This window comes from Triticum urartu, chromosome 6 (genome assembly GCF_003073215.2).
Source record: "Triticum urartu cultivar G1812 chromosome 6, Tu2.1, whole genome shotgun sequence".
NCBI classification, from domain to species: Eukaryota; Viridiplantae; Streptophyta; class Magnoliopsida; order Poales; family Poaceae; genus Triticum; species Triticum urartu.
In genome coordinates, this window is record NC_053027.1 from 282,196,301 (window position 1) to 282,268,389 (window position 72,089).

The window sequence follows — 72,089 nt, forward strand, 5'->3', positions numbered from 1 at the left end:
GATTTGATCAAAGAGTCTGAAGAGAAGGTTAAGTTGATTCGAGATAGACTCAAGATAGCTCAGTCCAGGCAGAAGAGTTATGTCGATACTAAATGTAAGGAGGTAGTCTACGAAATTGGAGATAGAGCGTATCTTCGAGTGTCACCACTACGAGGAGTTAAACGATTTGGAGTTAAGGGAAAGTTAGCCCCGAGATTAGTAGGACCATACCGAGTCCTGGAACATATGGGAGAGGTCGCCTACAAGTTGGAATTACCCGAAGGACTGTCGAGAGTTCATCATGTGTTTCATTTTTCCTAGTTAAAGAAGTGCCATGCAGAGATGGCCGATATTCCACTAAGAGATACAGTGCCCCTAGAAGCAATTCGGTTGGAGAGTGATTTGACTTACGAGGAGAAGCTCGTCAAGATTCTCGAATTTGCCAGCCGAGTTACACGCAGCAAGATTATCAAGTTTTGCAAAGTTCAGTGGAGCCACCATACGAGGATGAAGCTACCTGGGAACGAGAAGAAGATCTATGAAAAGACCACCTGTCGGTGTCAAAACCGGCGGATCTCAGGTAGGGGGTCCCGAACTGTGCGTCTAGGCGGGATGGTAACAGGAGGAAGGGGACATGATGTTTTACCCAGGTTCAGGCCTTTTTGATGGAGGTAAAACCCTACGTCCTGCTTGATTAATATTGATGATATGGGTAGTACAAGAGTAGATCTACCACGAGATCGGAGAGGCTAAACCCTAGAAGCTAGACTATGGTATGATTGTATGTTGTGATTGTTGTCCTATGGACTAAAACCCTTCGGTTTATATAGACACCGAAGAGGGTTAGGGTTACACAAGGTCGGTTACAAAGGAGGATATATCCATATTCGTATTGCTAGCTTGCCTTCCACGCCAAGTAGAGTCCCATCCGGACACGAGATGAAGTCTTCAATCTTGTATCTTCATAGTCTAACAGTCCGGCCAATGGAGATAGTCCGGCTGTCCGGAGACCCCCTAATCCAGGACTCCCTCAGTAGCCCCTGAACCAAGCTTCAATGACGATGAGTCCGGCGCGCAGTATTGTCTTCGGCATTGCAAGGCGGGTTCCTTCTCCGAATATATCATAGAAGAATTTGAATACGAGGATAGTGTCCGACCCTGCAAAATAAATTCCACATTCCACCATAGAGAGAATAATATTTTCGCAGATCTAATTTGCTGGCTTGTTTTGGCAGCACGACGTTATGTCATGGCCCGGTGATTATTTGAACTGTTTCCTTTAACCAGCCCCGCACATAACGCGAGGCAGTTTTTCGACATGTCTTGTCAAAGCAGAGATCGTGTCCCCTTATTACGGGATTCTCATCAATACGGGCATGGGTAACCCAACCGCGCCATCAATTGCGGCGCTTGGGGGATAAGCGAGTTTTTCCAGGCAAGTGGGGATGCTTAGCTTCGTCCGCCCATATAAAGGGATAAGGATTCACCTTTCTATCCACGCCTTCTTCCTCCTTTGCTCATCCGTTCTCGCACACTCGAGCTCTAGCGCCCAAGTCCACACTTCCCACCTCAACCTTCTCCAACCATGTCCGGAGCGGGAGGCAGGTGGATGGTCTCCTCCGTCATGAAGGGAGACATCAAGAAACTGAGGAGAGCCGGATACCTGTCCGACGACATCGCGCACCGGCTCCCAGATGAGGGGCAGCTCATCCCCACCCCTAGGCCCCATGAGAGGGTAGTATTCCTCACCCATTTCCTCCGCGGACTGGGATTCCCTGTCCATCCATTTGTCCGGGGGCTCATGTTCTATTACGGCCTGGATTTCCACGATCTGGCCCCGAACTTCATCCTCAACTTCTCGGCGTTTATCGTCGTGTGCAAGGCCTTCCTCCGCATTAAGCCCCACTTCGGCTTATGGCTGAAGACCTTCAATGTCAAGCCGAAGGTGGTGGGCGGCCGCCAGGCAGAGTGCGGAGGCGCCATGGTGGGAAAGATGCCCAACGTAACATGGCTCGAGGGCTCCTTTGTGGAAACCATAAAGGGGTGGCAATCGGGGTGGTTCTACATCACCGAGCCGCGCGACCCTGTATGGGCAGCGGCCCCTGAGTTCCGATCTGGCATCCCCATGCGGCTCACCTCCTGGAAAGAGAAGGGCCTACCCTGGGGTAGTTCAGAAGAGCTGACTGGACTCCAAACATGTATTCAAAACATGGTGAACAAGAAGCTCAAGCTTGTCAACATAGTCCAAGTTATGCTCATCCGCTAGATCCTCCCGTGCCAACAACGGGAGTTCAACTTGTGGGAGTTTGACCCGGCGCAGCACCGAACTCTGAACAGGCTCTTCGACATGACTCATGAAGATGCCTGGAGGGTGCTGTTCAAAAGTGCCGAGGTCCCCCCCTCCTATTACTGAGGATCGCGGATTCAGCGCGAAGCGCCAAGCCAGTGTGGTAAGCTGCTTTACCATTCACATGATACTTGTTTTTTTATAGATTGACTCTATGCGGGATCTAAACTCCCGTACCTTTGACAGGACTGGCAGAAGATGGCCGGACAGATCGACTGTCCGGCTCCATTGCCCGAAAGCCCCGCAGACGCTCTTCTGGCGAAGATGATGACTCCGGCCCCTTATAAGGTGCCGGAGAAGACCAAGAAGGCCAAGGGAACCCGAAAGAGTTCCCGACGCCAGGCGTCGTCGGACTCACCGTCCGATGACTCTACGGCGCACTCTTCCCCTGAAGACGAGGAAGAAGAAGAAGATGCTCCCCCACCGACTGGGGGAGATAGGAAAAGGAAGGCCACCCCAACTGGGGGGCCGAAGGGTCCAAGAAGGGAAGGACTCTCCTTCCGGACAGCTCCACCGCCACCGACGAAGGCGAAGACGAGTGGTTGCCCAGCGCCAAGCTCCCGGGGAGATCGTAAGTATTCGGATACCAGAGTAACCCATAGGATTCCTTTGTCGCACTGCTTTCCCTAACGCCGAACACAATTATGCAGGCCGCCCTGAGCCAGTATCGATACATCGTCGGATGGCTCCTTGGGCTTGTCGGACATGGATAGCGATCCAGTCCCGACCGCCACCTCCCCTCATCCTGCCAACGACGCCGAGGTGTTGTCTCAAGAGGCACCGGATCGAGGGGAGATAGTCCCAGAGGCGCCTCAAGGCGACCTTCCGGACTCTGGGAGCCGGGGGGACGGGGCCCCTGAGAGCTCCAAGTTCGGCCCTCAGCCGAACACCGTGCCAGAACCTCCAGCGGTTCCAGGCTCGGGCAGGCGGCCTCCTTCTAAGAGGGGAAAGACGCCTGTGCCAGTGACCTCTGTCCATCCAGAGGCACCGGACAATCTGCTGGAAGCGCTTCGCAGCACCTCCATCGACGGGGAGCACCGTACTATCATGAGTGCGGTGATCCAGAAGGTTCAGTCCGCCAAGAGCGGATTGACTGAAGCCTGTGCCAGCCTTCTAACAGGCTTTGAGGTAAGTGTTTTAAAATGTAGTAGAAATATTACCGCATAGACAGTAGCCCCTGATGCTTTGTTCGGTTGTCCACGGAGAAAATCCGAACAGAGGATCAAATAATATCGCAGGAGTGTAATATAAGTGTGTCAATATGCATATGCAGGCTTCGCTGCTGGCGTCCGCCGCACTGACTGCGGAGGTCGCCGTACTGAAGCAGGACCTCGAGGGGTCCAGGAAAGAGCTCGGCCTTGCCAAGAGGCAGCTCGAGGAGAACAAGGGTAAGTAATACCACGTCTATAGATATGTATATATAAAAAGGACGTGATTGCAAAATGACAGGATCATTGTATGTTTGCCAGGGGCCACGACCGAGGTGGCGACCCTGAAGCAAGCGCTAACCAAGGCCGAAGATAAAGCGGCCAAGGAGCGCACCGAGCGAGAGAAGCACGAGGCTCGGGTGGGCGAGGTGTAGCAAGAGCTCCAGGCTCTCGTGACGAGGCACGAGGCATTGGAGATTGACTTGAAGACGCGAGAGTCTGAGCTTGCCACGGCCCTCGAGAGCGCGAAGAGTGCCAAGGCCGAGGCCTAGAAGGCCCTCCAGGAGGTCGATGCAATGAAGAAGATAGCGACGGGTAAGGCATTCTATATGCAGAGCAAGCATGTAAAAGTAACTTACCGATTACTTACCCGAATTCGGAGCTCTCCAGGAGCATTCGCAGATTTGCCCCGCAGCGTGTCCGATGACGCGCAGTTTTACCATGCCGAGGAGGGGAGCTCAACGGAGAAGCTGTTATGGTCTCAGTATACTGGGACCGAACACCCAATGCCTCTGGGTGACCAGCTAAAGTAGCTGGTCAAGCTGCACAAGGTGGCTGAACAGGCCATGAAGGGCCTTATAGTCTGGCTGTGGCCTGGTGACGTCCTTCCGAACAGCTACTTCGGCCTGGTGAGGCGGCTTGTGGATGCTTGCCCACGGCTGGAGGTAATCAAGCGGTACCGTCTGCATCGAAGGTGCACGCCAGGCTTTCGCCCGTGTGAAGGTGTAGTGGGCCAAGCTAGACGATGTGAAGCTGATCAAGGAATGGCCGCCGCAGGGCAAGGAGCATCGCACCACCCCCGAAATTTATTATGAGGGTGTCCTGAAGGGTGCCCGTCTTGTAGCGGACGAATGTTCAAAGGATGTAATATTTGAGTAAACTTGCTCGTGTGATCCTGTATGATGAAAACTTTTTTCATATGCGCTATGCAACGCTTGTTTGAATTTAAAATATTACCTTCTATTTGGCCGTTTATCCAATCTGAGAGATGGCTAGTCCTCGGCTTCTGCCCCCATGCCACGAGTGCTGGGGTGTTCAAGATAAATCTGAGCACTCTTGTTCCCATATTTGGGTCCTTCGAGGGAGGTGCTCAGCACAACGAACAAGGCAACCGGACTAATAATGCTTTATCAATCTCACTTAGCCATAGAATTCTATAATTTTAAATTTCGGCGAAGCCCTTGGTATTCGGAAGGCTGAATTCGGGGCACGATACACGCCTGTAAGCCGGACAGGGCCAGCCCCTCGCCCTAAGCGGCATAAGTCTTTAGGTATTCGAAAAACCTCGTCGAACAGCGACCAGTCTCTCGCCTTATCATGACAGTCAGTTTTAGCTTTCTCTATTGAGGTGCTAAGCCCGGCAGAACCGGGGCACAATCGCAGTAGTTCTCCTAGCGCTACCTTAGCCGATAGAGCGGAATGTAAGGTACCAAAACATAGGAGCCGGGCAAACCCAACATTTGACCAAAGACATGATTCGGAGCTGATGCATATAATGCTACAAGTTCGGGGTGCCGCTCTTGTGAAAGTGTTCGGACTTTTCACACCATATTGTGGGGTACGTAAGCCCCTGGTGTATTGGCCGTACCAAAGTGTACGGTTGCAAGGCGTCGCTAATGAACACACACACACACACACACACACACACACACATATATATATATCAAGAATGCAATAATAGTCGTAATGTCATGCATTGTTTATTAAAAAATTGCGTTAAAGCGAAGTGATACGGATAGTGCGATAAGCAAAGAGTAGGACTATGTCCCTTCCAAGGGCGAGCTGAGGAATGATATTAAATCGAATATTTCGCTCGTTACTGTAATCAACCTGGGAGTTTCGTGGTATGACGTAGTTGTCTGCCTCCTTGGTTGCTGCATCATGTGTTCGACAATAGTGCTGCCGGACAGTGTTTCCCGAGATTAAGGTCCTGAAAAAAATAACCAAATGGGAAGCCTCTAGTGCAGCTTAAGCCGTGTCTTGGGGCGTGCCGCAGTTGTGCCCCCCTCCCCACCTGTGCCCATGGTATTTTTAATGCGTAATTATGTACGCGCGGCACGAGTTTCGCCATTTGGCTGGGACTGGGGTGGGGGCCGCATTGCTACGCAAGCTCAGATTGCGCCAGGCGATCTATTTGCCGGTTGCTCCGTGCGCGCTTGAAGGTGTCCGGGTTTTGAAACGCCGAACTAGTGGATTGCCTTGAAAGGCTGTTTTGCGCTTCTGCTGCAAGGGTTGCGGTGTGCTCCTCTGTTCGGAGAGAGCGCTCTGTGTTTCCATTGACTGTAATAACTCTGCGAGGTCTTGGCATCTTGAGCTTGTGGTATGCATAAAGCGGTACCGCATTGAATCTAGCAAATGCGGTTCGCCCGAGCAGCGCGTGATAACCACTACGGAACGGGACTATATCAAAGATTAACTCTTTGCTTCGGAAGTTATCCGCGGATCTGAAGACCACTTCCAGTGTAATTGAGCCTGTGCAATGGGCCTCTACACCTGGAATGACGCGCTTAAAGGTCATTTTTGTGGGTTTGATCCTTGAGGGGTCTATACCCATTTTGCGCACTGTGTCCTGATAAAGCAGGTTCAGGCTGCTGCCGCCATCCATAAGGACTCGAGTGAGGTGAAATCCATTGATGATTGGGTCTAGGATCAGTGCGGCGAATCCGCCATGACGGATACTAGTGGGATGCTCCCTGCGATCGAAGGTGATCAGACAGGAGGACCAAGGGTTGAACTTTGGGGCGACTGGCTCCAACTCATATACGTCCCTGAGCACACGCTTCCGCTCCCTTTTGGGAATGTGGGTCGCGTATATCATGTTCACCATCCACACTTGCGGGGGAAACCTCTTCTGCCCTCCGGTGTGCGGCTGCCGGGGCTCCTCCTCGTCATCGCTATGCGGCCCCTTGTCCTTGTTTTTGGCAATTAACTTGACGGCCTGCTTGAACACCCAACAATCCATGTTGGTGTGATTGGCTGGCTTGTCTGGGGTGCCGTGTATTTGACACGACCGATTGAGTATACGGTCCAAGATGGACGGACCCGGCGTACTTTGTTTGAATGGCTTTTTCCGCTGACCGGGTTTAGAGCCTTTGAATCCGGCATTGACTACTGTATCCTTGGTATTTTTGCTGTTAATGTGGCACTTATGTTTGTTGCGACGTGACCTATTATTGCCGTCCTTGGTATCTGAGGTATCATGGTTCTTTGATATGTTATTACTGCGAGCCAGCCAGCTGTCTTCTCCCGCACAAAAGCGGGTCATGAGCGTCATGAGAGCTGCCATAGATTTCGGCTTTTCCTAACCAAAGTGCCGGGCTAGACACTCGTCTCGGATGTTGTGCTTGAAAGCCGCTATGGCCTCCGCATCCGGACAGTCGACAATTTGATTTTTCTTTGTAAGAAACCGAGTCCAGAATTGCCTAGCCGACTCTTCTGGCTGCTGAATTATGTGGCTCAAGTCATCGGCGTCTGGTGGTTGCACATAAGTGCCCTGAAAGTTGTCGAGGAACGCGGCTTCCAGATCTTCCCAATAGCTAATGGAGTCCGCTAGCAAGCTGTTAAGCCAATGCCGCGCTGGTCCTTTGAGCTTTAGTGGGAGGTATTTGATAGCGTGTAAGTCATCACCGCGGGCCATGTGGATGTGGAGGAGGAAATCCTTAATCCATACTGCGGGATCTGTTGTGCCGTCGTATGATTCAATATTTACAGGTTTGAAACCTTGTGGGAATTGATGTTCCATTACTTCGTCTGTGAAGCATAAGGGGTGTGCGGCGCCTCTGTATTGGGCTATATCGCGACGCAGCTCGAATAGGTCTTGCCCGTTGTGTTCGGCCCGGCCAGATTTGTTTTTACTGTATCCGGTGTGACGTTTATCGTCTCGCGGAGTGGTGCGCCGTCGTGATCCATAGATTGATCTTGCATGCTTTGCTTTGTCCTCCAATATGTCTAGCAGGTCTGGCGTATCTCCCCACGCCTTTTTATTTGAATGGCGTCGGGGTGGAGGCTGAGCTTTTGGCTGGAATGCCTCTCTATCGCGGCCACGAGGTGGCCGCTCAGCCGTATCATACGCTTCTTCCTCCAGTCGGGGTAGTAACCTACACTTTGGGTAGTTCTTGGAGGGGGCTCGAGTTTATATTCCTCGGCCGTGAGGACTTCAGTCCATCTGTCAGCTAGCAGATCTTGATCAGCTTGAAGCTGCTGCTGCTTTTTCTTCAGGCTATGTGACGTGGCCATAAGCCAGCGCTTGAAGCGCTCTTGTTCGACGGGATCCTCTGGGATGGCGAATTCATCGTCGCCGAGGCTTGCCTCGTCTTCGGAGGGGGGGATGTAATTGCCATCCTCCTCCTCTTCATCTGCCGCTCTCTCAGGAGAGCTGGCTCCTTCATCCTCCTGCTCTAAATCTTACTGGAGGGGATTGTTGTTGTCTTCGGCACTATCCGGAGTGTTATTATCTCCTGTGCCGGTATCACCACTTTTGCTTTGGCGGGACTTAGAGCGGCGCCGCTGACGTCGGCACTTGGGTTGTTTCTTGGAGGGGTCATCCTCCGCTATCTCGTCGCCATTGCCTTCATTGGGTGTATCCACCATGTATATGTCATATGACGAGGTGGCTTTCCAGTGCCCTATAGGCGTTGGTTCATGTTCGTCTCCTACATCGTCGTCCATACCGTCGATGTCTTCGGAGTCGAAGTCGAGCATGTTGGTTAAATCATCGACAGTGGCTACAAAGTGGGTGGTGGGTGGGCGTCAAATTTCTTTGTCGTCTGCATCCCAATCCTGTTGGCCATAGTATGGCCAGGGCTCTCCTGACAAAGAGAGAGACCTTAGTGAACTCAGAATGTCGCCGAAGGGCGAGTGCTGAAAGATATCCGCGACGGTGAATTCCATGATCGGCGCCCAATCAGATTCAATTGGCAGGGGCGCGGATGGTTCGGAGTCCGGAAAAGAGTCCGACACCTTGGAGTCACGGGCTGCGCAGAGGATTATGCTGGTGTTTGGCTCGATCGCTGTTGATACTGCAGCCCCTGAGGCGGTGTCTAACCACCCGTCCTTGATGGGCGCAGTTGGCTCCGAACTAAGGGTCGGAGCTGATGCGGGCGTGGTCTCTGGGGTACTGTGCGACGGCAGAGCTAGGTCATACCCATCGCGATAGTGTGGCGCGCCCGGCTGTGGCTCGAATCCGTCGAAGATCAAGTCTCCGAGGATGTCAGCCGTGTAGTTCAAACTTCCAAATCTGACCTGACGGCCAAGGGCGTAGCTTTCAATCTGCTCCAGACGGCCAAGCGAATTAGCCCGCAGTGCAAAGCCGCCAAATACGAAGATCTGTCTGGGGAAAAAAGTCTCACCTTGGACCGCATCGCTATCGATGATAGTAAGAGCCATCAAGCCTAACAGCGACGACACAGAGGAACTCTCAATGAAAGCACCAATGTCGGTGTCAAAACCGGCGGATCTCGGGTAGGGGGTCCCGAACTATGCGTCTAGGTGGGATGGTAACAGGAGGAAGGGGACACGATGTTTTACCCAGGTTCGGGCCCTCTTGATGGAGGTAAAACCCTACGTCCTGCTTGATTAATATTGATGATATGGGTAGTACAAGAGTAGATCTATCACGAGATCAGAGAGGCTAAACCCTAGAAGCTAGCCTATGGTATGATTGTATGTTGTGATTGTTGTCCTACGGACTAAAACCCTTCGGTTTATATAGACACCGAAGAGGGTTAGGGTTACACAAGGTCGGTTACAAAGGAGGAGATATCCATATTTGTATTGCCTAGCTTGCCTTCCACGCCAAGTAGAGTCCCATCCGGACATGAGACGAAGTCTTCAATCTTGTATCTTCATAGTCTAACAGTCCGGCCAATGGAGATAGTCTGGCTGTCCGGAGAACCCCTAATCCAGGACTCCCTCACCACCCGCACCTATTTTCTACCCAACCTGAATCTCGAGGGCGAGATTCATCTTAAGGGGGGTAGGTTTGTAACATCCCAAATTTTCAATTTGGATGTTATACATAGGTAATTGTATGCATGTCATATTTTATTTGCATTTTGTTTGTGATCCTAGAAATCCTAAGCAACTCAAGGACCCACAGAGAGAGTTGGGATACCATTTATTTTCAAATTTGAAAAGAGGATCATTTTGATTTTAATAATTTTCTCTCCGTAATATTTGCAATATTAAAATACATGAGAGGAGATAAAATGACTTCACCAAAATAAGAGAGGAATATTGGAGGAAGAATGTTAAAATCAAATTAATATTTTATTTGGGATTTTATTGCTATTTTATTTGAATTAGAAAAATATGCATTTTCCAAAATTGTTTTTAGGCCAGAAAAATGTTCACTTTGTTCTAATTATTTTATTTAGACGGTGAAAATAGTTTTGGCATTTTTCGAATTTTTCTATATTTTATTAAGATTTTTGTTTTTGCCAGAATTTATTTAAAAAAAGTTCCCGCCCGACTGGGCCTAAGGCCCAGCCAAGCAGGCTGGCCCAGCCGCGCCGCCTCCCCCGCCGACTCAGGACGGGAGTCCCGAGGTTCGCCGGCCGCCGCCGTGTCCGAGGCGGACACGTGCCCCGCCCCCTCGCGCAAGCCACCACCCACGGCCTTTAAAGCCCGAGGCCCCCCGCCGCCACCACCACCACACCAATGCAGCCCCGCCGTCCCCGCTTTAATCCGCCGCCATGCTACCTCTTGAGCACTGCGTTGTTTTTCCCTTGGAAAGGAAAGGGTGATGTAGTATAGCAGCGTAAGTATTTCCCTCAGTTTTTGAGAACCAAGGTATCAATCCAGTAGGAGACCACGCGCGAGTCACCTCGTACCTACACAAACAAATAAGAACCTCGCAACCAATGCGATAAAGGGGTTGTCAATGCCTTCACGACCACTTGCAAGAGTGAGATCTAATAGAGATGATAATAATAAGATAAATATTTTTGGTATTTTTATGATATAGATTGAAAGTAAAGATTGCAAAATAAAATAGATTGGAAACTTGTATGATGGAAAATAGACCCGGGGACCATAGGTTTCACTAGTGGCTTCTCTCAAGATAGCATAAGTATTACGGTGGGTGAACAAATTACTGTCGAGCAATTGATAGAAAAGCAAATAATTATGAGAATATCTAGGCATGATCATGTATATAGGCATCACGTCTGTGACAAGTAGACCGAAACGATTCTGCATCTACTACTATTACTCCACACATCGACCGCTATCCAGCATGCATCTAGAGTATTAAGTTCATAAGAACAGAGCAACGCCTTAAGCAAGATGACATGATGTAGAGGGATAAACTCATGCAATATGATGTAAACCCCATCTTTTTATCCTCGATATCAACAATACAATACGTGTCATTTCCCTTTCCGTCACTGGGACTGGGCACCGCAAGATTGAACCCAAAGCTAAGCACTTCTCCCATTGCAAGAAAGATCAATCTAGTAGGCCAAACCAAACTGATAATTCGAAGAGACTTGCAAAGACAAACCAATCATACATAAAAGAATTCAGAGAAGATTCAAATATTGTTCATAGATAGACTTGATCATAAACCCACAATCCATCGGATCTCGACAAACACACGCAAAAGAAGGTTACATCGAATAGATCTCCAAGAGAATCGAGGAGAACCTTGTATTCCAAAGAGAGAGAACAAGACATCTAGCTACTAGCTATGGACCTGAAGGTCTGAGGTAAACTACTCACACATCATCAGAGGGGCCATGGAGTTGATGTAGAGGCCCTCCGTGATCAATGCCCCCTCCAGCAGAGCTACGAAAATGGCACCAAGATGGGATCTCTTGGGTATAGAAGGTTGCGGCTATGGAAATAGGGTTTCGTGGTGCTCCTGGATGTTTTCGGGGTATGTGAACATATATAGGAGGAAGAAGTAGGTCGGTTGAGCCATGAGGGGCCCACGAGGGGGAGGGCGCACCCAGGGGGTTGGCGTGCCCCCTGTCTCGTGGCCGCCTTGTTCGTTTCTTGACGTCCACTCCAAGTCCTCTGGATCATGTTTGTTCCAAAAATAACGTTCCTGAAGGTTTCATTCCGTTTGATATTCCTTTTCTACGAAACACTGAAATAGGCAAAAAAAAATAGCAACTTGGGCTGGGCCTCCGGTTAATAGGTTAGTCCCAAAAATAATATAAAAGTGTAAAATAAAGCCCATTTTCATCCAAAACAGTTAATATAATAGCATGGAACAATCTAAAATTATAGATACGTTGGAGACGTATCAAGCATCCCCAAGCTTAATTCCTGCTCGTCCTCGAGTAGGTAAATGATAAAACAGAATTTTTGATGTGGAATGCTTCTTAACATATTTCTCAATGTAATTTTCTCTATTGTGGCATGAATGTTCAGACCCGAAATATTCAAGATAAAAGTTTATTGTTGACATAAAAATAGTAATACTCCAAGTATGTTAATCAAGCAATTATTTCTTATCAAAATACCATAGCCAAAGAAAACTTATCCCTACAAAGTCATATAGTTTGGCCATGCTTCATTTTCGTCACACAAAATGCTCTCATCATGCACAACCCCGATGACAAGCCAAGCAATTGTTTCATACTTAGCCTTTTCAAACTCTTTCACCTTTCACGCAATATATGAGCGCGAGCCTTGGACATAGCACTATGGGTGGAATAGAATATGATGATTGAGGTTGTGTGAGGAGACAAAAAGGGAGAAAGTCTCACATTGACGCGGCTAATCAATGGGCTATGGAGATGCCCACCGATTGATGTCAATGCAAGGAGTAGGATTGCCATGCAACGGATGCACTAGAGCTATAAATATGTGAAAGCTCATAAAAGAAACTAAGTGGGTGTGCATCCAAGTTGCTTGCTCACGAAGACCTAGGGCATTTGAGGAAGCCCATCATTGGAATATACAAGCCAAGTTCTATAATGAAAAATTCCCACTAGTATATGAAAGTGACAACACAAGAGACTCTCTATCATGAAGATCATGGTGCTACTTAGAAGCACAAGTGTGGAAGTAACATTGTCCCTTCTCTCTTTTTCTCTCATTTATTTATTTTTATTTGGGCCTTCTTTTTTTGGCCTCTTTTCTCTTTTTTTCGTCCGGAGTCTCATCCCGACTTGTGGGGGAATCATAGTCTCCATCATCCTTTCCTCACAAGGGACAATGCTCTAATGATGATCATCACACTTCTATTTTCTTACAACTCAAGAATTACAACTCGATACTTAGAACAAAATATGACTCTATGTGAATGCCTCCAGCGGTGTACCGGGATTGCGATGAATCAAGAGTGACATGTATGAAAAAATTATGAACGGTGGCTTTGCCACAAATACGATCTCAACTACATGATCATGCAAAGAAATATGACAATAATGATGCGTGTCATAATAAATGGAATGGTGGAAAGTTGCATGGCAATATATCTTGGAATGGCTATGGAAATGCCATAATATGTAGTTATGGTGGCTGTTTTGAGGAAGATATAAGGAGGCTTATGTGTGATAGAGCATATCATATCACGGGGTTTGGATGCACCGGCGAAGTTTGCACCAACTCTCAAGGTGAGAAAGGGCAATGCATGGTACCGAAGAGGCTAGCAATGATGGAAGGGTGAGAGTGCGTATAATCCATGGACTCAACATTAGTCATAAAGAACTCACATACTTGTTGCAAAAATCTACAAGTCATCAAAACCAAGCACTACATGCATGCTCCTAGGGGGATAGATTGGTAGGAAAAGACCATCGCTCGTCCCCGACCGCCACTCATAAGGAAAGCAATCAAATAACACCCCATGCTTAAAATTTGTCACATAACATTCACCATATGTGCATGCTACGAGACTTGCCAACTTCAGCACAAGTATTCATCAATTTCACAATTACTCAACTAGCACACCTCTAATATTACGACCTTTATATCTCAAAACCATCTATCAAGCATCCAACTTCTCTTAGCATTTAAAATTTATAACATGTTGTTATAATGACTCTCAAAATGATATAAGTGAAGCATGAGATATCAATTATTTCTATAAAATAGAAGCACCACCGTGCTCTAAAAGATATAAGCGAAGCACTAGAGCAAAAAAATGTATAGCTCAAAAGATATAAGTGAAGCACATAGAGTATTCTAATAAATTCCAATCATGTGTGTCTCTCCCCAAAGGTGTGTATAGCAAGGATGATTGTGGTAAACTAAAAATCAAAGACTCAAATCATACAAGATGCTCCAAGCAAAACACATATCATGTGGCGAATAAAAATATAGCTCCAAGTAAAGTTACCGATGGACGAAGACGAAAGAGGGGATGCCTTCCGGGGCATCCCCAAGCTTAGGCTTTTTGGTGTCCTTGTATTTAGGGTGCCTTGGGAATCCCCAAGCTTGGGCTCTTTCCACTCCTTGTTCCATAATCCATCATATCCTTACCCAAAACATGAAAACTTCACAACACAAAACTTAAAAGAAAATCTTTGTGAGCTCCGTTAGTAAAAGAAAACAAACCACCACTTCAAGGTACTGTAATGAACTCATTCTTTATTTATATTGGTGTTAAACCTACTGTATTCCAACTTTTCTATGGTTCATAAACTCTATTACTAGCCATAGATTCATCAAAATAAGCAAACAACACGTGAAAAGCAGAATCTGTCAAAAACAGAACAGTCTGTAGTAATCTGTAGGTTTCGAATACTTATGGAACGCCAAAATTTCTAAAATAAATTTCTGGACGTGAGGAATTTATCTATTAATCATCTACAAAAATAATTAACTAAATAGCAGTCTCCAGTAAAAAAAATGGCAGCAATTCTCGTGAGCGCTAAAGTTTCCATTTTTTACAACAAGATCAAAAAGACTTTCCCCAAGTCTTCCCAACGGTTCTACTTGGCACAAAAACTAATTAAACACAAAAAACACAACCAAAACAGATTCTAGATAAATTATTTATTATTAAACAGGAACAAAAAGAAAGGAATAAAAATAAAATTGGGTTGCCTCCCAACAAGCGCTATCGTTTAACGCCCCTAGCTAGGCATAAAAGCGAAGATAGATCTAGGTATTGCCATCTTTGGTAGGCAATCCATAAGTGGCTCTCATAATAGATTCATATGGTAATTTAATTTTCTTTCTAGGGAAGTGTTCCATGCCTTTCCTTAACGGAAATTGGAATCTAATATTCCCTTCCTTCATATCAATAATTGCACCAATCATTCTAAGGAAAGGTCTACCAATGATAATAGGACATGAAGGATTACAATCTATATCAAGAACAATAAAATCTACGGGAACATAATTCCTATTTGCAACAATAAGAACATAATTAATTTTTCCCATAGGTTTATTAATGGTGGAATCCGCAAGGTGCAAGTTTAAAGAACAATCATCAAATTCACGGAAACCTAGCAAAGCACACAAAGTTTTTGGGATCGTGGAAACACTAGCACCCAAATCACACAAAGCATAGCATTCATGATCTTTAATTTTAATTTTAATAGTAGGTTCCCACTCATCATAAAGTTTTCTAGGGATAGAAACTTCCAACTCAAGTTTTTCTTCATAACATTGCATCAAAGCATCTATGATATGTTTAGTAAAAGCTTTATTTTGACTATAAGCATGAGGAGAATTTAGCACGGATTGCAACAAGGAAATATAATATATCAAAGAGAAATTATCATAATTAAATTCCTTGAAACCCAAGATAGTGGGTCCATTGCTATTTAAAGTTTTGACCTCTCCAATCCCACTTTTATCAATTTTTGCATCAAGATCTAAAAATTCCGAATCATTGGGATGCCTTCTAACTAATGTTGACTCATCTCCAGTCCCATCATTCTCAAGATTCATATTGCAAAACAAAGATTTAATAGGGGACACATCAATTACTTTTAGATCTTCATCTTTATTATCATGGAAACTAGAAGAACATGTTTTCACAAAGCAATCTTTTTTAGCACGCATCCTAGCGGTTCTTTCTTTACACTCATCAATGGAAATTATCATAGCTTCGAGAGACTCATTGATATCATGCTTAGGTGAAATAGATCTAAGTTTCAAAGAATCAACATCAAGAGAAATTCTATCCACGTTCCTGGCCAACTCATCAATCTTAAGCAATTTTTCTTCAATCAAAGCATTGAAACTCTTTTGCGAAATAATAAATTCTTCAATACTAGATTCAAAATCAGATGGCATCTTCTTATAATTTCCATAAGAATTGTTGTACGAATTACCATAATTATTAGAGGAATTACTAGGAAACGCCTAGAATTAAAATTACCTCTATATGCGTTGTTACCAAAATTGTTCCTACCAACAAAATTCACATCCATAGATTCATTATTATTCTAAATCAAAGTAGACAAAGGCATATCATTACGGTCAGTAGGAGCACTCTTATTAGCAAACAATTTCATAAGTTCATCCATCTTTCCACTCAAAACATTAATCTCTTCAATTGCATGCACCTTTTTACTAGTAGATCTTTCCGTGTGCCATTGAGAATAATTAACCATAATATTATCTAGGAGTTTTATAGCTTCTCCTAAAGTGATTTCTATAAAAGTGCCTCCCGCGGCCGAATCTGAAAGATTTCTAGAAGCAAAATTCAGTCCAGCATAAAAATTTTGTATAATAATCCATAAATTCCATCCATGTGTAGGGCAATTATGTATCATTAATTTCATCCCCTCCCAAGCTTGTGCAACATGTTCATGATCAAGTTGCTTAAAATTCATAATATTGTTTCTAAGAGAGATGATCTTAGCGGGAGTAAAATACTTAGAGATAAAAGCATCTTTGCACTTATTCCCTGAATCAATACTATTTTTAGGCAAAGACGAAAACCAAGCTTTAGCACGATCTCTAAGCGAAAATGGAAATAGCTTAAGCTTAACAATATCATTATCCACATCTTTCTTCTTTTGCATATCACATAAATCAACAAAGTTGTTTAGATGGGTAGCGTCATCTTCACTAGGAAGGCCAGAAAACGGATCTTTCATGACAAGATTCAGCAAAGCAGTATTAATTTCATAAGATTCAACATCGGTAAGAGGAGCAATCGGAGTGCTAATAAAATCATTATTGTTGGTATTGGCAAAGTCACCAAATTTATTATTATCTTGAGCCATCGTGACAAGCAAGCAATCCAACACACAAGCAAACAAGCGAAGAAAAAGCGAACGGAAAGAGAGGGTAAAAGGAAAAGAGGGCGAATAAAACGGCAAGGGTGAAGTGGGGGAGAGGAAAATGAGAGGCAAATGGAAAATAATATAATGCGAAGGGTAAGAGTTGTGATGGGTACTTGGTATGTCTTGACTTGGCGTAGATCTCCCCGGCAACGGTGCCAGAAATCCTTCTTGCAACCTCTTGAGCACTGCGTTAGTTTTCCCTTGAAGAGGAAAGGGTGATGTAGTAAAGCAGCGTAAGTATTTCCCTTAGTTTTTGAGAACCAAGGTATCAATCCAGTAGGAGACCACGCACGAGTCACCTCGTACCTACACAAACAAATAAGAACCTCGCAACCAACGCGATAAAGGGGTTGTCAATCCCTTCACGGCTACTTGCAAGAGTGAGATCTAATAGAGATGATAATAATAAGATAAATATTTTTGGTATTTTTATGATATAGATTGAAAGTAAAGATTGCAAAATAAAATAGATTGGAAACTTGTATGATGGAAAATAGACCACGGGACCATAGGTTTCACTAGTTTGGCTTCACTCAAGATAGCATAAGTATTACGGTGGGTGAACAAATTACTGTCGAGCAATTGATAGAAAAGCGAATAATTATGAGAATATCTAGGCATGATAATGTATATAGGCATCACGTCCATGACAAGTAGACCGAAACGATTCTGCATCTACTACTATTACTCCACACATCGACCGCTATCCAGCATGCATCTAGAGTATTAAGTTCATGAGAACAGAGTAACGCCTTAAGCAAGATGACATGATGTAGAGGGATAAACTCATGCAATATGATGTAAACCCCATCTTTCTATCCTCGATGGCAACAATACAATACGTGTCGTTTCCCTTTCTGTCACTGGGATCGAGCACCGCAAGATTGAACCCAAAGCTAGGCACTTCTCCCATTGCAAGAAAGATCAATCTAGTAGGCCAAACCAAACTAATAATTCAAAGAGACTTGCAAAGATAAACCGATCATACATAAAAGAATTCAGAGAAGATTCAAATATTGTTCATAGATAGACTTGATCATAAACCCACAATTCATCGGATCTCGACAAACACACCGCAAAAGAAGGTTACATCGAATAGATCTCTAAGAGAATCGAGGAGAACTTTGTATTGAGATCCAAAGAGAGAGAAGAAGCCATCTAGCTACTAGCTATGGACCCGAAGGTCTGAGGTAAACTACTCACACATCATTGGAGGGGCCATGGAGTTGATGTAGAGGCCCTCCGTGATCAATGCCCCCTTCGGCAGAGCTCCGGAAAAAGCCCTAAGATGGGATCTCTTGGGTACAGAAGGTTGCGGCGGTGGAAATAGGGTTTCGTGGTGCTCCTGGATGTTTTCGGGGTATGTGAACATATATAAGAGGAAGAAGTAGGTCGGTTGAGCCACGAGGGGCCCACGAGGGGGGAGGGCGCGCCCCCCTGCTTCGTGGCCGCCTCGTTCGTTTCTTCACGTCCTCTCCAAGTCCTCTGGATCATGTTTGTTCCAAAAATCACGTTCCCGAAGGTTTCATTCCGTTTGGACTCCGTTTGATATTCCTTTTCTACGAAACACTGAAATAAGTAAAAAAATCAGCAATTTGGGTTGGGCCTCCGGTTAATAGGTTAGTCCCAAAAATAATATAAAAGTGTAAAATAAAGTCCATTATCATCCAAAACAGATAATATAATAGCATGGAACAATCAAAAATTATAGATATGTTGGAGATGTATCACGTCGCCGCTCACGTTGCGTGCTGCCGCACGCCGCGCCGTCGCCCCACCTCGCCTACGCCGTCGCCGGAGCCGCCTCCCCGCACCACCGCCGCCCGAGGCGCAGCCCGCCGGAGCCCGCCCCACCGGATCTCACCTCACCGCCGCCAGGTTTTTTTTGAGGAACCGGTAAAAACCGCCGCTGTCGCCTGATTTTTTCGGTTTTCGCTTTAGATCGGTTTTATTTTAGGGTTATGGTTTTCCTTCGGTTTCGCTAATTAGCTATCGTTCACCCGAACGCCTCTGTTCGTGAACGCGTTCATTCGTCTTTGCTAGCGAACGTTCGTTCGGTAGTCTTTTCTTTTATTTTATTTTCAGCCAGGGACCTATTTGCGATTATTTTTATCGTGGATTAGCCCTGGTCTTCAAACGCTCGTTACTTTTTAACCGTTCGTCCAAATCTAGTGAATCCAACGCCAAAATCTTCATCTCGAACCCCTCTTTCCAGTTAACCAACTTGAACATGATTTTGACAATTCAAAATTTGGTTTCAAGCAGATTTGCTTTCGAACTTCTTTTGATCGTAGTTTGAGTTTCGTAGCTCCGATTTGATTGATTCTTTTTGCAAATCGAAACACTTCAGTTGAACTTTCAGTTTGGACTTCCTTATCTGAGTTTTACCCTTGCATATATGCTTGAGTGCTTATGTATGCTATTGTTTGTTTGCGATAGAATTCCCGGAGTGCGAGGAGCGTTGGTGATGACGATGGCGATGATTTCCCCCTCCGGGAGGGAAGTTTCCCCGGCAGAATAGCTCCGCCAGAGCCCTAGATTGGTTCCGCCTCGTGGCGGCGGAGTTTCGTCCGAGAAGATGGCTTATGATTTTTTCCCATAAAAAGACTTCATATAGCAGAAGATGGTCACCGGAGGGCCACCAGGGGGCCCACGAGGTAGGGGGCGCGCCCAGGGGGGTAGGGCACGCCCCCCACCCTCGTGGGCAGGGTGTGGCCCCCTGGTGAAGTTCTTGCTCTCAATGTTTTTTATATATTTGGAAAACTTCTTCCGTGAAGTTTCAGGACATTTGGAGTTGTGCAGAATAGGTCTCTAATATTTGCTCCTTTTCCAGCCCAGAATCCCAGCTGCCGGCATTCTCCCTCTTTATGTAAACCTTGTAAAATATGAGAGAATAGTCATAAGTATTGTGTCATGATGTGTAATAACAGCCCATAATGCAATAAATATCGATATAAAAGCATGATGCAAAATGGACGTACCAGATACTAGGGATCAAGCCCAAACAAAACTAACTCGATTACATAATGAATCTCATCCAACCCATCACCGTCCAGCAGGCCTACGAAGAAATTACTCACTCCCGACAGTGAGCATCATCAAATTGGTGATGGAGGATGGTTGATCATGACGAAGACAGAAGATCCCCCTCTCTGAAGCTCCGAACGGACTCCATATCTGGCCTTCCGATGAAGAACAAGAGGTGGCAGCGGCTCCGTATCATAAAACGTGATGAAACTTCCTCCTTGATTTTTTCTCGGGAAATAGGAATTTATAGTATCCAGATTAGGGTCAGCGGAGCCTTGATAATCCAAGTGCAGGGAATCATCATAGCAATTCCCATAGGTGGAAGTGATACGTATGGAGTATCGAACCCACAAGGAGAGAAAGGTCAGATCAATATTCTCTCAAGTCCTGTCTGCCACTGATACGACTCTACGTACACCGAACGTTTGCTTCCAACTAGAAACGAGAAATAAAACTACGTTGTGGGTATGAAGAGGATAACTTTGCATGGTATCGGAGAGATAAAATATAAAAGTAGGTGTTGTTATCATAAAGTTAGAATATATTACTAAATATTAGAAATAGCGAGTGTGGAATAATGGTGGATCGTTGTGCGGAATTGTCTTAGGCAATTGTTAACAAGACTGGTGGTCGTCATTGCAATTTCATATGAGGGAGAGGCATAAGCTAACATACTTTCTCTTCTTCAATCATATGCACTTATGATTGGAACTCTAGCAATCATCCGCAACTACTAAAGATCATTAAGGTAAAACCCAACCATAGCATTAAATCATAAAGTCCCATTTATCCCATAAGCAACAACCCCCTTACTCGAGTTTATGCTTCTGTCACTCAAGCAACACACTATAAGCAAATCATGAACGTATTGCAACACCCTACAGCGTGAATCCCTCACTCTTGTGCGACACGGAGGGCATAATAGGACAGCACCAAAATAAAACATACAACTCATACCAATCTAGATCATCAATCAACCCAAAGACAAAGGATATGTACTCAAAACATCACAGGATGGCAACACGTCACTGGATCATAATATGTGTCATAAAGCACCATGTTCAAGTAGGGATTACAGTGGGGTGCGGGAGAGTGGACTGTGTAAAAGAGATGAGGATGGTGATGATGATGGTGATGTTGATGAAGACGATCACCGTGGCGATGATTCCCCTCCCGATGGCACTCCAGCGCCACCGAGAGAGAGGAGGAGAGGTTCTCCCCCTTGTGCTTCCTCCTCCATGGCCTCCCCCCTGGATGGGGAGAGGTTCTCCCTCTGGTCCTTGGCCTTCATGACAATGATGGCCCCTCCGGGATCCTCCTCCATGCCCTCCGGTGATGATGGCCCCCTTCGGCAGGGTGCCAGAGAGGGCCTAGATTGATTTCTCATGGCTACAAAGGCTTGCGGCAGAGGAACTTCCGATCTAGGTTATTTTCTGGGGGTTTCTGTACTTATAGGAATTTTTGGCGTCGGATTCACGTCAGGAGGGTCTCCGAGTCATCCACGAGATAGGGGCCCACGCCCAGGGGGGTGGGGCGCGCCCCCCACCCTCGTGGACGGCTCGGGATTCTTCTAGCCCAACTCTTTTACTCCGGGGGCTTCTTTTGATCCATAAAAAATCATCAAAAATTGGCACGTCAATTGGACTCCGTTTGGTATTCCTTTTCTGCAATACTCAAAAACAATGGAAAAACATAAACTGACACTGGGCTCTAGGTTAATAGGTTAGTCCCAAAAATCATATAAAATAGCATATAAATGCATATAAAACATCTAAGATGGATAATATAATAGCATGAATACTTCATAAATTATAGATACGTTGGAGACGTATCAGCATCCCCAAGCTTAATTCCTGCTCGTCCTCGAGTAGGTAAATGATAAAAGAAATAATTTATGAAGTGTGAATGCTAGCAAGTGCATAAGTTTCATCAATGATAGTTCCAATCACTTTTTCTAGCATCATTATATATCATAACAATAGCTCACCTCATGAAACTTCTCATGATCAAGTAACAAGCTATTCACATGTTAAAGTATAAATCATAAACTTTCTTGAAAACTAACAAACCAAGCTCTTAGTCATCAAACAATTGCAATTCATCTTATTTTGGGGAAGGGTCTATGTAAGAGCTTTGATTCAGCAAACTCCGCATACTCAACTATCATTTAATCTTTCACAATTGCTAACACTCATGTGATATTTATGGGTTCAAAGTTTTAATCGGACACAGAGAAAGATAGGGGCTTATAGTTTCGCCTGCCATCCTTTTACCTCAAGGGTAATGTCAACAATAATAATTTGTGAGAACCTACATCGAAGTGGGTATATATATCCAGATCGATCCAACACAAACTGCTTGCCAAAGGAAATAGTGTAAAAAGGAAAGGTGATGACCACCATGACTCTTGTATAAGGGTAGAAGATAAAAGTAAAAGATAGGCCCTTCGCAGAGGGAAGCAGACGTTGTCATGCACTTTTATGGTTGGATGCACAAAATCTTAATGCGAAAGAATGTCACTTTATATTGCCACTTGTGATATGGACCTTTATTATGCAGTCTGTAGCTTTTATTTCTTCCATATCACGAGATCGTATAAAGCTTATTTTCTCCACATTAATAGATCATACATATTTAGAGAGCAATTTTTATTGCTTGCAACAGTGACAACTTACTTGAAGGATCTTACTCAATCCATTGGTAGATATGGTGGACTCTCATGGCAAAACTAGGTTTAAGGATATTCGGAAGCACAAGTAGTATCTCTACTTGGTGCAAAGAATTTGGCTAGCATGAGGGGGAAAGGCAAGCTCAACATGTTGGATGATCCAAGACAATATAACGTTTTGAATCTAGGAAAACATAACCCATTAAGTTGTCTTCCTAGTCCAACATCAACTTTTTAGCATGTCATATTTTAATGAGTGCTCACAATTGCAAAAGATGACAAAGATAGTATATTTATATGTGAAATCTCTCTTCCTTCAATATTCTTTCATGAATTGTTCAAGTGACTAATTCTGCGTTTGCTAACTTTCAATAAGTTTACTACCTATACTTATTATGTGTGAAGTCATTACTCCCCATGTTATAAGCATATGAAACGTATATAAATTCAGATTTATGATATTCAATTCATTCAACCATTTACTCATAGGATATATGTGCAGCATGTGAGTAAATGACAAACTACTCCAAAAACATATAAGTGAAGAATACTGAGTAGTCAAATAATTAAATAGCCATGGGAGGATTCTTTTTCATTCAAGATATAAGATCCAATGATTTTATTCAAATAGCAAGTAAAATTTAAAATACACTCCAAGCAAAACACATATCATGTGACGAATAAAAATATAGCTCCGAGTAAGGTATACCGATAGTTTTTTAAGACGAAAGAGGGGATCCCTTTCGGGGCATCCCCAAGCTTAGGCGCTTGAGTCTTCCTTGAATATTACCTTGGGGTGCCTTGAGCATCCCTAAGCTTAGGGTCTTTCCATTCCTTATTCTCCTCATATCGATATCTCACCCAAGCTTGAAAACTTCAATCACACAAAACTTAGTGGAACTTCGTGAGATATGTTAGTATGATAAAGAATAAACCATTCACTTTGGTACTGTCAAAGACAAGGTTCATAATTTTTCTCACACAATGCCTGTTGTACCATATCATTTCTACAATTTATATTGAGAAATATAAGCCATAGAAACTAGAAAACAAGCAAACTATGCAATGAAAACAGAATCTGTCAGAAACAGAACAGTCTATAATGATCTGAACACCAACCATAATTCTACTACTCCAAAAATTATGAAACAAATTGTGGACGTGAGGAATCTGTCTATTAATCTTCTGAAAAAATAATCAACTCAATCGCACTCTTCTGTAAACAATGACAGCTAATCTCGTGAGCGCAAAGTTTCTGTTTTTTACAGCAAGATCACATTAACTTTCACCCAAGTCTTCCCAAAGATTTTACTTGGCACTTTATTGAAACAAAAGCTATAATACATGATTAATACAGTAGTTTAATCATGAAAACACACAAAAACAGTAAGGGTAAATATTGGGTTGTCTCCCAACAAGCGTTTTTCTTTAATGCCTTTTAGCTAGGCATGATGATTTCAATGATGCTCACATAAAAGATAAGAATTGAAACATAAAGAGAGCATCATGAAGAGTATGACTAGCACATTTAAATCTAACCCACTTCCTATGCCTAGGAATTTTTTGAGCACATAATTTATAGGAACAAGAATCAACTAGCATAGGAAGGCAAAACAAGTATAGCTGCAAAACTTTAAGCACATAGAGAGAAAACTTGATATTATTGCGACTCCTACAAGCATGTATTCCTACCTCATAATAATTTTTAGTAGCATCATGAATGAGATCAACAATATAGCCATCACATAAAGCATTCTGTTCATGATTTACAAGCATAGAAATTTTACTACTCTCCACATAAGCAAAATTCTCCTCATTCATAATAGTGGGAGCAAACTTCTTCTAAATCCACTTTAGATGATAGTATTATTCATACTCCAAAAGATATAAGTGAAGTTCATGGAGCATTCTACAATTAATATAGACTAACCAATATCCAAGCTCAAAATATATAAGTGAAGCACACGAAGCATTCTATAAAACCATACTCAAAAGATTTAAGTGAAGCACAAAGAGCAATTCTATAAGATCATACTTAAAAGATATAAGTGAAGCACATGAAGTATTCTATAAATCAATAAAGGGCTATCTCATACTAGCATAGTTCTTAAAGTAAAAACAAAAACACAAAGGACAAAAATTATGTGAATAAAACAAAAACCGAGGTATGCCGATAATTGTTGAAGAAGAAAGATGGGATGCCAACCGGGGCATCCCCAAGCTTAGATGCTTGAGTATCCTTGAAATATTTACTTGGGGTGCCTTGGGCATCCCCAAGCTTGAGCTCTTGCCTCTCTTTATTCTTCTCATATTGATAGCTCCTCAATCTTCGAACACTTCATCCACACAAAACTTTAACAAAAACTTTGTGAGATCCGTTAGTGTAATAAAGCAAATCACTACCTTTAGGTACTGTTGCAAACTTATTCCAGTTTAATATTAGAACTGTATGTATTGTATTCCAACTTCACCATGGTTCATACCCCCCGATACTACTAATAGATTCATCAAAATAAGCGAACAACTCATAGAAAACAGAATCTGTCAAAAACAGGACAGTCTGTAGTAATCTGGAAGTTTAGTAAACTTCTGTAAATCCAAAAAAAATTTATAAAAATATGAAAATTTAAAAAATTTGTACATAACTAATGTGCAAAAAATTTCAGGCCCATTTGACTTTCTAGTAAAAAATGTAAAATCACGCGCTACAGCCAAAGTTTCTATTTTTGTACTATACATAGTAAACAAGCAATCTAATCATCCTAAAACCGAAGCTTGGCACATTATTTTTATAATACAATGGATATATACCAGGGGATAATTATTTTCATAGAAGCTTCCATGAAAAAATTTACATTGTTTCCATGAGCATGAACACAAGTGCTCAAGGTCGACCCTCATTTCTTCAATGCATAATCTTCCAATCACTTCTCTTATTGAAAAACTTTTTAGGCATGAGAGGCAAGTAAATTTTTTTGTATTCTCATTCTTTAATATTTTTTTTGTATGTTTCACCCAAAACTAAACAGAAACAAAAAAGAAAAAATAAAATCTACTTAGTGAAGAAAGCAAAGAAGCACACATGAGAATATCAACCCCACTCTATTGCTACCCGGCAACGGCGCCAGAAAAGAGCTTGATAATCCCCAAGTGCAGGGAATCATCGTAGCAATTCCCAAAGGTGGAAGTGATAAGTATCGAGTGTCGAACCCACAAGGAGATAAAGGTAAGATCAATATTCTCTCAAGTCCTATCTGCCACTGATATGACTCTACGTACACCGAACGTTTGCTTCCAACTAGAAACGAGAAATAAAACTACGTTGTGGGTATGAAGAGGATAACTTTGCATGGTATCGGGGAGATAAAATATAAAAGTAGGTGTTGTTATCATAAAGTTAGAATATATTACTAAATATTATAAATGGCGAGTGTGGAATAATTGTGGATCGGTGTGCAGAATTGTCTTAGGCAATTGTTAACAAGACCGGTGGTCGTCATTGCAATTTCATATGAGGGAGAGGCATAAGCTAACATACTTTATCTTTTTGGATCATATGCACTTATGATTGGAACTCTAGCAAGCATCCGCAACTACTAAAGATCATTAACGTAAAACCCAACCACAGCATTGAAGCATCAAGTCCCCTTTATCCCATACGCAACAACCCCCTTACTCGGGTTTATGCTTCTGTTACTCAAGCAACCCACTATAAGCGAATCATGAACGTATTGCAACACCCTACAGCGGGAATCCCTCATGCTTGTGCGACACGGAGGGCACAATAGGACAGCACCAAAATAAAACATACAACTCATACCAATCTAGATCATCAATCAACCCAAAGACAAAGGATATCTACTAAAACATCATAGGATGGCAACACATCATTGGATCATAATATGTGGCATAAAGCACCATGTTCAAGTAGGGATTACAGCAGGGTGTGGGAGAGTGGACCGCATAAAAGAGATGACGATGGTGATGATGATGGTGATGTTGATGAAGACGATCACTATAATGCCCCGAGACCGTTGTGCGAGGTGTCTTCCAGTTATTCGTTGTCTTTGCCATGTCATTTGCTTACGTGTTGCATCTTGCCATGTAATCACATGCATTGCAACATCATGTTTTCAAAACTTGCATTCGTCCGGGTTCCCCCAGTTCCGTCTGTTGTCCGTTCTGAGCCCAGACACACTTGCACGCGCACGCGGCACCTCTGAAATATTATTTTATAAGTGGCCAGAAAATGTTCTCGGAATGGGTTGAAAGTTGGCATGCGGTGTTTTTATGTTGTCAGTAGGCCGCCTGTCAATTTTCGTCGCATTCAGAGCTCGTTTGATAGCCCAACAGTTAAACATATAGCGGCAATATAGCCGGTCTTTTCATCGGACGTTTTCGGTCTCCGAAAACCTTGCCGGGTTGCACTTCTCTTCTCTCCTCTCAGTCCATGGCCCTCTACACAACCCACTAGCCCACCTCTGCTACCCCTCTCCGTTTTGGACTGCCAGATGGCGATCGAACGGTCCGAAAACGGACCAAAACCCCCCCTAAACCCCCTCTCCTAGCCCCCTGCCTATAAATGGACGACCTCCCCTTCCATTTCTGTCAAAACCCTAGAGTCCATCGTTTTCCGCGCCGCCCCAACCACCAGCCGCCAGCCTCCTCCGACCTTCCCCTCGGATCCTCCGCCGGCCACCTTGTCCCTGCCACTTGGCGCGTAGCCATTGGCTATGCGGCCACCCCGCACCGCCCGTGGCCAACCAGATGAGGCCACGTCGCCCCTCCAGCGCCCTCATCCACTGCGGCCCGCTCTGGCCCGTGCGGGGCCTGCCCGAGCCCATCCGGGGCCCGAGCGCCGCCCACGCTCGCCGTCCCGTCTCCTTGCTCCAGCCCCGTCGCCTGAGAGCCCCGACCTCGCCTCCGTGCCTCTCCGCACCTTCTCGCCGGAGTACATCATTAGGTCACCGTCGGCGTCGTTGCTTTGCCTCGTTCAACGCTTCTTCCCTGGCCTCACGAGCTCCCTGATCCCTTTTTGTCTCCAGGAGCTCGCCACAGGAGTCCTCGTCGTCGCTGGCGCTCGTCCCGGCCGTCCCCGCAACGGATCCGGCGAGCCATCGCCCGGATCCGCTTCCTCCATCTGTCCCTGACCTCATCTCCGGCCGTCCCGCGCCTTGGACCTCGCCGGAGTCGCGCCAAAACCCCGCCGTCGTCCTGCCTCGTTCATGCTGCCGCCGCTCTCCATTTTGTTCGGGAGATCCCCGATCCGTCTCCAGGTGTTGACCGCGGCCCCGGCCCGCGTGGGCCACGCCTTCCCCGTGGCCCAGCCAAGGCCCAGCGCCCTGTCGGCCTCCCTCCTCCACCGTCCGGCTCAAGGCCCAATGTGAGCACCAAATCTAGCCCTCCCCTTTGTTGGGCCAGACGGATTCGTCCCATTACATTTTTTTCAGTTCTGGAGGTTTTTTCCTATTTATCCAGAGATGTCAGTTTTACAGAAAAGACCCTCATGTTCATACATTTAATATATCACAAACTATGCATCACATGTAAAACTTTATATATGAAAGTTGCTTAGAATTTTGTCTAGTTTAATAATATCCAACTTTCAATCATGTTTGACATGTTTAAAATGATGTCTGCTTTAATTTGCTTAAATAACATGCTAAAATGATTTAATTCATAACTAATTAACCGTAGCTCGGATTTAAATAATCTTTATATGTAAATGGGGTCGAAAAATGCCTAGTTTATCATGGTGTACTTACTTTGCATGTTTAACAACTCTAAAATTTGGTTTAGGGCAGAACAGTACCAAACCTAAAATATGCGTATGGGGATTTACCGGAATTGTTGTTCGTTGTTTCCGGCATCATTTAAACTTGCCTACATAGGTAGTTTTGTTGTGCTTCACCCCTTGTCTTGTTAATCAACATTTAATATTGTTGGGTACATAAACGAGATCGAACTAAATAACTTGAATTTGGTGTTCCATCAATATGCAACTCGTTGCATATTGAGCTCCACTTAACTTGTAGTGTTGTTTGTGCACTTTGCCATGCCATGCTTCATTAAACCGGACATGCATCATACTTGGTTGGGCATCATGCCATGTTTATGTGATGGTTGTTTACTATGTTGCTTGCTTCTTTCCGGTGTTGCTTCTTCGGGTTGGTTCCGTTAACGTTGCGTTTGTGAGGATTCGTTCGACTACGTCCGTTTGTCTTCTTCATGGACTCGTTCTTCTTCCTTGCGGGATCTCAGGCAAGATGACCATACCCTCGAAATCACTTCTATCTTTGCTTGCTAGTTGCTCGCTCTTTTTGCTATGCCGCGATACCTACCACTTGCTATATCATGCCTCCCATTTTGCCATGTCAAGCCTCTAACCCTCCTTTCCTAGCAAATTGTTGTCTGGCTAAGTTACCTCTTTGCTCAGCCCCTCTTATAGCATTCTTAGTTGCAGGTGAAGATGAAGTTTGTTCCATATTTTGTAACATGGATATGTTGGGATATCACAATATCTCTTATTTTAATTAATTCATCTATATACTTGGTAAAGGGTGGAATGTTCGGCCTTATGCCTGGTGTTTTGTTCCACTCTTGCCGCCCTAGTTTCTGTCATACCGGTGTTATGTTCCTTGATTTTGTGTTCCTTGCACGGTTAAGTGTTATGGGGACCCCTTGACAGTTAGCTTGGAATAAAACTCCTCCAGCAAGGTGCTACCTCTTGAGCACTGCGTTGGTTTTCCCCGAAGAGGAAGGGATGATGCAGCAAAGTAGCATAAGTATTTCCCTCAGTTTTTGAGAACCAAGGTATCAATCCAGTAGGAGGCTGCGCGCGAGTCCCTCGTACCTGCACAAAACAAATAAATCCTTGCAACCAACACAAATAGGGGTTGTCAATCCCTATAAGGCCACTTACGATAGTGAGATCTGATAGATATGATAAAGATAATATTTTTGGTATTTTTGTGATAAAGATGCAAAGTAAAATAAAGGCAAAGGAAATAGCAAAGGAAATAACTAAGTAGTAGGAGATTAATATGATAAATATAGACCCGGGGCCATAGGTTTCACTAGTGGCTTCTCTCGAGAGAATAAGTATTCTACGGTGGGTGAACAAATTACTGCTGAGCAATTGACAGAATTGAGCATAGTTATGAGAATATCTAGGCATGATCATGTATATAGTCATCACGTCCGAGACAAGTAGACCGACTCCTGTCTGCATCTACTACTATTACTCCACTCATCGGCCGCTATCCAGCATGCATCTAGAGTATTAAGTTAAAAACAGAGTAACGCCTTAAGCAAGATGACATGATGTAGAGGGATAAACTCATGCAATATGATGAGAACTCCATCTTGTTATCCTCGAGGGCAACAATACAATACGTGCCTTGCTGCCCCTACTATCACTGGGAAAGGACACCGCAAGATTGAACCCAAAGCTAACCACTTCTCCCATTACAAGAAAGATCAATCTAGCAGGCCAAACCAAACTGATAATTCGAAGAGACTTGCAAAGATAACCAATCATACATAAAAGAATTCAGAGAAGATTCAAATATTGTTCATAGATAGACTTGATCATAAACCCACAATTCATCGGTCTCAACAAACACACCGCAAAAATAAGATTACATCGAATAGATTTCCACAAGAGAGGGGGAGAACATTGTATTGAGATCCAAAAAGAGAGAAGAAGCCATCTAGCTACTAACTATGGACCCGTAGGTCTGAGCTAAACTACTCACACTTCATCAGAGGGGCTATGGTGTTGATGTAGAAGCTGTCGCGACCCGACCCGAATGGATCAAGCGCTCTGTGCTCAGGTGTCATCCCTGGATCAGTAATGCTGACACCACACAGTACATCAAAGGATTTATAGCAGAGTGGCAATCACACACTTATTACAATGTTGTCTCAAAGAGAACTTATTATAATAAAAATGGCTTAAGGCCATCTAGTGTCGAAAACAGCGGAAGACTTGGAAGATAAATGGGTCCATCAACTCCAGCGGCATCACTGAGGATAGAACCACGACCTAAAAACACCTTACTCATCATCTGAAAAGTCTGCAACATGAGAAGTTGCAGCCCGAAAACGGGTCAACACATGGAATATGCTGGCAATGTAACACATAGAGAGTAATGGAATGAAACAGCTATACTATATGCATTTATGGCTGGGTGGAAAGCTCTATGGTTACAGTTTTGCGTAAAGCCAGTTTTTCCCTACTGCAAAGGAATAAATTTATTTAACTATCATGGTGGTTGTGAAACATTGAGAATGGTTGACAGCATTCTCAATCCCAATTAAGTATAATTAAAACCCAACAATATTAATTAGAGTAACATGTTGAGATTCACATGATATTCAAGTACTAGATACTCAAGTTGTCCATAACCGGGGACACGGCTAATCATGATTAGTTTGTACACTCTGCAGAGGTTTGCGCACTTTTCCCCACAAGACTCGATCGCCTCTGTTTGGTTTCTCGCACTGCAGGGTGTTTGAGAAGACGGATGACGAGGAGACACAGTCTTTCAGAAGCGCTAGCACCTTACATGTGGGTAGACCGGTACACCTACTTTCCCCTACATCTGCTAGTCTACCCGTAAGAGTTCGCACAACTTAGTCAACTATGCCAGAGCCCATAATGGCTTGTGGCTGCACACGGAAGTTTCTAGCATGAAAGATCTTATGATCCCTTTGAGCCTGGGTGGCGGTCCAAAAAAAACAGGCAAGTCCTGATAGACATCAGGTGCCTCAATCCACCCAGATGTGTGTTTAAGTTGCCACCTTAGATAAACCATTAAAATTATCAACTCACATCTGTCATGGATATCACTCACCCAATCCACGTCTACTAGCATAGCATGGCATAATAAGCAAACATAGAAGTAACTCCCAACGGTTTCATATTAATACAGGTAATAGGTACTACCTCATCTACTTCCCATCCCACAATTTAATTAGATCCTAATCATGCAATGTGAGAGGATTGATCTAATGCAATAAAACATGGGTTGTAGAAAAGGTATGATCAAAGTGTTACTTGCCTTGCTGATGATCCGCGAGACCTAGGGAATCGAAGTAACTAGCGGCGCAATCCGGGTGATCTATCGCAGACAAACAACAAGCATACAATAAGTACTCAACTAATGCACAGGTAAAACTCGAACAAAAGAACGAACCAGATAGTTCAACTTAAGAACTCCAGTTGCAAAGAAAGAACGAACCGAACAAAGAAACGGAAAACAAGCGGCGGAAGAAAAACAACTCGGTTCTAGCAAGTTGAATCTAGGTCAAATTTTACTGTAGCAAAAGCTTGTTCAAGTTGATTAGACGGAACAGCAGTTTCGAAACGAAACTCCAGGCGCTTGAATCACCTGATTCCGATAAACGAGCGAGAAGATAAACTAGAACGAAGATCGGATCTGAGATCGCGATCGCGGAAAAGACGCGGAATAAATCCGACGAGAAAAAAAATGAAGAACGGTTAAACGAACGGACGTTCGTTAACCTAGAAGAATACGGTGATCACGTTCGTTAGGACGAACGGTCCGGCGAACAGTCCAAAGGCAACTAAATCGGAAAAGAAAACGAATCCGATCTAGGGTTTCGGAAAAGAAAACCGAACGAAAAACCGATCTAGAAAACGAAACGGTTTAGAAAAGAACCGGAAAGAAAACGAATCGGAAGAGAAGAAAAGAATCGGAACGATTAGAAGAAAACGATCCAAAGAAAAGAGACGTGGGGCAACCTCGGCGAGAGTCCGGCGAGCGGGGCTCCGGCGGTGGCGTAGGGTGGCGGCGTGGGCAAGGTACCTCCGCCATCTCGGCATGACATTTCTTCAGCTGAGAAACATGGAATACGTCATGAACTCCTGAAAGCTCCTCTGGTAATTCCAACTTATAAGAAACTTCTCCCATACGTTGCAAAATCTTATATGGTCCAAAGAATCGCGGTGCTAACTTTCCCTTAACTCCAAAGCGCTTAACTCCTCGAAGTGGGGATACTCGGAGATAAACTCTGTCTCCTGTTTCGTAAACTGTCTCCTTGCGTTTTGAATCTGCGTAGCTCTTCTGCCTGGACTGGGCTACCTTGAGCCTATCGCGAATCAACTTAACTTTCCGTTCAGACTCCTTAATCAAATCTGGTCCAAAGAACTGACGGTCTCCAACTTCGTCCCATGACAATGGTGTCCTGCACCTTCTTCCGTATAAAGCTTCGAAAGGTGCCATCTTCAGACTGGTTTGGTAACTGTTGTTATAAGAAAACTCCGCATACGGCAAGTTATCGTCCCAGCTAGATCCATAATCTAGTGCACAAGCTCTCAGCATATCTTCCAAAATCTGATTGACTCTCTCGGTCTGTCCATCTGTCTGCGGATGAAAAGCTATGCTGAACTCTAGTCTGGTTCCTAAAGTTTCATGCAACTGATTCCAAAACTTTGAGGTAAATTGGGTTCCTCTATCTGATACGATACTCCTCGGAACTCCATGCAAACAAATGATCCTAGTCATGTATATCTTCGCCAACTTAGCACTAGTGTAAGTGGTCTTAACTGGAATGAAATGTGCTACCTTCGTCAAACGATCAACTACTACCCATATCGAGTTATAGCCTACTTTTGTCCTGGGTAGTCCTGTGATAAAATCCATGCCTATCTTATCCCACTACCATTCAGGTATCGGCAATGGTTGTAACAATCCTGCTGGCTTCTGATGCTCTGCTTTTACTCTCTGACATACGTCACAAACTGCTACATATGCCGCAATATCCTTCTTCATTCCGGTCCACCAGAATGTTTCCTTCAAATCCAAATACATCTTGGTATTCCCTGGGTGAATCGAATACGGTGAATCATGTGCCTCTTGCAAAATCAACTTCCTGATCTCCGGGTCATTGGGCACATAAACACGGTCCTCAAACCATAGGGTATCGTGCTCATCCTCACGAAATCCCTTTGCTTTTCCTTTGCTCAATTTCTCTTTTATAGCAGCAATCTCCTTGTCAGATTTCTGAGCTTCTCTGATCTTATCCATCAATGTTGACTGAATCTCCAATGCTGCTACATAGCCTCTCGGAACTATTTCCAAACATAGCTCACGAAGGTTTTCCGCTAACTCCTTGGGTACTTTTCCCGTCATTAGAGTATTGACATGGCTCTTACGGCTCAATGCGTCAGCTACTACATTAGCTTTTCCGGGATGGTAATGCAATCTCATGTCATAATCCTTGATGAGCTCCAACCATCTCCTTTGTCTGAGGTTCAACTCCTTCTGCGTGAAAATGTACTTCAAACTCTTGTGATCCGTATACACCTCACAATGATTTCCAATGAGGAAATGTCTCCACGTCTTTAATGCATGCACTACGGCTGCTAACTCCAAATCATGCGTGGCATAATTCAACTCATGAGGCTTTAGTTGTCGTGAAGCATACGAAACAACTCTTCCTTCCTGCATAAGCACTGCTCCAAGTCCTCGATGTGAAGCGTCGCAATACACCTCATAATCCTTGGTCTGATCTGGCAAAATCAATACTGGTGAGGTGACCAAACGTTTCTTCAACTCCTCGAAACTAGCCTCACACTCCTCAGTCCATTTGAACTTAGTATCCTTCTTCAACAATTCAGTCATAGGCTTTGCAATCTTTGAGAAATTCTCAATGAATCTCCGGTAGTATCCTGCGAGTCCAAGAAAACTCCGGATCTCTCCAACTGTTGTTGGTGCTTCCCATTCGGTTACGGTCTCAACCTTAGTGGGGTCAACTGCTATACCTTCTCCGGATATAACATGTCCGAGGAATCCAACTTCCTTCAACCAAAACTCACATTTGCTGAATTTGGCGTATAACTGATGTTCCCTTAGTTTCTCCAAAACCAAACGCAAATGTTCCTTATGCTCCTCTTCATTCTTTGAATAAACCAGGATGTCATCAATGAACACTACGACGAACTTATCCAAAAACTCCATAAACACTTTGTTCATCAGGTTCATAAAATAGGCAGGTGCGTTAGTCAATCCAAATGACATAACGGTATACTCATACAGTCCATATCTCGTGGTGAATGTTGTCTTAGGTATGTCCTGCTCTCGAATCTTCAACTGATGGTACCCTGATCGAAAATCGATATTGGAAAACACTTTAGCTCCTTGCAACCGATCAAACAGATCGTTGATCATTGGCAGTGGGTACTTGTTCTTGATGGTTACTTCATTCAATCCCCGATAATCTACAACCATCCTTAATGATCCATCCTTCTTTTCCACTAGAAGTACGGGTGATCCCCAAGGTGAAGAACTTGGGCGAATGTAACCTTTATCCAATAACTCCTTAATCTGATACTTAATCTCCACCAAATCCTTTGCTGGCATCCAGTACGGTCGCTTCGATATTGGGCCTGTACCTGGCAATAACTCAATCAAAAACTCAATATCTCTATCCGGTGGCATGCCTGGCAACTCTTCTGGAAATACGTCAGGAAAATCCTTTACCACTGGTACTTCCTCCTGCACAACTCCTGATAAGCAGTTTACTTGTGTCCTGTTTGGCACATGCCGGGATACATACTTGATCCTTCTTCCTTCTGGTGTGGTAAGCAGAATTGACTTACTAGCACACTCAATATTCCCTTCATACTTTGATAACCAATCCATGCCTAATATCACATCCAATCCTTGGGACTCCAGAATAATTAAATCCGTTGGGAAAACATGCCTTCCTATACTTAATGGCACTTGGAAACATCCTTGTTTGGCCATGTACTCTGCTCCTGGTGAGCTTACTAGCATAGGTGTTTTAAGAATCCTAGTGGGCAGGCTATACTTTTCCACAAATCCCCTTGATATGTATGAATGCGATGCACCAGTATCAAAAAGAACGAGTGCAGTAAATGACTTAACCAAAAACTTACCGATTACTGCATCGGGCTGATCTTCAACCTCCTCCACATTAATGTGGTTCACCTGTCCCCTATTGAAAGGGTTCGGCTTCTTCCCAGAGCTTCCATTGCCATTTCCATTCTAGCCTTCAGGACATTCATTGGCATAATGTCCGGTCTTGGAACACTTGAAACAAGTGACTTGACTCAGGTCTCTCTTGGTTGGGGTCGATGGGGTGGTCCGGTTCTGGCCGTTGCTTCCTCCATTCCCATTACCATTCTTGTGGCCATTATGGTTGTGCGAACTACCTCCTCCATGGGTATGCTGAAACTGAAATCCCGGTTTAGGGGCAAAACGGGGCTTTTGCTGGGCTCCAGAGTTATACTTCCCCTGTCCATACTTCCTCTTACGGTTCTCCATCTACTGTTGCTTTCCTTCAATCATGATGGCACGATCTACCAACTCCTGATAGTTGTTGAAACTCGCTACCATCAACTTCATACTTAGTTCATCATTCAGTCCTTCCAGAAACTTCTCCTGCTTAGCAGCATCCGTAGCAAAGTCATCTGGGGCATAACGTGCTAACTTGCTGAAATCATCAACGTACTGGCCAACTGTCCTTCCTCCTTGGCGTAAGTTGCGAAACTCACGCTTCTTTATGGCCATAGCTCCTGCTGAAACATGGGCAGTGCGGAAAGCTTGCTGAAACTGATCCCATGTGACAGTGTCAACTGGGTAAGTGGCTATGAAATTCTCCCACCATGCTGCCGCGGGTCCGTCAAGCTGATGTGCGGCAAACTTCACTTTCTCACCATCCGTGCATCCTGCAGTGGTCAACTCCCTTCCTATCTTGCGGAGCCAATCGTCTGCTACTATCGGCTCGGTGCTACTGGAAAACACCGGCGGATTCAGCCTAAGGAAACGGGCTAAGTGGTCAACGGGTGGTGGTGGTGGTGGTGGGTTGTTGTTGTTGTTCTGCTGGTTCTGAACTAACATCTGCATCAATTGATTCTGCTGCTGGATCAACTGAGTGAGCTCCGGTGGAAATCCATTGTCATGTCTCGGAGGCATCTGAGGGTTTTAGAAAAGACGAGAATTAAGAATAGAGTGAGGTCTAAAGGGAAATCACTACCCCAATGCACATGAGAAAATGCACACAAAATCACTTCATTCAATCAAACAAGGGCTTACAAACGGTCTAACTATCGCAAAAGTGCTCGACTATAATGTTTACATGGGGAAATACTACTACTATCTGGTGGTCATCTAGAAATTTGAACCGGTGGAAGACTCCATGATATCTGCTCCAGCTTCATCTTCAAAGTCGGGTTCACTTGGATCCGAATCGGTGTCGTCGATGATGATGTAGTTGTCCGGACATGCGACGTACTTGTCTTCCTCCATGGATGCTAACTTCTCCTTGAGTTCTTCAATCTCCTACTTAAGATCGCCATTGTGTCTCGCTAGAGCTACGATCTCGTCCATGTAGTCCTTGCGTGTAGACTTCAGTTCTCCTTCTAGCTCGATGATCCTTGCCTTCGCATTCTTCAACTCTACCATATCATTGCACATCTAGTTCTCGTGGCGTCGAATGTGCTGGTTTAACTCCTAGATGAAAGATGCAATGGATCTATCCTTCTTGGTGCTGACTAACTCCCATTGTTCATCTCGGCGTCCGCAAATCTGGTAGATAGTGTCCTTGAGGTCTTCTTGGTAAACTTCTCCAATGCGTCCTATGGTAATATGAGCTGCCATGCTCTTTCCCAGACTCCAGGTTGGTGCATTGAAAACACTATCTATGGGCTTCGTGATTGGCGCGAATGTCCTTCCCGGAACATGAGCTTGAATCTTCCAGCGCTCCTCTTCAGGCAGAGTGGCGTTGAAGGTTCCCGTGAAGCTTGGTAATCCAATGTTCAGGTACTTGGTGACTTCCTTCAGGTGAAATCCAAATGGTGTGCCTTCATCCGGTTGAGCGTACTTAATCTTCGCGTTCGTCATCCTAAAAGAGTAGAAAAGATGAGGAGTTAGAAAATGAGAAGAGAATGGTGATCTATGGATTTAACTTAGCGGTCGTGTCCTACAGTCAGCGTGTGCTCTGATACCATCTCTGTCGCGACCCGACCCGAATGGATCAAGCGCTCTGTGCTCAGGTGTCATCCCTGGATCAGTAATGCTGACACCACACAGTGCATTGAAGGATTTATAGCAGAGTGGCAATCACACACTTATTACAACGTTGTCTCAAAGAGAACTTATTACAATAAAAATGGCTTAAGGCCATCTAGTGTCGAAAACAACGGAAGACTTGGAAGATAAATGGGTCCATCAACTCCAGCGGCATCACTGAGTATAGAACCACGACCTAAAAACACCTTACTCGTCGTCTGAAAAGTCTGCAACATGAGAAGTTGCAGCCCGAAAACGGGTCAGCACATGGAATATGCTGGCAATGTAACACATAGAGAGTAATGGAATGAAACAGCTATACTATATGCATTTATGGCTGGTGGAAAGCTCTATGGTTACAGTTTTGCGTAAAGCCAGTTTTTCCCTACTGCAAAGGAATAAATTTATTTAACTATCATGGTGGTTGTGAAACATTGAGAATGGTTGACAGCATTCTCAATCCCAATTAAGTATAATTAAAACCCAACAATATTAATTAGAGTAACATGTTGAGATTCACATGATATTCAAGTACTAGATACTCAAGTTGTCCATAACCGGGGACACGGCTAATCATCATTAGTTTGTACACTCTGCGGAGGTTTGCGCACTTTTCCCCACAAGACTCGATCGCCTCTGTTTGGTTTCTCGCACTACAGGGTGTTTGAGAAGACGGATGACCGAGACACAGTCTTTCAGAAGCGCTAGCACCCCTTACATGTGGGTAGACCGTACACCTACTAACCCCTACATCTGCTAGTCTACCCGTAAGAGTTCGCACAACTTATCAACTATGCTAGAGCCCATAATGGCTTGTGGCTGCACACGGAAGTTTCTAGCATGAAAGATCTTATGATCCCTTTGAGCCTGGGTGGCGGTCCAAAAAAACAGGCAAGTCCTGATAGACATCAGGTGCCTCAATCCACCCAGATGTGTGTTTAAGTTGCCACCTTAGATAAACCATTAAAATTATCTCAACTCACATCTGTCATGGATATCACTCACCCAATCCACGTCTACTAGCATAGCATGGCATAATAAGCAAACATAGAAGTAACTCCCAAAGGTTTCATATTAATACAGGTAATAGGTACTACCTCATCTACTTCCCATCCCACAATTTAATTAGATCCTAATCATGCAATGTGAGAGGATTGATCTAATGCAATAAAACATGGGTTGTAGAAAAGGTATGATCAAAGTGTTACTTGCCTTGCTGATGATCCGCGAGACCTAGGGAATCGAAGTAACAAGCGGCGCAATCCGGGTGATCTATCACAGACGAACAACAAGCATACAATAAGTACTCAACTAATGCACAGGTAAAACTCGAACAAAAGAACAAACCAGATAGTTCAACTTAAGAACTCCAGTTGCAAAGAAAGAACGAACCGAACAAAGAAACGGAAAACAAGCGGCGGAAGAAAAACAACTCGGTTCTAGCAAGTTGAAACTAGGTCAAATTTTACTGTAGCAAAAGCTTGTTCAAGTTGATTAGACAGAACAGCAGTTTCGAAACGAAACTCCAGGCGCTTGAATCACCTAATTCCGATAAACGAGCGAGAAGATAAACTAGAACGAAGATCGGATCTGAGATCGCGATCGCGGAAAAGACGCGGAATAAATCCGACGAGAAAAAAAACGAAGAACGGTTAAACGAACGGACGTTCGTTAACCTAGAAGAATCCGGTGATCACGTTCGTTAGGACGAATGGTCCGGCGAACGGTCCAAAGGCAACTAAATCGGAAAAGAAAACGAATCCGATCTAGGGTTTCGGAAAAGAAAACCGAACGAAAAACTGATCTAGAAAATGAAACGGTTTAGAAAAGAACCGGAAAGAAAATGAATCGGAAGAGAAGAAAAGAATCGGAACGATTAGAAGAAAATGATCCGAGGAAAAGAGACGTGGGGCAACCTCGGCGAGATTCCGGCGAGCGGGGCTCCGGCGGCGGCGTAGGGCGGCGGCGTGGGCAAGGTGCGGCGGCAGCTAAAGCGGCGGCGGTGGCGGCGGTGACACAGGGTGGCGGCTAAAGCGGCGGCGGCGGCGGTGACGCAGGGCGGCGGCGGCACTAGGGCGGCGGCGGCGCTGCTGCTTGAGGTGGAGAGAGGCTTGGGATTTGATGATTTAGAGGGGGGGTGTTGGGGTATTTATATTGGGGAGGGGAGGGATTACTTGGGGTAGGGGACAAGACATAGAATAGGAAAAAGAGTCCTAGAAGAAAAAGGAAAACGGAACAAAGGAAAAAAAACTAGCCTAGAATCCTAAAAGGATCCGGCTAAAGCAAGAGGCGAGGCGGCCTGGCTGGCTCCTGCGCCAGGCGCACGGCGCTCGCGCGCTGGAGCCGGCCGGCTGGGCCTTTGGCCCGGCTGGCCTGCGGGGAGTTTTTTTTTAAAAAAAAAAGTTCCGCGCAGAAAAACACAGAAAAGAAAATCTAAACGAGCTCCAAAATTTCTAAAGTAAATTTTTCCCCGACTCCTAAAAATGAGCCGAACAAAATGAACTTTTCTCCGGGCCTAAAATGCAATTTTCGAAAACGCGCATTTTTCCCTATCCAAATAAAATGCAAACAAAACTCCGGCAAAAGCAAAACTTGATCTATTTATTAAATCTTCATTTTTCCTAATTTTTGGGAAAGTCATATTATTCCCTCTCTCATATTTGATATCGGAAAAATTATCGAAGATGGAATAAATAAATCAAATGATCCTCTTTTCAAAATTTGAGAGAACTCAAATATGAAAATAACGAAATCTCCAAATCTCTCCGAGGGTCCTTGAGTTGCGTGAAATTTCTAGGATCAACCAAAATGCAAGAAAATATGATATGCATGATGATCTAGTGTATAACATTCCAAATTGAAAATTTGGGATGTTACAGAAGCCCTCCGTGATCGATGCCCCCTCCGGCGGAGCTTCGGAACAAGCCCCAATATGGGAACTCGTGGATACAGAAAGTTACGGCGGTGGAATTAGGGTTTTGGCTCCGTATCTGATCGTTTGGGGGTACGTAGGTATATATAGGAGGAAGGAGTACGTCGGTGGAGCAACAGGGGGCCCACAAGGGTGGAGGGCGCGCCTGGGGTAGGCAGGCGCGCCCCCCTACCTCATGGCCTCCTCTCTTGTGCCTTGACGTAGGGTCCAAGTCTCCCGGGTCTTGTTCGTTGAGAAAATCACGTTCCCTAAGGTTTCATTCCGTTTGGACTCCGTTTGATATTCCTTTTCTTCGAAACCCTAAAATAGGCACACAAAAAAACAGCAATTCTGGGCTGGGCCTCCGGTTAATAGGTTAGTCCCAAAAATAATATAAAAGTGGATAATAAATCCCAATAATGTCCTAAACAGTAGATAATATAGCATGGAGCAATCAAAAATTATAGATACGTTGGAGACGTATCAAGCATCCCCAAGCTTAATTCCTGCTCGTCCTCGAGTAGGTAAATGATAAAACAGAATTTTTGATGCGGAGTGCTACTTGGCATAATTTTAATGTAATTCTTCTTAATTGTGGTATGAATATTCAGATCCTAAAGATTCAAGACAAAAGTTCATATTGAAATAAAAATAATAATACTTCAAGCATACTAACTAAGCAATTATGTCTTCAAAATAGCATGGCCAAAGAAAGTTCATCCCTACAAAATCATATGGTTTAGTCATGTTTCATTTTCGTCACACAAGAATGCTCTCATCATGCACAACCCCGATGACAAGCCAAGCAATTGTTTCATACTTTAGTAATCTCAAACCTATAAACTTTCACGCAATATATGAGCGCGAGCCATGGACATAGCACTATGGGTGGAATAGAATATAATGAGGGGGTTATCTGGAGAAGACAAAAAAGGAGAAAGTCTCACATCAACGAGGCTAATCAATGGGCTATGGAGATGCCCACCGATTGATGTTAATGCAAGGAGTAGGGATTGCCATGCAACGGATGCACTAGAGCTATAAATGTATGAAAGCTCAACAAAAGAAACTAGTGGGTGTGCATCCAACTTGCTTGCTCACGAAGACCTAGGGCACTTGAGGAGGCCCATTGTTGGAATATACAAGCCAAGTTCTATAATGAAAAATTCCCACTAGTATATGAAAGACAAAACAAGAGACTCTCTAACATGAAGATTAAGGTGCTACTTTGAAGCACAAGTGTGGCAAAGGATAGTAACATTGTCCCTTCTCTCTTTTTCTCTCATTTTTTTGGGCCTTCTCTTTTTTTATGGCCTTTTCTTTTTCTTTTTTTATTCCTCACTTGGGACAATGCTCTAGAAAATGATGATCATCACACTTCTATCTATTTACAACTCGATACAAGAACAAAAGATGACACTATATGAATGCCTCCGGCGGTGTACCGGGATATGCAATGGACCAAGAGTGACATGTATGAAAGAGTTATGAACGGTGGCTTTGCCACGAATACTATGTCAACTACATGATCATGCTAAGCAATATGACAATAATGAATGTGTCATGATGAACGGAATGATGGAAAGTTGCATGGCAATATATCTCGGAATGGCTATGGAAATGCCATAATAGGTAGGTATGGTGGCTTTTTGAGGAAGATATAAGGAGGTTTATGTGTGAAAGAGCGTATCATATCATGGGGTTTGGATGCACCGGCGAAGTTTGCGCCAACTCTCAATGAGAGAAAGGGCAATGCACGGTACCGAAGAGGCTAGCAGGGATGGAAGGGTGAGAGTGCGTATAATCCATGGACTCAACATTAGTCATAAAGAACTCACATACTTATTGCAAAAATCTACAAGTCATCAAAAACCTCGGTACTACGCGCATGCTCCTAGGGGGATAGATTGGTAGGAAAAGACCATCGCTCGTCCCCGACCGCCACTCATAAGGAAGGCAATCAAATAACACCTCATGTTTCAAATTTGTTGCATAACGTTTACCATACGTGCATGCTATGGGACTTGCAAACTTCAACACAAGTATTTCTCAATTTCACAACTACTCAACTAGCACGACTTTGATATTATTACCTCCATATCTCACAACAATCATCAAGCATCAAACTTCTCTTAGTACTCACAACACTCTTAAGAAAATTTTAATAACTTTGAATACCTAGCATATTAGGATTTTAAGAAAATTACCATGCTATTAAGAGTCTAAAAATAATGTAAGTGAATCATGAGAGATCAATAGTTTCTATAAAACAAATCCACCACCGTGCTCTAAAAGATATAAGTGAAGTACTAGAGCAAAATTATATAACTCAAAAGATATAAGCGAAGCACATAGAGTATTCTAACAAATTCCAAATCATGTATGGCTCTCTCAAAAGGTGTGTACAGCAAGGATGATTGTGGTAAACTCACAAGCAAAGACTCAGATCATACAAGACGCTCCAAGCCAAACACATATCATGTGGCGAATAAAAATATAGCTCCAAGTAAAGTTACCGATAGAAGTAGACGAAAGAGGGGATGCCTTCCGGGGCATCCCCAAGCTTTGGCTTTTAGGTGTCCTTAGATTATCTTGGGGGTGCCATGGGCATCCCCAAGCTTAGGCTCTTGCCGCTCCTTGTTCCATAATCCATCAAATCTTTACCCAAAACTTGAAAACTTCACAACACAAAACTTAAAGTAGAAAATCTCGTGAGCTCCGTTAGCGAAAGAAAAAAAAATACCACTTCAATGTACAGTAATGAACTCATTATTTATTTATATTGGTGTTATAACTACTTTATAAAAACTTCTCTATGGTTTATAAACTATTTTACTAGCCATAGATTCATCAAAATAAGCAAACAACACACAAAAAACAGAATCTGTCAAAAACAGAACAGTCTGTAGTAATCTGTATATAGCGCAAGATCTGGAACCCCAAAAATTCTAAAATAAATTTATGGATGTGAGTAATTTATCTATTAACCATCTGCAAAAAGAATTAACTAAATATCACTTTCCAAATAAAAATGGCAGCAGTTCTCGTGAGCTCTAAAGTTTCTGTTTTTTACAGCAAGTTCAACAAGACTTTCCCCAAGTCTTCCCAATGGTTCTACTTGGCACAAACACTAATTAAACACAAAAAACACAAACAAAAAAGAGGCTAGATAAATTACTTATTACTAAACATTAGAAAAAAGCAAGGAATAAAAATAAAATTGGGTTGCCTCCCAACAAGCGCTATCGTTTAACGCCCCTAGCTAGGCATAACAAGCAAGAATAGATCTAGGTATTAACATCTTTGGTAGGCAATCCATAAGTGGCTCTCATAATAGATTCATAAGGTAATTTAATTTTCTTTCTAGGAAAGTGTTCCATGCCTTTCCTTAATGGAAATTGGAATCTAATATTTCCTTCCTTCATATCAATAATTGCACCAATCTTTCTAAGGAAAGGTGTACCAAGAATAATAGTACATGAAGGATTGCAATCTATGTCAAGAACAATAAAATCTACGGGGACATAATTCCTATTTGCAACAATAAGAACATCATTAATTCTTCCCATAGGTTTCTTAATAGTGGAATCCGCAAGGTGCAAGTTTAGAGAGCAATCATCAAAATCACGGAAACCTAACAAATCACACAAAGTCTTTGGAATCGTGGAAACACTAGCACCAAAATCACATAAAGCATAGAATTCATGATCTTTAATTTTAATTTTAATAGTTGGTTCCCACTCATCATAAAGTTTTCTAGGGATAGAAACTTCCAGTTCAAGTTTTTCTTCATAAGATTGCATCAAGGCATCAACGATATGTTTAGTAAACGCTTTATTTTGACTATAAGTGTGAGGAGAATTTAGCACGGATTGCAACAAGGAAATACAATCAATCAAATAGCAATTTTCATAGTTAAATTCCTTGAAATCCATAATAGTGGGTTTAGCAACATTTAGGGTTTTAATTTCTTCAATCCCACTTTTATCAATTTTAGCATCAAGATCAATAAATTCCGAATTCTTGGAACGCATTCTAGGTAAAGGTGGATCCTATTCAGTCCCATCATTATCAAGATTCATATTGCAAAACAAAGATTTAATAGGGGACACATCAATAACTTTTAGATCTTCATCTTTATTTTCATAGGAACTAGAAGAACACGCTCTTATAAAGGCATCTTTCTTAGCACGCATCCTAGCGGTTCTTTCTTTGCACTCATCAATGGAAATTCTCATGGCTTTGAGAGACTCATTGATATCATGCTTAGGTGGAATAGATCTAAGTTTCAAAGAATCGACATCAAGAGAAATTCTATCAACGTTCCTAGCCAAATCATCAATCTTAAGCAATTTTTCTTCAATCATAGCATTAAAATTCTTTTGCAAAGTAATAAATTCTTTAATATTAGATTCAAAATCCGAGGGCATCTTATTATATTTTCCATAAGAATTGTTGTAGGAATTACCATAATTATTAGAGGGATTACTAGGATAAGGCCTAGGATTGAAATTTCCTCTATACGCATTGTTACCAAAATTGTTCCTACCAACAAAATTCACATCCATAGATTCATTATTATTCTCAATCAATGTAGACAAGGGCATATCATTAGGATCAGAAGAAACACTCTTATTAGCAAATAGTTTCATAAGTTCATCTATCTTTCCACTCAAAACATTAATTTCTTCTATCGCGTGCACCTTTTTATTAGTAGATCTTTCAGTATGCCATTGAGAATAATTAACCATAATATTATCTAGGAGTTTAGTAGCTTCTCCTAATGTGATTTCCATAAAAGTGCCTCCCGCGGCCGAATCTAAAAGATTTCTAGAAGCAAAATTCAATCTGGCATAAAAAATTTGTATAATCATCCACAAATTTAAACCATGAGTAGGGAAATTACATATCATTAATTTCATTCTCTCCCAAGATTGTGCAACATGTTCATGCTCAAGTTGCTTAAAATTCATAATATCGTTTCTAAGAGAGATGATCTTAGCGGGAGGAAAATACTTAGAGATAAAAGCATCTTTGCACTTGTTCCATGAATCAATACTATTTTTAGGCAAAGACGAAAACCAAGCTTTAGCACGATCTCTAAGAGAAAAAGGAAATAGCTTCAATTTAACAATATCATTAGCCACATCTTTCTTCTTTTGCATATCACACAAATCAACGAAGCTATTTAGATGGGTAGCGGCATCTTCACTAGGAAGGCCGGAAAATGGATCTTTCATGACAAGATTCAGCAAAGCAGTATTACGTTCACAAGATTCAGTATCGGTAAGAGGAGCAATCGAAGTGCTAATAAAATCATTGTTGTTGGTATTGGTGAAGTCACACAATTTAGTATTATCTTGAGCCATCATGACAAGCAAGCAAACTAACACACAAGCAAACAAAAAGCAAACGGGTAAAAAGAGGCAAAGAGATAAAGAGAGGGAGGATAGAGAGAGAGGGCAAATAAAACGGCAAGGGTGAAGTGGGGAGAGGAAAACGAGAGGCAAATGGCAAATAATGTAATCCGGGAGATAAGGGTATGTGATGGGTACTTGGTATGTTGACTTTTGCGAAGACCTCCCCGGCAACGGCGCCAAAAATCCTTCTTGCTACCTCTTGAGCACTGCGTTGGTTTTCCCCGAAGAGGAAGGGATGCTGCAGCAAAGTAGCGTAAGTATTTCCCTCAGTTTTTGAGAACCAAGGTATCAATCCAGTAGGAGGCTACGCGCGAGTCCCTCGTACTTGCACAAAACAAATAAATCATCGCAACCAACGCAAATAGGGGTTGTCAATCCCTATAAGGCCACTTACGAGAGTGAGATCTGATAGATATGATAAAGATAATATTTTTGGTATTTTTGTGATAAAGATGCAAAGTAAAATAAAGGCAAAGTAAATAGCAAAGGAAATAACTAAGTAGTAGGAGATTAATATGATAAAGATAGACATGGGGGCCATAGGTTTCACTAGTGTCTTCTCTCGAGAGCATAAGTATTCTACGGTGCGTGAACAAATTACTGTTGAGCAATTGACTGAATTGAGCATAGTTATGAGAATATCTAGGCATGATCATGTATATAGGCATCACGCCTGAGATAAGTAGACCGACTCCTGCCTGCATCTACTACTATTACTCCACTCATCGACCGCTATCCAACATGCATCTAGAGTATTAAGTTAAAAACAGAGTAACACCTTAAGCAAGATGACATGATGTAGAGGGATAAACTCATGCAATATGATGAAAACCCCATCTTGTTATCATCAATGGCAACAATACAATACGTGCCTTGTTGCCCCTACTGTGACTGGGAAAGGACACTGCAAGATTGAACCCAAAGCTAACCACTTCTCCCATTGCAAGAAAGATCAATCTAGTAGGCCAAACCAAACTGATAACTCGAAGAGACTTGCAAAGATAACCAATCATACATAAAAGAATTCAGAGAAGATTCAAATATTGTTCGTAGATAGACTTGATCATAAACCCACAATTCATCATTCTCAACAGACACACCACAAAAAGAAGATTACATCGAATAGATCTCCACAAGAGAGGGGGGAACATTGTATTGAGATCCAAAAAGAGAGAAGAAGCCATCTAGCTACTAACTATGGACCCGTAGGTCTGAGGTAAACTACTCACACTTCATCGGAGGGGCTATGGTGTTGATGTAGAAGCCCTCCGTGATCGATGCCCCCTCCGGCGGAGCTCCGGAACAGGCCCCAAGATGGGATCTCGTGGATACAGAAAGTTACAGCGGTGGAATTAGGGTTTTGGCTCCGTATCTGATCGTTTGGGGGTACGTAGGTATATATAGGAGGAAGGAGTACGTCGGTGGAGCAACAGGGGGCCCACGAGGGTGGAGGGCGTGCCTGGGGTAGGCAGGCGCGCCCCTACCTCGTGGCCTCCTCTCTTGTGCCTTGACGTAGGGTCCAAGTCTCCCGGGTCTTGTTCGTTGAGAAAATCATGTTCCCGAAGGTTTCATTCCGTTTGAACTCCGTTTGATATTCCTTTTCTTCAAAACCCTAAAGCAGGCAAAAAAACAGCAATTCTAGGATGGGCCTACGGTTAATAGGTTAGTCCCAAAAATAATATAAAAGTGGATAATAAAGCCCAATAATGTCCAAGACAGTAGATAATATAGCATGGAGCAATCAAAAATTATAGATACGTTGGAGACGTATCACAAGGCCCAACCTTGGTTTTACCATTTGCCTCACCACCACCTACTTTTCCCTTGGGAGTCGCTCTCCCGAGGGTCATCTTTATTTTAAGCCCCCCCCCCGGGCCAGTGCTTGTCTAAGTGTTGGTCCGAACCGAGTAGATTGCGGGGCCACCTCGGGGAAACTTGAGGTTTGGTTTTACTCGTAGGATGTCTCATCCGGTGTTTCCCTGAGAACAAGATATGTGCAGCTCCTATCGGGATGTCGGTGCATCGGGCGGTCTTGCTAGTCTTGTTTTACCATTACCGAAATGTCTTGTAACCGGGATTCCGAGTCTGATCGGGTCTTCCTGGGAGAAGGAATATCCTTCGTTGACCGTGAGAGCTTGTGATGGGCTAAGTTGGGTCACCCCTGCAGGGTTTTGAACTTTTGAAAGCCGTGCCCGCGGTTATGGGCAGATGGGAATTTGTTAATATCCGGTTGTAGAGAACATGACACTTAACTTAATTAAAATGAATCAACCACGTGTGTAGCCGTGATGGTCTCTTTTCGGTGGAGTCCGAGAAGAGAACACGGTCTCGTGTTATGCTTGAACGTAAGTAGTTTTAGGATCACTTCTTGATCATGATAGCTTATCGATCGTGCTTTGCTTCTCTTCTCGCTCTCATTTGCGTATGTTAGCCACCATATATGCTTAGTGCTTGCTGCAGCTCCACCTCACTACCTTTTCCTACCCATAAGCATAAATAGTCTTGATCGCAAGGGTGTGAGATTGCTGAGTCCCCATGGCTCACAGATTACTTCCAAAACCAGTTGCAGGTGCCGATGATGCCAGTGCAGATGACGCAACCCAGCTCAGATGGGAGCTCGATGAAGTGCTTGATCGTTGTTTTGTTTTGTTTCCTTTTAGATCAGTAGTGGAGCCCAGTCGGGACGATCGGGGATCTAGCATTTGGGGTTGTCTTTTCTTTTTATGTTGGTTCCGTAGTCGGACTTTGATTGTATTCTGGATGATGTAATGCTATATTTATGTATTGTGTGAAGTGGCGATTGTAAGCCAACTCTTTATCCCTTCTTATTCAGTACATGGGATGTGTAAAGATTACCCCTCTTGCGACATGCCTACTATGCGGTTATGCCTCTAAGTCGTGCTCCGACACGTGGGAGATATAGCTGCATCATGGGTGTTACAAGTTGGTAATCAGAGCCTTCCCCGACTTTGGAGCCCCCTGCTTGATCGAATCGTTGACGTTGTTGAGTCTAGAAAAATGTTTTGAGTCTTATAGGATTATATATATCGGAGAGTAGGATTCTTTTTACTCCTCAGTCCCTTCGTCGCTCTGGTGAAGCCTCCTGACGTAGAGTTTTGACTCTTCTCTCCTCAAATTTCACGATTTTTTTAGGATTACGTGGGTATCTTGGAATCGTGATGGTTTTGTGACGAGAACATTGTTCTTGGTGCCTCCTGACATTTAGGGGTTGTGGCAGTGTCCCGGGGAGTTGAGCTCCGAGGTGTTGTCGTCACAATTTTATTGTTGCAGTTCTGGAATACCTGAGTTCGCCGACATCAAAAATATCTTTTATGCAGTTGTTGGTGAGATAACCTCGACGCCACCCAGTACTGGGGCGGGAGTTCGGGAGTATTTCCATAACTCGTATAACGGATGCTTTTCGAAGGTTGAGGTACACGATTTCCGAAGGTTTCTTGGTTATGTGTTGAAGGATGGATATAGCTGGATGTAGGATTTGCTAGTTTTGGGTGAGATATTATGCTTCCCCTGTATTCCCAACACCTGATTGCATAACCAGAAAGTTTCGGGAGTTTATAAGTGGGAATTCAAGTAGCTCCTAAGATATCTTTCCGACAGATGCATGATATGAGATTGGGGTTCGACGTCTAGTGGTCCGCCTATCCACGGTTGGTTTTACAGTGGTCTCGTTGTGTCTTAAAGAGTCCTTGGCTATGCTGACTCGGGGACACTTCGTATGTCATGTGCACTGCCTTGTACATGATGGTGTTGTACGATCGAGCCCGTGTGGGCCCCACCATGAAAACTTCGGACGAAATCTCTATCATATGTTTGTTCCGGCTTATTTTGCAAGCCAATCCTTTGTTTTTGTTTTCAGTTGTGGTATTTGAGTTGCTTCAATGTCAAGTGTTGATTCCATACCTTTCCTAAGCGGTGTTCTCATATTTCTATCTGAATACTAATCTTTTCGATCATCGAGATTGTCATGTCAATCATTTTCAACCTTTGTGCTTCTCTTCAAGTGGATCCAATCATTTCTACATTCGCGAGATGAATTATCAGTTCTTTGCAATGGTGTTTGCTTCATCCGTACCAAGTTGCCTTTTTTCCCGCCCTCCCACCCTTTTTCTTTGAGGACTTGGATTTCTTAATCAAGTATCCATCTTATTGACGTGAAGTCTCTCCATTCTTTTCCGTCAATATTCTTATCCGTTGATTCTCGTGAAGATGCTCTACAAGTTCATCATTCTTCATTCTTTTCTTCTCCGGTGGATTCAATTCAAGCTTTGGTTTTGAGCATAGTCCTTTCATTTTTCCCAATGCTTTTCTTATGCGGGTGCACCTCATAATCATTCCCCGCTTGCTATTCAATTGTTCCGGAGTGCTAAAGATATATCAAAGATTCGTGTTTCCACTCTGCATTCATTCAAGCTCTTTCGAGGTTGTAATCTCATTCAAGCCATTTAATTCAACCGGCGCAATCTATCTTTTAAATCATCAACGGTGTTTATCTTGAGTGGGCCCTAACCCACAGGTCTTTCCCAAGATCTTACCTGACTCTTCTAATTTTTCCGGAGTTATTCTCAGATTACTCTCCAAGTTCGATGTAAGTATGAATTATCATCAGTCAGATGGTTTCTCCAAGATCTTATAATTCTTTTCATCGTTGGTTCAACCTTTCTAATTTTGTTTTCCGGAGTGCCTCAACAATTCATGGTGGTGTTTCTCATCGTCATTCTCAACATTTGAAGACTGAAGAAGAGTTTCTCTCAAATCTTGGCCCGTGCTCTCAAGATTCATGGTTCTAGCTTCATGCCATCCTCTCATAGTTGTTTTCGATTGTGAGAATTCTTTTCACCCATCTGGAGCAATTCAGGAGTCTTTTCAGTTTGATTCTCTGAAGGCCATCATTTCAGATTTATTCATTCTCAGTTTTCAGCTCTCATTCTCTAAATCATATCGGTGCATCATTCAAGTATTATCTAATCAGCTCGTGATCTCTTCATTCTCTTGTATCTAAATTTCCCCAAGTATCTTTGTTCGTTTTCAAATTCTTACCGGTGATTCATCCCCTTACTTCATTCGTTTTTTAATTCTTACAGTGGTTCGTTCAAGATTTCTCTTCCTTCTTTATCATATTAATTTATCCATTGTCTCAATCCTACCGGTGGTTCGTTGAAGATTTTCTAAAGTTTGCGCCATACCTATCTTAATCCTTTCTACGAGAATAAGTAGTATGCCAAATCCATTGTGGGTCAGCAATTTAATTGGTGAATGATACGCATAACATAATTCTTATTATTGTTTCATCCAAGTGATTAATTCCTTATTCCGGAGATTCATCAAAATTCTTGATTTCATTTGTTTCATCTTCTCTTTTTTCCGGAGTTCCAAGTTTCCACTTTATCTCATCGCGAAGCTCCATCTAAATCATCGCAAGGCTTCACCTTGTGTTTTCAACTTCTCTTTCCTTCCGTTTGATCATCCTTTTTTGCCGGAGTTCTTCATGGAGGCTCTACATGATGGTTCATAAAGGATTTAATTCCTTCTCGAAGTTTTCATCGAGATTCTTTTCAGAGGAGTTCAAGTATTCTTCTTATTGCATTCCGAAGTGCAATTCTTTATACCTTATCTTTTGAGGTGGTGTTATGTCATTCTTGACAATTTCCCTTCATGTTTCATGATTCTCAAGTTATCAAGTATGAGATAGTTTAAACCCATCAATTTCTTCGAGCATGAGCTCTTCTCAATCCATCATTCTCTTCATGGAATTATCTTGTGTCATGTTTCACCTAAAGCCTTCCCTAAGGATTGTTGCTACTTATGGCGCTCATAAATGACCCAAGTTCTTCAGTTACCCTCCCAGTGAATTAAGTTCCTCGTATCCTTGTTCATATCAATCCAAATCCATTGTTTCCGTTAGTGGCAGAATTTCACCTCATAATTTTGAGATGTCTTCCATAAGCCCACATCAAGCTTATCCTTTCGTTGTTGATAATCCAACAACTCCGTTCCAGCATTTGTTGTAAGCGTGCTCTCCCAAGATCTTGTTTTTTCCTCCGTTCATTCCATTCCATTCTTTCATTTCTTCCGGAGGCATTGTGATGTTGCTCTTTTCTCTCATAATCTCAAGTTGTGAGGATCGTGTTCTTTTCATGCTTATCCATTTAATCGGAGTGTTGTGTCCTCTGCTCAAGTTCTTTTCATCTTATCAAGTCTTGCATCTCTTTTCAACCGGAGTGTTGTCTGAATTTGTTCTTCCTTATTCCTTTTTCCTAACAGAGTGTTTTCAACTTTGTTCATCTTCTTGGCATTCTTCCTTTCTATTTGTTCAACCTCTCGAGGTTCTTTTGTTTCACTCGTTTGTCAAAGAAGCAACTTAGTTTTACCTCTTCTCTCCTCTTCTGTTTCCCTCCGGTGCCATCCTAGATCTCGGGACGAGATCCTCTCGTAGTGGTGGAGTGTTGTAACGCCCCGAGATCGTTGCGCCAGGTGTCTTCCATTTATTCCCTGTCTTTGCCATGTCATTTGCTTGCGTGTTGCATCTTGCCATGTCATCATGTGCATTGCATCATCATGTTTTCAAAACTTGCATTCGTCCGGGTTCCCCCAGTTCCGTCCGTTGTCCGTTCTGAGCCCAGACACACTTGCACGCGCCTGAGGCACCTCCGAAATATTATTTTATAAGTGGTAGGAAAATGTTCTCGGAATGGGTGGAAGTTGGCATGCGGTGTTGTTATGTTGTCAGTAGGCCGCCTGTCAATTTTCGTCGTATTCGGAGCTCGTTTGATAGCCCAACAGTTAAACATATAGCGGCAATATAGCCGGTCTTTTCGTTGGACGTTTTCGGTCTCCGAAAACCTTGCCGGACTGCACTTCTCTTCTCTCCTCTCAGTCCATGGCCCACTACACAACCCACTAGCCCACCTCTGCTACCCCTCTCCGTTTTGGACCGCCACATGGCGATCGAACGGTCCGAAAACGGACTAAAACCCCCCTAAACCCCCTCTCCTAGCCCCTGCCTATAAATGGACGACCTCCCCTTCCATTTCTGTCAAAACCCTAGCCTCCATCGTTTTCCGCGCTGCCCCAACCACCAGCCGCCAGCCTCCTCCGACCTTCCCCTCGGATCCGCCGCCGGCCACCTCGTCCCTGCCACTTGGCGCGTAGCCATTGGCTGCGCGGCCACCCCGCACCGCCCGTGGCCAACCAGATGAGACCACGTCGCCCCTCCAGTGCCCTCATCCACCGCGGCCCGCTCTGGCCCGTGTGGGGCCCGCCCGAGCCCATCCGGGGCCCGAGCACCGCCCACGCTTCCGTCACGTCTCCTTGCTCCAGCCCCGTCGCCTGAGAGCCCCGACCTCGCCTCCGCGCCTCTCCGCACCTTCTCACCGGAGTACATCGCCAGGTCGCCGTCAGCGTCATTGCTTTGCCTCATTTCCCCTCTTCTTCCCTGGCCTCACGAGCTCCCTGATCCCTTTTTGTCTCCAGGAGCTCGCCGCAGGAGTCCTCGTCGTCGCTGGCGCTCGTCCCGGCCGTCCCTGCAACGGATTCGGCGAGCCGCCGCCCGGATCCGCTTCCTCCATCCGTCTGTGACCTTATCTCCGGCCGTCCCGCGCCTTGGACCTCGCCTGAGTCACGCCAAAACCCCGCCTCGTCCTGCCTCGTTCGTGCCGCCGCCGCTCTCCATTTCGTTCGGGAGATCCCCAATCCGTATCCAGGCGTTGACCGTGGCCCCCGCCCGCGGGGGCCACGCCTTCCCCGCGGCCCAGCCAAGGCCCAGCGCCCTGCCGGACTCCCTCCTCCACCGTCCGGCCCAAGGCCCAATGTGAGCACCAAATCCAGCCCTCCTCTCTGTTGGGCCAGACGGATTCGGCCCATTACATTTTTTTCAGTTCTGGAGGGTTTTCCCTATTTATCCAGAGATGTTAGTTTTACAGAAAAGACCCTCATGTTCATACATTTAATATCTCACAAACTATGCATCACATGTAAAAACTTTATATATGAAAGTTGCTTAGAATTTTGTCTAGTTTAATAATTTCCAAACTTTCAATCATGTTTTACATGTTTAAAATGATGTTTGCTTTAATTTGCTTAAATAACATGCTAAAATGATTTAATTCATAACTAATTAACCGTAGCTTGGATTTAAATAATCTTTATATGTAAATGGGGTCGAAAAATGCCTAGTTTATCATGGTGTACTTACTTTGCATGTTTAACAACTCTAAAATTTGGTTTAGGGCAAAACAGTACCAAACCTAAAATATGCGTATGGGGATTTACCGGAATTGTTGTTCGTTGTTTCCGGCCTCATTTAAACTTGCCTAGATAGGTAGTTTTGTTGTGCTTCACCCCTTGTCTTGTTAATCAACATTTAATATTGTTGGGTACATAAACGAGATCGAACTAAATAACTTGAATGTTGTGTTCCGTCAATATGCAACTCGTTGCATATTGAGCTCCACTTAACTTGTAGTGTTGTTTGTGCACTTTGCCATGCCATGCTTCATTAAACCGGACATGCATCATACTTGGTTGTGCATCATGCCATGTTTATGTGATGGTTGTTTACTATGTTGTTTGCTTCTTTCCGGTGTTGCTTCTTCGGGTTGGTTTCATTAACATCGCGTTTGTGAGGATTCGTTCGACTACGTCCGTTTGTCTTCTCCATGGACTCGTTCTTCTTCCTTGCGGGATCTCAGTCAAGATGACCATACCCTCGAAATCACTTCTGTCTTTTCTTGCTAGTTGCTCGCTCTTTTTGCTATGCCGCGATACCTACCACTTGCTATATCATGCCTCCCATTTTGCCATGTCAAGCCTCTAACCCACCTTTCCTAGCAAACCGTTGTCTGGCTAAGTTACCGCTTTTCTCAGCCCCTGTTATAGCGTTGTTAGTTGCAGGTAAAGATGAAGTTTGTTCCATATTTTGGAACATGGATATGTTGGGATATCACAATATCTCTTATTTTTATTAATGCATCGATATACTTGGTAAAGGGTGGAAGGTTCGGCCTTATGCCTGGTGTTTTGTTCCACTCTTGCCGCCCTAGTTTCCATCATACCGGTGTTATGTTCCTTGATTTTCCGTTCCTTACACGGTTGGGTGTTATGGGGACCCCTTGACAGTTCACTTTGAATAAAACTCCTCCAGCAAGGCTCAACCTTGGTTTTACCATTTGCCTCACCACCACCTACGTTTTCCTTGGGAGTCGCTCTCCCGAGGGTCATCTTTATTTTAAGCCCCCCCCCGCGGGCCAGTGCTTGTCTAAGTGTTGGTCCGAACCGAGTAGACTGCGGGGCCACCTCGGGGAAACTTGAGGTTTGGTTTTACTCGTAGGATGTCTCATCCGGTGTTTCCTTGAGAACGAGATATGTGTAGCTCCTATCGGGATGTCGGCGCATCGGGCGGTCTTGCTGGTCTTGTTTTACCATTGCCAAAATGTCTTGTAACCGGGATTCTGAGTCTGATCGGGTCTTCCTGGGAGAAGGAATATCCTTCGTTGACCGTGAGAGCTTGTGATGGGCTAAGTTGGGACACCCGTGCAGGGTTTTGAACTTTCGAAAGCCGTGTCCGCGGTTATGGGCAGATGGGAATTTGTTAATATCCGGTTGTAGAGAACATGACACTTAACTTAATTAAAATGAATCAACCACGTGTGTAGCCGTGATGGTCTCTTTTCGGTGGAGTCCGAGAAGAGAACACGGTCTCGTGTTATGCTTGAACGTAAGTAGTTTCAGGATCACTTCTTCATCATGATAGCTTATCGATCGTGCTTTGCTTCTCTTCTCGCTCTCATTTGCGTATGTTAGCCACCATATATGCTTAGTGCTTGCTGCAGCTCCACCTCGCTACCTTTTCCTACCCATAAGCATAAATAGTCTTGATCGCGAGGGTGTGAGATTGCTGAGTCCCCATGGCTCACAGATTACTTCCAAAACCAGTTGCAGGTGCCAATGATGCGAGTGCAGATGACGCAACCCAGCTCAGATGGGAGCTCGATGAAGTGCTTGATCGTTGTTTTGTTTTGTTTCCTTTTAGATCAGTAGTGGAGCCCAGTCGGGACGATCGGGGATCTAGCATTTGGGGTTGTCTTTTCTTTTTATGTTGGTTCCGTAGTCGGACCTTGATTGTATTCTGGATGATGTAATGCTATATTTATGTATTGTGTGAAGTGGCGATTGTAAGCCAACTCTTTATCCCTTCTTATTCAGTACATGGGATGTGTAAAGATTACCCCTCTTGCGACATGCCTACTATGCGGTTATGCCTCTAAGTCGTGCTCCGACACGTGGGAGATATAGCCGCATCGTGAGTGTTACAATCACCGCGGCGATGATTCCCCTACCGATGGCACTCCAGCGTCACCGAGAGAGAGGAGAAGAGGTTCTCCCCCTTGTGCTTCCTCCTCCATGGCCTCCCCCCTGGATGGGGAGAGGTTCTCCCTCTGGTCCTTGGCCTTCATGACGATGATGGCCCCTTCGGGATCCTCCTTCATGCCCTCCGGTGATGATGGCCCCCTCCGGCAGGGTGCCAGAGAGGGCCTAGATTGATTTCTCGTGGCTACAGAGGCTTGCGACGGCGGATTTTCCGAACTAGGTTCTTTTCTGGGGGTTTCTGTAATTATAGGAATTTTTTACGTCGGTTTCACGTCAGGGGGGTCTCCGAGTCGTCCACGAGATTGGGGCCCATGCCCAGGGGGTGGGGCGCGCCCCCCACCCTCGTGGATGGCTCGGGACTCTTCTGGCCCAACTCTTTTACTCCGAGGGCTTCTTTTGGTCCATAAAAAATTATCAAAAATTAGCATGTCAATTGGACTCCGTTTGGTATTCCTTTTCTGCAATACTCAAAAACAAGGGAAAAACAGAAACTGGCACTGGGCTCTAGGTTAATAGGTTAGTCCAAAAAATTATATAAAATAGCATATAAAACATCTAAGATGGATAATATAATAGCATGAATACTTTATAAATTATAAATACGTTGGAGACGTATCAAGCCTCGAGGGGCCCACTACCAACCAGGGCGCGCGAGAGGGGGGTGGCGCATCCTAGTGCCTAGTGGGTCTTTGATCCAATATTTTTTCCAAAATAAATCTCCAAAAAGTTTGGTCCAATTCCGAGAACTTTTATTTCTGCACAAAAACAACACCATGCCAGTTGTGCTGAAAACAACGCCAGTCCGAATTAGTTTCATTCAAATCATGCAAATTAGAGTCCAAAACAAAAGCAAACATGTTTGGAAAAGTAGATACGACGGAGACGTATCAGACGCCGCGGCACGGCGCGTTGTTGCCTGCTCAGGCTCGTTCATGGCTCGGCCTCGCCGGTTCCCCTCCCCCACCCCCGGCGAGGCCGAGCACTAAAGCCGCAGTGCACTTGCTTGATAGCGTGGTGCGGTTATTCTCTTCCTCCCGAACAACCGCACCCCCAACACCTTTAAGATAGATAGTGGGGTCATGGATGTGACGAACTCGCCCCCGCATGGGACGAGGCGACACGCCCAATCGTCAGCTGATCTGGCTCGTTTCTGGCTTGGCCTCGTGCTAACGGGCAGTGTGCTTGCTTGACAGGAGCGGTGCGGTTCATTTTCTACTCCATCCCATCATGCAAACGCTAGAACTAAAAAACATGAAATCAAAAATAAAAAGATTACAGCGAAAAAAGGAAGTCAGCCAAAAGGGAGGACTGCAGTCCAGTTATACTCCCTCCGTCTCAAAATTCTTGTCTTACATTTGTCCAAATATGGATGTATTTAGTTACGTTTTAGGTGTTAGATACATTAGTATCTGTCTAGAAAAATTTAAGAAAAGAATTTTAGGACGGATGCAGTATATAGAAATGTAGTGTAGTTCAAAAAAACACGGAATGTAGTGCCATTATGCAAGATTTTTTGCCGATAAAATAAGATAAATAAAAGGAGATGGCCAACAGAACTGATGCATGCGGAACACACATTGAAAAAAAAGATAAATAAAACAGACGCTACACATGCCATAATTGTAGCCTTCATACAAATTATTTGCAAACATGATACCAATGGATGGGCCCGCTTGCTCTCCCGAACGCGTAGCCTTACCAACGATGATGGTGCGGGCGAGCTTTCTCCACCACCAAAGAAAAAGAAACGCACGTCAGGATTCGATGCCGATCACTCTCCTAGGCGGCAACCTCTCTTTCCTTGGCCACGCACGACTCACGGATCGAAAGCGGGAGCTAGAAGGAGCGTACGTGTTTCCATCGGTGGTGCTCCCAGATATTTCGACGATCGTGAAGAAGAAGAATTGAGACGGAAGAGACCTCATGATCGGGATGTGAGAGAAAACGACGGTGCACGGGACGCTGGACCATTCAGATCTTGCTGCCGTCAGCTGCGGCACCCCAGTACAGAATTTTGCTCTCAAGGCAATAATTGAATTGCACAACAAAGACTTGGAGTGGGCCAGCGGTGCTACCACCACGTCGTAACAAAGGTGCATCTTGCATCCGGAACCAGGCACAGCCTCAAATGGACAATCCGACATGTGAACACTCTGCTCCTTGCGATTTGCTGCTGCTGCCGCGACACGTTCACACATACACTGATCTTTTTTTTTCTTAGAGCTGACGTACACTGTCGTTGCATCTTGAACATTCGCCTGGGCCGGACGGGCGTATCAAAAATGTAGATTAAGCGCATCTACAACGACACGTCACTAACATGAGCTTCTATACATCTGCGGACGCATCCGGCACGTTCATGGATAGCGTCCAGTCACCTCTTAAATGCACGTTCACAGCCGTGTCTCCCATATGCAACCTTCAATTCCGTGCAATGCCTGAAACATGAAAAACAAAATGTAGATCAACATATACATAGCATTCACATAGGACCGTGCATAGCAAGTTCGACATAAATGAGTTGAATAGACAAGTTCGTTATAACTTATAAAGCAAAAGATGATAGCAAACTACATACTTAGCAAACTACATACTTGATATGGAGGGGATGTCGGGTACCACCGCTTCCTCGCCGGACCCTTCCCCTTAGGGTCTCAATAGCGGCAGAAGTCCTCAGCATAGGCGTCCACGACCGGTGGGTGGTCGTCATCGTCTATGGTGTTGCCGTCGTCGGACGAGGGCGAGGAGGAAATGCCGGCGAGACGTCAGACGACACGTGACAGCTCCTTGGTGAGGCGCTTTGCTCTCGTCGTGTCCATGACCTTTAGATGGGTGAGCCACTAGAACTCCTCGATGGCCAGTTGTGTTGCCTTTGTAGTTCTCTGGCAGCGGGCGTCTGTCCACTTCATGGAGAGCCTGTCCTCCGAGTCTAAGGGCACCCGGTCGGCTGTGGTCCGGCAGGACCCGCATCTGGAATGACTAGATCCGGCCTCCATCGCCCTCAGCCAAGCGCGACGAGCCGCCTTGCCTCTGATTTTGGGAGGCGCTGACAACGCAGGCTAGCAAGCACCGCTGAGCCGGAGGAGCATATCCCAGAGGGGACGACTGCAGAGTTCGAGTAGGCGGAGGGGACGACCGCGGAGCATGACAAGCCGGTGCCAAGCAAGACGAGCCGGCACGGTCGACCATGAAGTTTGACCACCTGGGATCACGCGGAGCTCGAGCTCCCGTACCCGTCCCCGTCCAGCCGCAATCGACATAGGGCAATGCGGAGCAAGCTCCTTGTCGTCCGGGGCTTCATTACGAAGTCCTTCAAGAACCTGTCCCATTCGACGGAGCCGAATTCGCTGCTGGAGCTGGACATGATGGAGGGAAGGGGAGGGAGCGGGAAGGGAAAAAGACAGGGAGTCCAAATGGACGGTCGAGAGAATGCGTACTTTGTCTAGGGTTTGGTCCAGGATTGGATATTTGTGAGGACGGGGTGGGCTGGCATGTGCACGCATCTGGACACATCTGAACCGTCTCATTCGCCTCACATACTGACTGTGGTTGGGAGAGGGCCAGAAAACACACATACACATAGGATCCGTCATGTCATTTTTAGGACCGAGCAATGATCAGACCGTCCTCCGGGGACATAGATGGGTTTGAAGGGGGCGGATGTTTATAGATGCTCTAACGTGCCACCGTGGTCTCCGTGAAACATAATCCTGTCAAAAATCATCTTCCCTTCTGACGAGTTGTTTTTCTTTTTGATTGATTTTTTTAGGAATTTTTCTTTTTGATTGATGAGTTGGCCCTTCTGACGAGCTAACAAACGTCGGAGAGGTCGGCGATAATTGCGGGAATCTTGAGCTACGCTACATCGTATTATTAGGCCAAGATATTTCTTTCTGTTCAGGGTCCTTGGACTTTGCTAGATCCGTGTCCCAATCGCTATGGATCCTCTGCCTTCTTGCGACAACGGTTCAAGCCGAGCGACATCTGCTATTTCTCGTTTTTTAAATTATTCCTATTAATCTTGTGCTACTGTTTTCTTTTCAAACCGTCGTTATCGGTACTACTACCTTTTTCTTTGCTTGAGTCGCTGTTAGTGCACGGCAACCTAACGTTGTCATCATGTTATGTGGACAGGCAATGTTAAATGCAGATTTTTGTTCGTAAAGGGTCATTAGATGCACTATATCTAATGACATTAAATAGATGTTTAGATATAGTAATCCTAATATAGTGTTACTATCTAAAATAACTCTCATTTAATATATTTTGCGTGAGAATAGTTAGTACTACGAGATGTTTTAAATTTGAGGCTAAGATCTACTATGTCTAGGTTACGATATGATTGCTTTCTCTTTCCTAATAATTAAATAGAGTGTCACATCAAATGTTTACCTATGAAATAGTGCTAAATATAAGCATTGAGAGTGTCGTTAGGTCAAAACTCAAAACATATGGTTAGAGAATTTCAGAGCCAACAAATGGTATTGGCTCTCGAAGGCAAAACGAAAATGACCTTGGAACACAAGAATAAATTGGTGATGGTGAGCTAGATGTCACAACAATTTTGAACTCTTGCTCGTCGCCTCTCAATGAATCATAGATTTTTTTTTATCTCAGACTTTTAGCATCTCAAAACAAACACACTTTCTACCATCGCATCATTTTTGCATGAATTTGACGGCATTCGCGTTGTGTGCCCGTAGGAATGAACACCCCGTGGCTTTTTTTCTTGTCCGCTCCAACCCACCCGTGTTATCCATCGTTGTTCCTCTTGCACTCCACCGCCAATGTTGCAGCAGTCTAGTCTCCTCCCCCACACCCGCCAGCTGTAAGAAGCTACCCTTCGGTAGCCTCCCTCCTCCTTCGCAGGGACCCAGCGCAGCACGCCCCCGCCGACGGTCTAGGCAACAGTGGACGCCCCCAAGGACAATGAAGCGAGCGACGAAATGCGGGTGTTGTACTTCCCAATTGAGGCCGCATGAGTGTCTCCGTCTAAGGGCGGCGCCATGGCTTTTCCTCCTCCACTGATCCGACTGCCTTGCCTCACCCACGGCGGACTAACCTAACAATGGTTGCATCCTAGTAAGTCGGTTGCATCGTGGGGGTTCACCATCGGCCTCGTCAAGCATGGCTGCAGGTACCCTCTTTCCTCACCCAACGGCCATTCCCCTTCTTCTCCCCATTTTTTCTTCCTACTCTGTCTAAATCTATGCACGTGCACAGGCTGGTCCTATTGGGCGGCAAGGGCACCCTTGCCGAGCCGACGGAGGAGGCGCTGCAGGGCCAGAGGGGTGGCGGCAGTCATGGTGGTGGGGTTTGACTTCGCGGCCTGTGATGTAACGGCCATCGGTGCTATGATCGAGTTGGTGTGGCGCTGCTTCGGGGGCTATGACCTAGACTCTCTAGTCAACTACTGCTTCCTACAAGGATATGGATCCATTCTGCTAGTGCTAACCTTGCAGAGAAAGCTGCACAAATCATGCTTTGTTAAGATTGAAATGTGAGTGATGTTTTGCTGCTTAGAGGAGAAGATGATTATACAGAGAATTATGGCATTTTTTTGGTATTGTAATCACCATTGATAACGATAAAACATGGGCAAACTATTCACATACATGTCTATGCCATTTTCCCACACATGGAAACTTCATGTTTTTGTGTTTATACAATACGATTGTTCAATTGGCAATGTCATATATCACCTATAGATTGTAATGCATGTTGTTGCGATCGCAAATTATGTTTTTGCCTTGGGAAAACAACCCATACTAAATACTCAAGTTAGCTCATAGCATGATAAATTTTTGTCCATGGCTAATTTTTTTTAAAAATTCTCTATGGCAAATTATCTCATGATTTGCTGTTTTTGGTTTCTTTACCAAAAATAATTTCGCCCTGCTTTATAAATAAAGCAACCACCGAGCACAAAGTTATCAAGGTACCAACCAAACAAACACACACGCACACACAAAGCCACCGCAGGCAGGTCCGACGAACACACACACGAACGAAACCCAGGTTCAGCTGTGGGCACAGCACAACAAGTCCAACACCAGCGCACGACATACACAACAAAAACAATGGCGGTGGCGTGGTGGAGAAGATCTAATCTGGCTCCGGTGGTGGTGGGGGAAGCAGTGGAGCCATCCGGAGAGCCATCGAGCGAAGCTGGGGATGATGGAGGTGATGTCGTCGCTCTCCCGGGGGCGGCTAAGTGGCCGCCAAAGCTGCAAGTAACGAGACCATTTGAACAAAACGTTAGTAGCATGACGAAGAGGAATGCGCTGAATCACAACTTATTCCTAACAGTCCACAGCGTCCAGGTTAGCACCCCGATGATCAGCCACCTAATGTGGCGAACTGAGGAGGCTAACGCCTGGAGTTCCGCGAAGAGAGCGCGGAAGTTGTTGTGGTCCCAGCTTCCACCCACTATTTCGCGGAAACAGCTCCATAGGAACTGCGCAGACACACAGGTGAAGAAGATATGGTTCGAATCCTCTTCAGGCCCGCAGAGCGGGCACCGCCCATCACCTGGGCCGTTGCGTTTCAGGACCTCCACGTCGGATGGGAGGCGGCCGTGAATCCATTGCCACAAGAATATCTTAATCTTCAAGGGGAGCCGGATCTCCCAGATGGTGGTGAGCGCCTCATGACCCAGCGAGGGTGCGATGGCTTGGTATAGAGATTTAGTGGAGAATTGCCCAGATGGCTCTAGACGCCACCTGGAACGGTCATCTCCTAACTCAAGATCAGGCTCGTGTAGCGCGATGCAATCCAACAGCTCATGCCAATCAGTGTTCTCAGCTGGCCCAAACGCTCTCCGGAACGTGAGTTGCCCTAAGTCAATAAGGGCCATCGCGACAGAGATCCACGGGTCAACCGTGATGGAGAACAGGTCAGGAAAACGGGCTGCGAGGGGCAAGTCCCCAACCCATCTGTCGATCCAGAACATCGTGGTGGTGCCCGATCCAACCGCGATCGAGGTGCCAATAGGAAGGATAGGTAGGAGTTGAATGATGGATTTCCAGAACTGGGAGCCTCCGCACCGCTGGCAGAAGGCGAGAGGCTGGTCACGGAGATATTTCTGTTGAATGAGGCGAAGCCACAAGCCATCCTCTCCGTTGGCAATCCGCCACAACCACCGCGTCAGGAGGGCTATGTTCATGCGTTTGGAGGACATGATCCCGAGACCACCCTGGTCGCTCAGTTTACAGATCTCCGACCAGCGAACCATGTGGTATTTCTACTTATCGCCCTCGCCGGCCCAGAAGAAGCGCCCCTGAACTGTGGCAATCTCATGATGCAGAGTCTCAGGGAGGGTGTAGAAGCTCATGATGAATAAGAGCGGGCTAGCAAGGGACGAGTTGATAAGCACTATCCGGGCCGCCTTCGAGAGCCATCGGCCCTGCCAGGGCTCGATGCGGTGTTCAAGCTTCCCAACCGTCGGGCGAAGCTTAGCCACTGTGAGCCTCGAATCACTAATGGGGATCCCAAGATAAGTCGTGGGGAAACACCCAAGCCGGCAATTGAGCCGATCTGCGATGATCTGCCGTTCTTCTTGGGAGTATCCCAAGACCATTACCGCACTCTTATCGAAGTTGATCCTGAGGCCAGACATCTGCTAGAAGCACAGCAGGAGGAACTTCAAGTTCATGATGTCGCTCGTCGAGCCTTCCACCATGATAATGGTATCATCCGCATATTGGAGGAGGGAGATCCCGTCCCCCCCCAACTAGATTCGGGACTATGCCCTTAATGTGGCCCGCAACCTTGGCTTTATCTAAGATGGTTGCGACAGCATCGACAACCATGTTGAAGAGGAACGGTGAGAAGGGGTCGCCCTGGCCCACCCCATAGGATGTGGGGAAGAATGGGCCAACCTCGCCATCAATGTTCACTGCGGTCCGGCTCGAGGATACCATTTTCATCACCCGGGAGACCCACCTGTCGTCGAAGCCCTTCCGCAGCAAGCATTCCCGAAGGAAGGGCCAACTGACCGTGTCATAGGCCTTGTGGAACTCAAGTTTCAGGAAGACTGCCTTGAGGTGTTTGGAGTGAACCTCATGGAGTGCTTCGTGAAAAACCAGAACTCTGTCAAGGATATACCGACCCTGGATAAATGCCGACTGATCAAGGTGAGTGATCTGGTCGGCAATGGGGGCCACCCTAATGGCGTACACCTTCGCGAGGATGCGAAAGATGACATTAATCACCGTAATCGGCTGAAACTGGCAAATATCCAAAGCCCCGTTTACTTTGGGGATGAGGGTGATTATCCCAAAATTCAGCCTAGTGAGGTCAATGGATCCTACAAATAATTCCTCAAACAGGGCCATCACCTCCAGTTTTATTACCTCCCAGAAGGTCTGGAAGAACTTCACTGGGAGGCCATCCGGACCAGGGGCCGAAGAAGGGTTCATACCCTTAATTGCCGCCCACACCTCGGCCTCAGAGAACAGGCCGTAAGGGCCGTGTTGTCAGCATGGGAGACACAGCTGTGGACCAGCCAAATGTCTTGCGCCAGGGCAAGACCTCCCCGAGGGGAGGCAGAGAATAGGTCTCTATAAAAGCCATCTACATGGGCCCGGATGTCCTCCGGCCACTATAGGAGGGTCTCACCGTCCCAAAGAAGCGGGATGGAGTTACGGTGTCGTCGACCGTTGGCGATGTCCTGGAAGTATGCGGTGTTGGCATCCCCCTTGAGGACCCAATCCTGCGTACCTCGCAAGAGCCAGTAGGCCTCCTCATCCGTGTAAATGACCGTGAGCTGGTCTTCTAGGTTGTACCTAAGCATCCACTCCTTGGCTGAGAGGCCTGCGGCATTAGCCCGCAGATCGAGGGACTGGATGGCCTCAAGGAGGTCTTTCTTACGCTCGCGAATGTCCCGACCCATGTTGGCACCCCATCCTTTCATGAATTGCTAGGACCGCTTAGCACAAAAATGCCAGGAGTCAACGGCCGATAGGGCTCGATGAGGGGCATCATGCGCCTCGCGCCACCGGGCGGCCACCGCTGAGACAAATCCAGGTTGTCGTAATCAGAAGGTTTCAAAGTGGAAGCGGGATGGCAGGGGGGCGCTCGTTATTCGACGAGAGGAGGAGAGGCACGTGATCGGAACCAATCCGCGTGATCGCTCGGAGTGATGCTAGGGGCAGCGAATGTCCCACTCAGGAGAAGCGAAGACCCTGTCTAGTACAGAGCGGGTCGGCTCCACTTGTCGGTTGGTTCAGGTGAACCTGACCCTGACCCTATCGAGCTCGCGAAGGCCCATGTCCGCGATGCAGTCATTGAACATCTACATCTGGGAGAAGTTGACCAAATTATTGCTCTTGTCTTCCTCGTCCGGATGAGGTTGAAGTCGCCGACCACCACAACCGGTAGCTGGGCGGCCGCCACCTTCCTCCGGAGTTCAGCGAGGAAAGCCTCAAATCTGCGGTGATCGACCAGACCATAAACCGCAATGATCTCCCATTTGAAGTTTAGGGCACGCTCAAAGATCTCCATGCTGACAAAGAACTCGCCTCGGTCCATGCTTTCAGCCTCAAAGGTAGCATCCTTCATCCCTAGAAGGATACCACTCGAGTGGCCAGTACTCCCACTAGAAGGGAACCAGTGCCAAGCAAATAGATCGGAGCTTAGATGCTCGAGCTCTGACAGGGAGAATTCCGCATGCAGCATTTCTTGGATGGCCACTATGTCAATTCGCTCGGTCCGCATGTACTCTATCTGTTGGCGGCGGCGGCCGTCTTGGCCGAAACCGCGGATGTTCTAGAAGAGGGTCCGCATCACGAATCCATCGGGGGGGCTGCTTGACCCCAAGACTCGTGACATGCTTTGGGCGTGGAGGGCAGCGGTGCGGGAACGGGTACGGCCCCGGATCAACACCGGATCGGCCACGACAGGTGGCTGGATGCTCGGGGTAACCCCGGAAGGAGCACCCGAGGAGGTCTGCAGGCGCACGCGGGTCTCTGCAAGATTCCCGTCGAGGATCTCCCACGCGCGAATTGCCTCAATCTAAACTGACAGGGGGGCGACCTCTCCCCGGAACACGATGGCCGAATCCACAGCCACCTTTGCGAGGTGGCCAAGCGGAGATGACTCAAGAGCAGAGAACAAGCAAGTAGCGAGCAAGTAGCAGGAGTAGCAGGGATGGACGGAGTACCTAGCTCAAGGTTCCGGGCAGCGGCCCGGAGCTCTGCCCGCTCGGGGATAGGCAGAGCTGGGCTACCCACCAGCCTGGATGCCTCAATCCGAGCACTGCGACGGGAGGACGTTACCAGGGACGAGGACGATCGGCCCCGCCTGGAGTAGGCCGCAGTCCGAGGCGGGAGTGGGGGCGGCCATAGGAGTGGTCACCACAGCCGACTCCCCACCTAGGGCGGGGCACGTAGAGCTCGGAGGCGGGGCTGGTGGAGACGCGGGCCTAACGATGACCATGACTTGCGAGTTCCGAGTCGGGGTCCCATCGAAACCAGGAGGGGGATCAGTCACCCCCTGGTCCGACAGGTCCGAAATGGCGTGAGGGGTCACGGGGGGCGGGTCCCAGTCCCCCCCCCCCCGCCTCGGGGAGATCAGGATCCACAGGCGAGGTCTGAGCAAGGGGAGGCAGGTCGGACTCAGCAGGGGGTGCCGTGGGGATGCCGGAGACGGTACCATCGGGGGAGTACGGGGACGAAGCGAGGAAGACCTGAAGACTCAAGTCCGACACGTTGCTGCCATCAGAGGGGAGCGGAGGGGACGAGAGGGAGAGGCCGGCCCCAGTGCCACCCCTGGCGGTGGAGGCGGGAGGCGGATCGCGTCGGGGGTTGTCCTCGTAATCCTCATCGTTGTCCTCGGAGCCGGAGTTGTGGCCATGGAGGGGGCCACGGTCGATGCAATGACCCCCCAAGCCCCCACCATCATGCCCCCCCCAAAGGCTGTCATTGGGGATGCGGGGGCGACCGATGTGGTTGGGCGGCTCAGGAGAGATCCGGAGGTCAAAACCCTGGTCGTTGAAGAACACCTGAATCGTGGCTCAGAGCTTGGACGAGTCAAGGGATTTGACCTTGACCCACACCTCCTCCTCCTTGCAGAGAGAGAGCTCGTCCACCATGACCACCTTGTTGAGGATGCGGGACATGTTCCGAATGACCCTCTCCGAGCGAGCGATGTCAGGGAGGCCGCCAATGAGGATCCATGTCGTGTCCAGGACGGCAATTGTCAGGGGGTCCCAGACATGCACAGAGATGTCCACCATGAGCTTGTTGAGCGCGAGGGTGATGTCGCCGCTGCGGGTGCCCCTGGTGGTGGAGGCGGGAGGCGGATCGCGTCGGGTGCTGTCCTCGTACTCCTCATCGTCGTCCTCGGAGCCGGAGTTGTGGCCATGGCGGGGGCCACGGTCGCTGCGGTGACCCCCCAAGCCCCCACCATCATGGCCCCCCAAAAGGTTGTCGTCCGGGATGCGGGGGCAACCGATGTGGTTGGGCGGCTCGGGAGAGATCCGGAGGTCGAAACCCTGGTCGTTGAAGAGCATCGGTTTCTTTTGCCATCATACACATATATGAGCTGCCAACTAATTTGTCATATGATGTAGAATAGCATATTTTATTTTTCTTTTTTGAATTGCCATGTGAACATCACACTATTTTTCTGATTTTTTCATCAATGATTCATAGCATTTGGTAAGTCTCCATTTTTTGCCATGGCAAAATTAGTTGTCATGAAATATGTTATTCAAAAATTCATATACCATGGCAAATTTGCGTCACATCGCATGTCAAACTCTTCTTCTTCAAAATAGCATCGCAAATTCATATATGCACATTTTGCCATTATCTTATAGAGCATGGCAAAAAATATTTACTGTTTACTGTCTTTACAATTTTTTGTAACAAAGAGAAATAGATGCATGGAAAAGTTGCATTTTTTGGTACCATATCAATTTTGCTTTATGATCCATGGAAATTTTATTTTATGGATCATGACAAATTTTAGTTTATGTACCATGGCAATTTTTAGTTTATGGATGGCGAAATTTCTTTTTTTTCATTTCTTGCATGCATGGCAATTTTATTGTTACCATGACACTTTGTACATTGGACCATGTCTATTTAGTTGATGCCTTTTATTTGAGCATCATGTGAATTAGTTTTGTATGTATCATGGTAATTTTTACATTATGGAAAATTTACACTAAATTTGTCATCATGGAAACTTAAACATATTTTCCCACCAATGCAACTTTCTAACCACAATGACAAGCATCTCATGTGCATCGTGTCAAATTTACTCTTTTTTGCCATCATGCCAAACTTGTACATGGCATGGACAATTATCCTTTTATTTTACATCATGACAAATTTTCTTTTCTTTGCAACATTCCAAAATTTTACCTTTTATGTGTCCATAGCAATTTTAGTTCAATGGATGATGGCAAATAGAGTTTATGCATCATGGCAATTTACCTTTTATTTGATTAGCACCTAGAATCACGCACACACATTTTTGTTAGCAATAAGCAACTGATTTGCTCGAATCAAATTAGAGGTAAAGTGTTAGCGTCCCGGGCTCAGCTCCACACTTTCAGTCATTTTCTGTGCGCATAGAACACACCACTGACAAACGAAAAGCCCACTACATCCCAAAAGACTAACTTAAAAGAAATATGGCACTCTTCTTTATAAGGTGATCCTAGCCTTCTTCCGTAACCGAGGTGGGACTAAAGTGACTGGCAATGCCCAACGGCCAATAACCTAAAATACATGAAATGCTTAGTTGTTTAGAGGTAGATGGGGATTACACGTGAATGACTAGTGTCGTACCTGTTGAGTATCGTGATTATTAGGAAAGATGAGATAGACTAGGATTTGTTATGGCTTGTTTTGTACTTCAAATAGATCATTGTACTTCTATATATATATGCCCACGAGGCTCAAGCAATACAACAACTATTCCACCAACCTCTCTTTCCCTTCTAACATGGTATCTATCGCAAGTTGATACTAAACTCTAGCCGCCACCGCTTCCGCACTTACGTGCCGCCCCCGTGGCAGTCAGCCTTCATGACCGCCACCGGGGCCGTGCCACCCATACCTAGGGTTCGTCTGTCAGCCGTGTTGGCCGGCTGCCCTAGAGAGTTTTTTTCCCGAGCCCTCGTTCCGGGTTTTTTCGCTCTCTCGCTGGTCGTTTTAATCGGCATTTTCTTTTTGATTTTCTAATCTCTACTTGATCTATTTGCGTCGCCCGCCGCCGCCGTCGACACCCCGCGCCTCTACTCTAACACCGGCACGACCGGCCGGCTACTTCACCGACCCGGCGGCCTCGCGTGACAAGCGGTCCCTCAAGGTCGTCGTCCATGCACCGGGCCGTCTGTCGCCCTGCGCCGGCCGTCACCGCCCTGATCCGACCGGGACACCTGCATCGCCTACATCCGACGACCTCGCGCCATGTGGCAGCCAATCATTACCCTCGTTCGCGCGTCGGCCTGCCAATCGATCCACGCCGGCCCCGGCTGCGTCCCCGGCTGCGTCCCCGGCTTGTCCCCGGCTGCGTCGGGCCGGTTGCGTCAGGCTCGTCGGCTGCCTTGAGCTCAGGCGCCGCTGCTTCATTGGTCGCTCGGGCATCGCTGCCTTGGTGTCGGCGCTGCTTTGGTGGCTAGGGTGCCGGTGCTGACGCGCTCGTTTGCACGTCGTCCCATGCCGTCCATCATCGCTAGCTTCATCTCGGACTCCACCGCCACCCCGTCTCCATTGAGCGGCGTCTCCGACCTCGCGCGCGATCGGATTGATCACCTGCCCACCGCCGCGATCCGCCTCATCCACGCCGTGCGACCAACCTGGTCCGTCAGTTGTGCGCGCCTCCGCATGCCCCGTGAACACTGTCCCAAGTTTAGCGTGCCCCTCTACCGATCGAGCAACGGGCTGCCGCTACGTCGCCCCATCAGGTCGCAGCACCGCCGCCCCGTGGTTCTTCTCCCGGCTGCACCGACCCGCGTCACCGTTGCATCGCCCCTTCGGGCCGTAGTGCCGCCGCCCGCGGTCCACCTGTAGGATCGAAAGTATGTCTAGAGGGGGGGTGATTAGACTACTTGACCAAATAAAAACTTAACCTTTTCCCAATTTTAGTTCTTGGCAGTTTTTAGCTAAATTAGGACAAGTCAAGCAATCATCACATAATTCAAGCAAGCATGCAAAGAGTATATAGGCAGCGGAAAGTAAAGCATGCAACTTGCAAGAATGTAAAGGGAAGGGTTTGGAGAATTCAAACGCAATTGGAGACACGGATGTTTTTCCCGTGGTTCGGATAGGTGGTGCTATCCTACATCCACGTTGATGGAGACTTCAACCCACGAAGGGTAACGGTTGCGTGAGTCCACACAGGGCTCCACCCAAGGGTAACGATTGCGCGAGTCCACACAGGGCTCCACCCACGAAGGGTCCACGAAGAAGCAACCACCCACAAAGGGTCCACGAAGAAGCAACCTTGTCTATCCCACCATGGCCATCGCCCACACAGGACTTGCCTCACTAGCGGTAGATCTTCACGAAGTAGGCGATCTCCTTGCCCTTACAAACTCCTTGGTTCAACTCCACAATCTTGTCGGAGGCTCCCAAGTGACACCTAGCCAATCTAGGAGACACCACTCTCCAAGAAGTAACAAATGGTGTGTAGGTAATGAACTCCTTGCTCTTGTGCTTCAAATGATAGTCTCCCCAACACTCAACTCTCTCTCATAGGATTTGGATTTGGTGGAAAGAAGATTTGAGTGGAAAGCAACTTGGGAAGGCTAGAGATCAAGATTCATATGGTAGGAACGGAATATCTTGGTCTCAACACATGAGTAGGTGGTTCTTTCTCAGAACATATGAGTTGGAATGGTGTGTGTGTTCTGATGGCTCTCTCACGGAATGAGAAGGAGGTGGAGGGGTATATATAGCCTCCACACAAAATCCAACCGTTACACAGTTTTCCAATCTCGGTGGGACCGAATCAATAAGCTCGGTCGGACCAAAAATGTAAACCTAGTGACCGTTAGTGATTTTTGGTGGGACTGACATGCAACTCGGTAGGACCGATATGGTTAGGGTTTGAGCATAACGTAATCTCGGTGAGACCGATTACACAAACTCGGTGAGACCGAATTTGGTAATTAGCTAACCAGAGAGTTGGTCAGGCAAACTCGGTGGGACCGATTTGCTCTTTCGGTGAGACCGAGTGGAACTCGGTGAGACCGAAAAGTTACAAAAGGGAAACACTGAGTTTACATTGCAATCTCGGTGGGACCGATTCGCTCTTTCGGTGAGACCGAAAAGTTACGAAAGGGAAACAGAGAGTTTGCAACCCCATCTCGGTGAGACCGATATCCCTATCGGTAGAACCGAATTGCTAGGGTTTGGCAGTGGCTAATGACAAGTGAAACTCGGTGAAGCCGGATAGGAAGAATCGGTAGGACCGAGTTTGGCTTAGGGTTTAGGTCATATGTGGATATGGGAAAGTAGTTGAGGGTTTTGGAGCATATCACTAAGCACATGAAGCAAGAGGCTCATTAAGCAACACCTCATCCCTCCTTGATAGTATTGGCTTTTCCTAAAGACTCAATGTGATCTTGGATCACTAAAATATAAAATGAAGAGTCTTGAGCTTTTGAGCTTGAGCCAATCCTTTGTCCTTAGCATTTTGAGGGTT